This window comes from Corvus kubaryi, unplaced genomic scaffold, assembly GCF_017639235.1.
Source record: "Corvus kubaryi isolate FWS band 111438036 unplaced genomic scaffold, C.kubaryi_AGA036_p1.0 37249, whole genome shotgun sequence".
NCBI lineage: Eukaryota > Metazoa > Chordata > Aves > Passeriformes > Corvidae > Corvus > Corvus kubaryi.
The window spans coordinates 8,050,904-8,122,992 of NW_024581072.1; the positions used below are offsets into that span (position 1 = coordinate 8,050,904).

Genomic DNA, 72,089 nt, shown 5'->3' on the forward strand with positions numbered 1-72,089 from the left:
TTTCTCTCTGGTGTAATTCAAGAGTAATTCCAATATTTTCACACAAGGATTCAGCTCTTCATTTGGTTTCTCCTTCCCTGTAGGAGCTGGAGATGGGGTTTTACAGTCTTGGTCCTGGTTTGTGAATGGACATCACTTTCAGGGTGGTTCAGGTATCTCTTCTGTCTCTTTTATTTGGAGATACCTGTAAAGAATGTTTTGTCATGAGCTAGCCCATGACAAGATCTTCACTGGACCATGAAAACCTCACTGAATGCATGGTTTGATTGGATTAAAAAGACACATCTCTTTGAAGGTAGCATGTTCAGATAGGCTCAGGGGACCATGCCTAAATCTGAAAATTATGATGGAACTTGGAGACCAAAACCAGTGGTCCCATACTGGAATCTAAAACTGTGAGATTCTAGTCCATGATACCAGGAACAGAAACATCTTACATCCGTTTAGTAAAAACCCAAAACATGTATGTGTGATTAAAGATGCATAGGGAATTTAAACACAAGGACAGTTCACGGCAGGCACTGATTTTTTTTCTCTTCAGTTTCAAATCTTTTTTTCTAAAATCTGACTCAGAGACCCCTGAGAGCTTCCAGTGCCTGAAAGAACTGTCTTTTCATGTCATCTACCTATGGATAGAAGGAATTAAAGCATTATTGCAATCTCTATCTTACTGTACAGGTATTGCACCATCAGCAAGGACAGAATAGTGTGGACAGAGATTTCTCAGGTGAGGTGCAAAAAGGCACTGGAAGCTGAAATTTGAGTTTTATTCTTCATTTTCCTTTTATGTTCAATGTCATTTGAAGTCCTTCCCATTAGACTGCTGTAAAAGGTTTTTCAGCTGTCTGGATATCAAACAGTGATTAGTTTATGTAGTCTGGGAATGCATTTACATAAATATTCAGAACATAGTCACCCTGAAAACAAATGAAAGTGTCTGGACATGGCTTCATGCTCAGACTGTAGAATCTCACTGGAGTTACACCAAGATTTGTGCATGTAGGCAGGACCCACTTATGCTCATTTTTTTTCATTTATTTGAACCCTCTGGTTTTTAATAGAGAATTGTTTCCTAGGCAAACTGTACCACTGCAGATAATCCACAGGGATATTTAGACTAGTTCTGTATTTTTAAATGCATTCTCCACTCCCTTACATTAGTCTTTTTGACCAGCTGTAATGCACAGTTTTATCTTATGATTAATTAGTTCACATTTCCACAGCTCAGGGGGTGATGAGATGTGTTGCTACCAGCTCTTTAATGAGTAAGTACATCATATTTTACCAGTGGTCAAGAAATTGGTACTCTAACAGATGGGACTCTTACTAGAGTTAGCATATTAATTTAAAAAAAGGAGTCATGCTTTAAGATGAGATTTTAGACTATGAAGCTGCCTCTATTATCAAGTGAGTCTTTAGTGTTATTTGAAGGAGACAGTCACCTTGAAATATGTTAGCCTTGTGGCTTAACTGTGTTTTGAAGTTGTATTTACCTGAATCCTTTAATTTATGAAGAACATATTGTATGCTTTTAAAGGCAGTACTGGGCCCTTGCCTTTCCTTCAATTGCTGTGGTTGGAATAACATTGCAAAACTTCTAGGACCCAGGTGATATTGGTGCATGTGAAGGAAGAGTTACTGTGTTCATCTGGATGTTCCTATAAATCCACTCAGTGAAACAGACGTGAAGAGAAAATAATTACTCTGCCCTGGTAGACAGTGCATGTAAGGTTAGTCAGCACATCCCTGCTGAAAACTGAAGTGCACTGAGGCTGCAGGCTCCGGGGCCAAAGAAAGAACTAGGTGGCAGGTAAAGAAAGATCTTTAATATTTTCTTCTCCCATTGCAGTATGTATGGGTCTGAGCCTTTCTTGGGGACATGAGCCCATTCATCTTGTGGGCTGTTCAAGCCAGTGCATGTCTTTCACTGAGTCAATACTTTTCCATGCTTTGGCCTGTAACACAACCTTTCCTTGTATGGAAGACTGTTGGGGTCTCCCCCCTGCCATGGAGCCCTGGGAGATGGGCCCTGGGGGGGAGACACAGGGTTTCCCTGCCCCTGGTCAGCCTCATTCCCCATGGGTTGGTTTGTGTTCCCCGGTGTGGCCAAGGACCCTCGGGTCTCCGTAGTGAGGGAGTTCCTGAGGACAGCCCCGGCCATGTGGCTGGAGAAATAAACATCTCTGAAACATCTACCACGAATCTGTCCATATATACTTTGTTTCCACGGGACTCCTGGTTACAGTAATCCCCGCTGTAACAAACTGGTGGAGAATGTGGGCAAGATACCGATCCCTGAGGAAGATTTGTGAGTAAAATAACCACTCTCGACCTCTCTCTTCTCATCTTGGTTTGGATACTCTCTCTGGACTATGGAAGAATCGTGGGAAATGTATCTAGAAGTAAAAGGAATCCTTGAACAACAAAACAAAAAAGTAATGCAACCGGGAAATCTAGAACATTTTTTCACCTGGCTTTTCAAAAGGTTCTCCGATATTTCTCGAGACTTACTTTTTGATATCGAACCTCCTGAATCTTGTGAGGGGTGTTTCTGGGACGAGATCTGGGATAAAGTAAGGGATCAAAGAGAAGCTTTCCGTGCATACCTTATAATCAGGGAAGCTCTTGAGGAGCATTTGTATTGTCTCATTACCCCTAAAGCAGAGGATCATACTTATCCTGTGGCCGAGACCGCGCGGCCGCCATCCTGTGAGCACATGACTGCAGCCGTGCCAGGGGAGGTGCCTGTGCTGGATGCGCCCGGCCCCCTCAGGAGCGCGCGCCTTATCGCGGTCCCCATCCCTGTCTCGGGGTCCCCGGCCACGCGGCTGCGAGTGAGGGAGCGATGCCGCAGGCGCCACGGGTGCTGTGGGCCACGAGCAGCCAGGAACCGGGCATCGGTGTGGCAGGCCGCTCTGAGCACACGGCTCGGAGAGCCCTGCAGAGGGAGAAGCGGTGGTTTCCACAGCGACACGAGAAGCCGCGCAGCGCAGCGCCGAGCCAGAACGGGGCCGCTCTCAAAGCAGCGTGGAGTTTGCGGAGCGGAACCACTCACAGGGCACGGGGCCAGCGGCGATGGCAACGCGGGGCTGCACAGAGCCCAGACACGCGCCGGAGCAGCGCCGCTCGGAGAGCGCGGAGCAGCCGCAACGCAGGGGCCGTCGGCGAGGTGGCGGCCACGCGGGACCAGCAGCCACGACGAACACGCAGGCACGTGATAGGAGGAGTGGTAGCCACGAAAGTCACAGGAACTGTGAAATGGTACAATGTAAAAAACAACTATGGATTTATAACATGAGATGATACAGGGGAAGATCTATTCATCCATAGAACTTCCATTAAAAGGAATAACCCTAAAAATTACCTGCAAAGTGTAGGAGATGGGGAAGTTGTACAATTTGATATAGTGCAAGGAAAGAAGGGTTTACAAGCAGCGAATGTTACTGGGCCTGGAGGTATTCCTGTCAAAGGCAGCTGTTATGCACAAAATTATAAACAATATCCATCCCAGCAGCTTCCCTACCCACAGCCTACTTCCCCTTTTACCCTATACCCAATATGAACCCCTTCCTAAGTTTACCCCATCCCCAGTTTATTCCTAATCCGTTTTTCACCCCACGGCTTCCCTATACAATTCCATTTCCCTACAATTCCTCTCCGATGCCGAGGGGGGGATGAAAAGGGGGAGGGAAGAAATTAAACTCTCTCCTACCTCAGTTTCCCCACAAAGCGTGCCCGGAGAGTTCTGTCTCCCTTCTGTCAGCCTTAAGATGTTCCACAGAATCCGTTTGGACATTTAAAGACTCAGGAGGGTGGCTTGTTTTGTCTTGAAACTGTTCTTGTTATGTTTATCCAGTTGTTTTCATTCTCCTTTTATTAAAATAAAACGGGTGAGATGTTGGGGTCCCTCCCCCTGCCATGGAGCCCTGGGAGAGGGACCCTGGGGGGGGGAGGCATGGGGTTTCCCTGCCCCTGGTCAGTCTCGTTTCCCATTGGTTGGTTTGTGTTTCCCTGTGCGGGCAAGGACCCTCGGTCCCGTGACTGCGGAGTTCCTGAGGACAGCCCCGGCCATGCGGCTGGAGAAATAAACATCTCTGAAACATCTACCACGAATCTGTCCATATATACTTTGTTTCCATGGGACTCCTGGTTTGAAATATGCTTGTTCCAGTAATCCCCACTGTAACAGAAGACAGTACGGTTATCTTTGGATAAGAGAGTGAACTCTTAAGTAACTCTTTTTTTTTTTTTTTTTCTTTTTTTTTTTTTAAGAGAAACACATTACATTGTGCTCCATGGTCTGTCTTGTCGTAATATTCTGAATTCAAATTTAATTTAGCATTGTCGGGGTCTCCTCCCCCTGCCGTGTAGCCCTGGGAGAGGGGCCCTGAGGGCACAGGCACGGGGTTTCCCTGCCCCTGCTCAGCCTCGTTCCCATGGGTTGGTTTGTGTTCCCTGCGCGGGCAGAAGGACCCTTGGTCCCGTGACTGGAACAGTTCCTCAGCAGAGCTCCGGCCATGCGGCTGGAGAAATAAACATCTCTGAAACATCTAGCAAGAATCTGTCCATATATATTTCTTTTCTACGGCCTCCTGGTTTAATACACGTGTGTTGCAGTATCCACACTGTAACATAGCATTCTGGATTTGTGGAGTCTTCAAAGAATAACTTCTGAGAGTATATTTTATTCAGGTATGTTTTACAAGATGTAAACACCAGAAATGTCTTTTCAAGGACTGTATAGTCTTGCTAATTAATAATAATGTTCAAAATTACAAGATTTCATCATCTATATATTCTTCTAGCTGATGCTATTGCACTGAGCTCCTAAACTAATTATATGCTGCAAAAAGCTCCTGCAAGCCTTCCCTCTCCCAGTCGTCAGACTGGAAAATAGGTTTTAATAACACGTGTGGGAGTTCAATCTGGGGATGAACAGACCTGAATATTCAAGTGCTCTTGCCATCCACTTCTATATCAAGGCTTCTCAATGTTGAGTGCCTCTTCTGATCATAAAATAACCAGATCCAAAACAATTAGGGCCTTGAAAGCTTTGAATTTTCCTTGGGGACTTCCAGGGAGCCAGTGCAGCTGTCTGAGCAGCAGTGTAATGCTCTCCTGTCACACAGTCCCACTTAAGTGAGCTACCAGGTTCCAAATTAGTTTTGATGTCCAAATGGTGTCATTAAACAGAAGGAGAGATTAAGGCTACATAGGGAATAGGCCAGCCAGAATCTGAAACAGCATTAATCCACAGCTTTTCCAGTTGCAGGTACATCTTTCTGTAAAGTTTTAAAATGCTATGTCAACACTCATCAGGTAAGGTTAAGTGCTAAGCAAAAGTATTTACCATTGTGGGGAGGGGTATATTTTAAAGTGTATGTTCATACCCAAACTATTCTGATGTGTCATTCATAACACGTCATGCAAGAAACACTATGAACTTTCCTGTACCCCCTATTTGTTGTCAAGTATTTAGTGACAAAGCATGGCAGACATTGGTTTATGGTGGGTCTCCCTTCAAAATGTGGTTGCAATATTTAAAGAGTAGTGAAATTCTGTACTGTTCTCATATTTTTCTTCCTTTCCTAAGGTATTTGCCCCATAATGGCAGGCCAGGCTAATACAACATGGACTGAATGGATTTTTCATGAAAAATAATTCAGAGTGTGTTCAAAAAGGGATATAGCTTCTCTAATAAATACTGGGATCACTGGGAACTGGGGAAAAGAGGGCAGTTTGCAGGACTCTACATATGATCCTTTGATGATCTGCTGTAAGCACAGATGGAGGAGGGATCATGGTAGCTTTAAGCAGGAGATGAGAAGTTCCATGGGGGGCTTCTAAGAGTGGAGGGAAAATAGGTCAGGAGAAAACTTGAAGGCAGATCTAGTAGTTGCCCTGCTTAGCAATGTATTTTAAGTAGCTCTTGTACAGCTGGAAGGAACCAGGCTAGATTCTGAGTGATATTCCTCTTGCCTCTCCATAGGATTGTAGCTGTATCTTTCTTTTACCTATGTGCATCCTATGTTAAGCAGAGCATTTCTCTTATTCATTTCCTACTGTAGTAAATGCTGGTAAGTAGGCTGGGCCTGGGTGAGTATATAAGCTTGTTTGATATTTGATGAAACCTGCTTCCTCTCCTGAGGAGGTCGTTGTGCACTGGTGTCCTCTTGCAAAATGTTGGAGCAATGGCTGAAGAAGAGGGTTCCTCTGCACAGGGCTCAGTTCAGCTGGTCTCCTCAGGCTGACCAAGCATCCAGGCTGTCCTGTCTGGTGCTCGAAAGGATATAATGATTTTCACCTGTTGGAGAGATAACCTTCAACTATACGGAATCATTGGGGAAAGCTGGTTTTGACCGTGCCTTTTCTGTAATGTGCCTTGAGTGGTTGAAAACAAAATCTTTCATCAAACAGCTCTTAGTGGAGCAGAAACTGAACCAGTGTGTGCTTTGTGGACCTGATAGAGTCCCAAGCCCCGTCGTGTTACAATAATAGTTATAGCAATCCCAGGAGGAGATAAAATTCTGGCTTTAGTTCCAGAAAAGCATTCTTCCTGCTGTTGATAGGAGAGAGGAAGCAAAGATTAAAAAAAAAACACCAAAAAAACCCCACAAAACCAAATCAACCAAACAAACCCCCAAAAAACCATAAGGAGGGGACTTACATTTTGTCAAAATACACTAAGATTATAGCACTTTCTGATCCACACATTTTTGGAAAAAAAATCCTAAAGAGATGTTGTCATTAGGAAAGCAGAAGTAAGTTCAGAGAGCATCTTGAATATAACCATTGTCCTGAGAGAAACCTTGAGCCATGTTTGAGTCAGAGGAAACAGTGACTGAATTTTGCTGTTTACTTTTTTCAGGTAGGAGTGGCAAACAATTCTCTAATTTCAGAGGGACAAAGGGCACTGAGTTCCACTCTTGGTCACCTTCATATAAAACATAAAATATTTTCATTCTAGAAGCAGAAGATTTTCCTAGTTCATGCTGCTAAAATTGGGTAAAACTTGTTTCCATGCACTTCACAATAAAATCAGGAGGGTGATACCTATTGCCAGCAGACGGGTTATATTTTGCTTTGGAGAGTTCTAGGAAAGTTACCTTAATGCAAAAGCGAGGTTACTAATTTGGGCACATGTTGACTTTTCCCTCTAGGTACTCCTAGGTGTTTTCTCCTTAATTTTAGCATCACTCACACTGCTTAGCAAACATCAAAGAGATTCCATTAGTGTAGAGATACACAGGTCTCTGCCTCTCTCCTTCAGTTTTCAGCCACAGAACACCGTGAGAATATCCCACAGATGAGCAGAAACAGGCAATTAGCAAAGGAAACAAGATGATTCATGCTAGTCTTTTGACCTCAGCAGGATTTCTCTTTCACTCGTGAAACCACTAGCAAATTTAGTCCACTGCCGTTCACCTGCTTTTCCAAAAAAACATGACTCCTTCCATGAGACACTGCCATGGGTCTTGACAGCAATAACTGCCTCTGACCACCCAACCCACAGGTTAGTGCCAGTGTCCAACCTCGGATAAACGTTCTTCTTCTCTCCTCACCAAATTTTCAGCCCAGACACATAATCAGTTCTCAAGGCAGTTGTGACAGAGCTGGAATAAAGGCAGGCAACCAACAGCACATGTGCAGCAGAACATGCTTAGGCCTCTGGCACCACCACAACGAGGCTGCCAAAAGTTGTTGCTGATGCCATTTAGTTGCTGGAAATGAATTTTTCTATGGGCAGCTAGAATTATCAGAACAATCAGTAGAGGGAATAGCTGTCTTTCTGAATAACTGAACCAAAAAATAGGCTTTTGACAGGATTATCATAAGCTCTGGCCAACACCAACAAAAAAAGGATTCCAAACCTAATAAAGTTGTTGTGGGGTCATCAAATGGCTTTATTTGGGATTCTTTACCTTCCCTATTCATTACCTGCCTCTTGGCAGTTCTGAGAATGATGAATTCAGGTTGCAAGGAGAAGCCATTATAAATAAGGAGCCATCTCTGGATGCTCCATAAGTGACTCATAAGTGTGTAATCACAGGAGCACATGTGTGGTAGGGAAGGTAAATTGTCTATCTGTCCGACATGAATTGGAGTTGGACACCATGCTTTTGGGTTTAAGTTGTTCTGGCCATCCCTAGAGGGTGGCTAGGGGCTAGAAATAGAGCTAGTGATGAATGTGTGGAAGAGATACCTTTTTTTTTTTGCAGCAGGTACATGCCATATTGTGGTGGTACCAGCTCCCAAGAGAACAGTTCTTTCATCACTGTACTTCAGGCACTCCCTCAGCAACACCAGCATCCTCTTGCCTTCAGCCCATGTCAGCAGTGCAGCCACAGCTGTTCGCAGCCCAAATGACTGCCTTGCCTGGGCTGGTCAACACTCTGCATGTTTCTAGAACTATCTGAGAAGTAACTATGCTAGATCTGTGCCATACATAGGAATTTCAAGAATACAGTATGGTGTGAAGGACATAATATACTGTGAAGGAGCACTTGGGTGTTGAACATGTCTTTATGACAACAGGCTTTCACCATGTAGTAAGGTGGAGTTAAGTCAGAACTCAGCAGCATGTACAGCGTGGTCATGCTGTGAACAGTGAAGAGCTGTTAGAATCTTGAGTCAACTGTGATGGATACTGACATGAAGTACCCTCCAACTGAAAGGAGTGTAGGGAGGTAAAATCCTATAGAAAGTATATTTAGCTTTGCATACATTGTGGCTTGAACCTATTTAGAATTCCATTGATTGGTTGTCTGTATGTGTTGGGGTTTTTTTCTGCTTTCAATTTTTTAGGTTTATCATTTTTCTACAAATAACACAGGGAAGCTACGTCATGCTGGTGTTGAAAAAGGAAAACACTAATCTTAGAGATTAATATAGAAGAAGATCTCTACAGATACAAAGGGTACCTAAAGGGCTGAGGTAGAAAATGCCTTCTAACCATTGTTGTGTGCTTTGTGCTTGTGTATCTGGCCCTGCTTGAGTCCAGGTGGGTATTGCAACAGGCAGAGGCCAATCTGGTGTCACCACCTGGACTGAACAGCTGATTCAGGGCTTTGACATAAAATGAAACTAGTAAGTTTGATGTAGAATGGAGTAAAATTTCTTTCAAGTTTGTAGCAAAAATTATCTTCAAGTTTAAATTGGGTTTAACAAAGCCACAGCAATTTTTTGTAGACTCAAATCAAAACCATAAGCTGGCCATTTGAAAAAGGAAGGAGGATGAGGTAGGCTCTAACTTTATCCTTCTTTCCCAAGAAAACAGAGTTTATGATAGCATCTTGGTAACATATATGTTTGTATTCTTCCCATTGACCTCATTTCAACTTTGATTTTTCTAGCTATTTTTGTAAAATCAGTTAAGGGATAAAGATATAAAAAAATTTTGTTCCAGCAAATCCTATGCGTATTTATGTCAGGGTAGACAAAGAGCTGTACACAAAGTTTGTGATCTCCCAAGGAGACAATGTGAATTTAGTCCTACCAGGCACAAGACCCCAAAACAATACAAAAAACAGGCAGAGAAGAGCCAAGTGAAAATAACCCTTGTAAGCTCCACTTACAAAATTTTGATTCTTTCAGAGCATCCAAACACACCTAGCACCAAACAGCAACATCACAGTGTGTTGTTCCTACTAGTTCAAATTTTAACACCAATGTGATTTGTCCAATCTGTGTAATTCTCCATTCTGTATTCCCAACAGTGGAAGAGACTAAGCAGTCCTCAACCATTTGATGCTGTATTAAATTGCATTTCAGTTTGCTTGTACTGACAACAATTAATCTGAAGACCTACCTTTTTTCTTTTCTTCTTTTTTTGAGCTGTGTATTTTATGTGGTAGGAAGAGGACAGAGCCTTGACTTTAATGTCTTTGCTGCATGAGCTTAGAATAATAGGGCATAGATGACTGAATTGATTCCTGGTTAAACTCAGCTGAAGTAAATTGACTGATGGGGTTTGCAGTCCTGGTTTCTGGCTTCTCTCCCAGCAGCAAAGGAGCAACTTCCATCAAGCACACTGGTGAATGTAGCGATGGCAATGATCCAGAGTGCAACATGACTACAGAGAAGGGAGAGGCAGGCATCTTTCTGTACAGAAAGTCAGCTGTCCTTGATGTGCTTTTAAGCACTCTAGTCATTTGTGATGGTTAGAAAATAAAGCATTTGTGAATTGAAGTTCAGGAAAAGAATTGTGTCTGAAGTTTGTCCTTTCTGGGCTCTTCTTCTGTCACCAAAAATAGGTTCTTCCTAAGCAAAGCTTGCAGGTTCTTGATATGTTTTAATGATTATAAATCACAGAAAACAGAATGCTGTCCTCAAAGGCACTGTCTGTCCCTGTTTGAGTGTATATGACCAAATGGATCTTGTCAACTATACCTACTGCATTTTTGAAACATCTTTCCATGGAGCATTTAGAGGGATGCAAACTTTTGACTTTTGGGGATAATGGGAAGACAGTAACTTGTTTTGTTTGTCCAGTTGTTTTCCCAGGGAACTTGTCTGAATATTATTTTACTGTGTTACTGTTTTTTGACCTGCAATTGTCCTAGTATTATGTTTAGGTCTTTCCAAATGACTTAGGAAATTTTGGGTTTGGCATTTTCTTTTTTTTAACCTACTCCTTCTTAGGGCTGTGATCTCACAAACTCTCTGTATGCATGTTTTATTGTCTTTAATTTTGTACAGAGGGATATGGAACACAGTAACGTCAGTGTCAAACCTGGCTGTAGGGCTGGAAAAAGAATTGACTCACTGCCTGAAAGCAGGGAATTGGTAATGATATAAAAAAGCAGTTCTACCAGTGGCTTAAACCTGCTTAAACATTAGTGCTATCAGAAAGATTATTTCTACTGCTATTTGTTCAGATATCTTTGTGAGAAACACCTAATGGCTGCCACAAAAAAACCTAAAAAATTGTTTCCAAAAGGGTCACTTTTCAGGCTTTTCTTACTGTGTTTGTGAAGGTGCAAGGGTTACTTCCACTCTCTTTATTTGCACATGTGTGGAAATAGAAGTTAATCAGTCACAACAGAGTATTTCTTTCCAAGCAACCCAAACTCCCACCCCAGTCACAACATGCTGGCAGCTTCGTAGGTACCCATTCAGCTTTTCTTCTCTGGTTTGGCAGCCAGTAGTACCTAATCCAAGCTCTCGCCTTACAGGCCACAGATTCAGTCCTTCCCTCTGGCCACCTTAGGTTCTGCTTTGCCACATGGAAGCTGCTGCCTCACTGTCTCCCATTTGAAGAGAGACAGAAGTTGGGCCCTTCTGTGACAGCACAGCAAGGCAAGAGACCACCTTCTTTGCCTTTGACAGTGGGAAAGGAGGCCCAATATTCTTCAACAAACCTTGATTTGCTGTTATTTTCTGCAAACCTGTAAAGTGGGCAGTTCTTTGTCAATGTCTGCCACACTGCTTCTGTTCGCAGAACACCTTCAGTTTTGCATGACTGTCTTGCATCTTTGTCAGGCTGTATCCTTGTGGCTCTCTGCTGCTTGAAAAGAGGGGAATTTGGGTTTTGTTCACTCAGTGAAAACAGGATTTCCCAAACTCATTCAGCATTGCCGTTGGGTTTGAAATTTTTCCACTTAAGAACAGAGAGTTTGGCATATAACCACCTTATTTTTAGTTGGGTGTCAGTGAAATGGGTCTCTGCTGTTATTCTGTCTTTTTCCTCCCACCTCCTGCCTCTTTTTGTCTGTGGAAAAGATGGGTCAGATGGGAAGGTGTAAGAAATCTTTGTAGGCATGAAAAAGAAAGAACTTTTTGTCCAGGCTGTATATATATAGTGAACTGGGAGAATGTGTGTTATCGTTGGGTTTTTTCCCTACTGTGACAATCAATTCAACATAACTGCGAAGGTGAGTATTGCTATACAGATGGCTGTGTATCAACCTACTCCCGCAAATGCCATGGGTTAGAAAAACCAAAAATCTCATTAGCTGATACAACAGTAACATGGATACTGTTATTTATTCTATCTGGCAGCCCTGAGATAAGGGACTGTGATCCATGGTCTATGCTGATGACTACCACATCAGCTGGGATGGTGCTGTGGAAGGCAAACTCCTCCAGAGTACTGTATCTGCAAGGAGCCCTGTGAAGGAGGGTCATGGGGCTGAGGTTTTCCTGTTATTGCTACAGGTTCCACAATAGGTCAAAGTTTCACATCTGTTGCCTAAACTGAGCTTAAGTTTTCTCCCAACTCTGCGCAGTATGGGATGGGATTAGGCCTCTTCCCAGAAGCTGTGGGAAGTAATTGTCCTGCTCTCCTCTGCACTGGGGCAGCCTCATCTTGAGTCCTTGTGTGCAGTTCTGGGTGCCATGATGGAAGATATAGATCCATTAGAGAGGGTGTAAAGCAGGGTCACGAAGATGGTGAAGGGCCTTGAGGGGAAGCTGTGTGAGGAGTGGCTGAGGTCACTTGGTCAGTTCAGCCTGGAGGAGAGGAGACAGAGGGGAGACCTCACTGCAGTTACAACTTCCTTGTGAGGGGAAGAGGAGGGGCAGGCACTGATCTCTTCTCTGTGGTGACAGTGACAGGACCCGAGGCAATGGCTTGAAATTGTGTCAGGGAAGGTTTAAGTTGGATATCAGGAAAAGGTTTTTCACCCAGAGAAGGTGGTTGGGCCCTGGAAACAGGCTCCCCAGGGAAGTGGTCGCAGCACTGAGCCTGACAGAAGCATTTGGACAAAGCTCTCAGGTACATGCTGTGACTCTTGGGGACATCTTTTGCAGGACCGGGAGCTGGACTTTATGATTCTGATGGGTCCCTCCCAACTGAGGATCCTCTGTGATTCCATGGGGCACGAGCTTATCCTCGGGCAGGACCGTGTGCGCTGGGACAGTGTGTGCTGGGGCTGGACAATGTGTGCTGGGACAGTGTGTGCTGGGGCCGGACAATGTGTGCTGGGACGGTGTGTGCTGGGGCAGTGTGTGCTGGGGCCGGACGGTGTGTGCTGGGGCAGTGTGTGCTGGGGCAGTGTGTGCTGGGGCCGGACGGTGTGTGCTGGGGCAGTGTGTGCTGGGGCCGCGGGGCGCGCTGGACCCGGGATCCCCCGAGTACGGGCAGGGGCACAACGCCCGCGAGGGGGCGTCCTACGCCGCGGGAGGGCCGCGCGGAGCGCGGGGACCCGGGGCTGACGGGGGTGGCGCCCGGGGAGGCGGGCCGAGCCGAGCCGAGCCGAGCCGAGCCGAGCCGAGCCGAGCCGAGCCGACGGTACGCGGGAAAGCCAAGCCAGGCTGTCGCGTTCTTTTCCCGGCCCTCAGTCGAGGAAGGCACCTGGAAGGGCGGTGGCAGCGCCCAGAGGGGTGCGAGGTAAGGCGGGGGCGGTTGCGATGGGTCAGGGCGGGGCACGCGAGGGTAGGGTCGGTGCCACCGCCTACAAACTTCCCGCCGTGAGTGGGACGCGTTTGCGGCGCGGCAGCTGGCCGCACGCTCTCCGCTGCGCTCGGTCCGAGCGGAGGTGACAGCCCTGCCCAGTTCCTCCCTATCCCGCGGGGACTGCCGTGCGCGGGGGCTCGGCCGGTGCCCGCCCCGCCGGGAGGAGCTCCTGCTCCCGCAGCCGCACTGCCGTGGCGGCCCCGAGCCTCGTCCTTCGGCAGGCGCGGGCGGGGGGCGGAACCTGCCCCTGGTCCCGGCCGGAATGACAGGTGCTGGATGCTGCCTGAGAGGACGGGACGGTGCTAATGAGCGCGCTTCGCTCCGAGCAGCAGCCGCTGGGCTACAGCCCGCGCGAAGGTGCGCTTTCCCAAGTGCTCCTCTTTCCTTTTATTTTTTGTGGGTTTTTTGTTTGTTTATTTGTTCGTTTCCCTTTCCCTCTCCCCGTCCCGTCTCAGAGGTAGGTCGCTGCGTGCTTCCTCCAGAGCTTCAGGAGCCGGCTCGGTGCTGCGCGGGAACCGCGGGCTGTCTTGGACCTGTTGCCCACGGCGGGTGCCCGACAGCGGGAGGGACGAGCTGGGCCCGGCTGGGCGCAGAGCTCTCGCCGCCTCGCTGCACTGTGCTCTGGCGCAGGGAGGCGAGGTCCGGAGCCCTGCGTGCTGCTCCTGTTGTAACCGTATTGAGCAAAGGGATGGGAGATTCAGCCGGGAGCTTGTCTTCTCAGCAAACGCTGAGGCACAGCCTCTTGAAAATGGCAATTTTGCTGCACTTTCTTTAATGCTGTGGACGAAGTTAGTGTTTCAAGAAACCTGCCGTGCAGCTGATCTGCTAGGTCTTTTAGTTGTGGAAACAGAGGTTCAGGGTGCTGGATTTTACTTTTAGTTTGCAAGGTTACTCAAGGAAAAATGGTTTGTGTTAAACTCCTTGTTCCCTAGTGGAACACAGTGTTTGAAATCCCTGCAAGTCTTTGCAATCACAGTGTGACAGCCTGACAGCTGGCTTCTCAGAGACTGACCCAGGGTTTGTCATGGAGAAATGAGTACTTGCCAGTGCAAGGACTCGCAAGCCCTAGAGCTACCTCCCTGTTGAGTTAAAAGAGAAGAACTGTGGTGCAAGTACAGAGCGGCCCTGGTTAGCAGAGGCTCCTGCAGAGTCCTGCTTGAAGCTGATTGACCCTGCAGATCATCTGTCTTCTGGCAAGACTGCTGCCAGGTGGCATTTGAAGATGTAGAGGCCTTCTTGCTCCCATTTGATGGTCAAATCAGCCTGTTCTGGGGCTGGTTGTGGACAGCTTTCATAAATAAAATATTCTGATTGAATATTTTATTCATGTATGATTATCAAAAGGACAGAGGTGTTTGAGGACCCTTCCCACCCCTGATTAGATTTCAGTAATTTCTTGAATAGGCAGCGGGATTACTTCTATTCTCCAAGCCATCTGTATTTTACACACAGATCTAATATGTATTTAATGGGTGATACTTGTGAGACAATCTTCTGGACATACCTAACTTGAAATTTTATGGACTGGTTGCACTGCAGTAGAAAGAGAAGAGCCTGTTTCCCTCTTTTCCACAGCAAAGCATGTTATTCAAGATTTGCATACTTCTCTGAGTGGACCAATAGTTGTGACAGTTGTGCTTCCCTGCTCCGTGGGACACAGAAAAGAGCATTCCTGGAACACAAAAAAACCCCCACATAACAAAAAACCAAACCACACCAAAAAAAAAAAACAAAAACATCAGAAGGAGGAAACTGTTTTGTTGTGGTTTTTTGTTTGTGGTTTTTTTTGACAGAGAATATGCACATCTGAAAGAGGGGTGTAGGGTAGAAAGAAAGAAAGAAAAGGAGTACAAGGTAGAGTACAGTCAAGCAATACTGAGTTACAGAAAGTGCTAAAGAGAAAAGGAGGTGGGTGCAGAATAGCATGATGTTGCTTGGCATCCAGCCTCTTGGAATGATGATTTTATACAGTTTGCTGGTGTGTTGGTGTAGTAGCTGGTGCTGCTTAGAACGCCTTAGTGAGTGATGTGAGACTTGGGACTGGACCAGATCACTTCAGGTTCTTTGCTGGTGTTTCTCTCCTGAAAAATATTCTTTATTAACTGCCAGCAAAATACTTGGCATTTTTAGGTCCCTGGGGAAAGTCCTTGCGCTCTGTAATAGAAACAGAGAGAAGCAGAGAGGTCCAGGTGCCCTGGGAACAAGGATCACAGAGTCATTTGGAATAGCAGTTGTTTAAAAATGTTACAGGAAAAACCAGTACATGGTACTGGTCTTTGTTTTATATTTAGTCTTTATCAGTCGTTAGGTAAACTGAGATTTCAGATGGAATATTTTTTAGTCAAAACACAATGTTATTTTCATTCTTCTGTTTTAGGGTATTATCTCAGGATTAGATGCTTCAGTAGTACCTTTGACAGATAGATGAGTGTCTTGTGAGCCTGTTCTGAGCCAGGGACTTAGGCAAGGACTGTCCAGATAAGATAGACAGAGAAACCTAAAATGAGTAAAATATAACTGGAATTTTAAACTATGTACTCTAGAAGTAGATTTATTTCCAGAGAAATTTACACCATACTATTCCACTAAAGTGTTCTGGTGATGGGTAATTAGTATATTAGTATATTAAAGGAGAAATACTTACAATGAACTACAGGTATGGCTGAAGATCAGTTAATCAGTTATGCACAGAGTAACTGAGAGGTTCTTTTAAAGGCATTTGGACCAGACAAGGAAAGCAGAGGATGTTTTGGTCCCTGTTCTTGTTACCCAGTCTTGCTGCCACTGATGTCATGAAGATTTTTGCCTTTTCTTTTATACCCCTGTTATACCTTTTTACAACTTCTGTATTCCTAGTGCTTTTTGCCTACATTCTTGGACTTGTTTGTCAAACTGAGAGACTAAGCATTTTAGAAGCTTCGTAGCCAGGGATCAGTGTGCCCCAGACCCCAAGGTCGTCTCCAGAACACATTCTGTAAACCAAGATAGAACCATCCAGGGGAAGGTTCCTTGGGGAGGGGGGCTCACTTGAGCCTCTCATTGGGGAATCTTTGATAGATATGCTAATTAGTAAAACCTATAATGTTATACCTGATCCTTTGGGGTGGGCATTTCGGTAGGGTGCATTTTGATGCATATGACCTGGACGTGTGCACCTGAGGATCCTTAAAATAAATACCAAGGTAAAATCCCTTTTCCCCTTCTAACCGTGTATGACTCTTGATTTTAAGACCAGGAAAAGGCATCACCACACTCCCCTTTCTCTTTTGTGCTGGTTCTCAAATGCAATGGGTGTTCTTCCCTGATTTTAAATCTTTACCTTTGAACAAAAGTATGGATTTAACTTGTTTAGATATTTTGGATAATTTTCTGTTGGTCTGATGGGCTCAGGAAAAGATTCAAAAAGTATTAAAGCAGGACAAGGATGTGAGATTGGAAAGAGGGAAAGGGAGGAAGAAAGGATGTAAAACTGGATCATCCTGTCTTGTGTACCATCAGTGTTGTTTGATTTACCCTGGAAAGATAAAAAGGGACTTAGGCTAATCAAGTAGCTTAATGGGAACACACTTTTTAAGAGCAGGGGGCTCTTTGGCCAAGAGTTTGTAAGATCTGTTTGATCTAGGAAATCTGTTGACAGTTTTAATTTAAGACATGTGCCGCTTCTGCTGTTGAGGGCATTTGCTTACCACACCAATACAATCAAATAAAAAAATATTTTTGATTTTTGATTTTTTATTCTGAAGATTCCACATATCCTTATGCTGACAGAAATGCAGGTTTTTAATCCAGAAAGACTTTAGTAAATTCTGTGGATAGTATCATGCAGTATATCCAGGTGCTTGGTAGTAGATGACCACTTCCATCTTAAAAATAACTCTCTTTCCACTGTAGTGAACAATAGTCTTCGATTTTTGTTTTTGTGATTTAGTACTTACTACCATTGGGGCATACAAAAACCAAAAAAAATATGCAGCTCTAAAGATTTAAAGCAAATTCTAGCAGATAGATGAGTGCAGTCTCTGAACCAGTGACTGGAGAGGGTGATGAACAGGTGTTTAAAGCAGCTTCATGAGCCCTGATACCAGGCCTTGACTGGGTGGTACTTCCAGTGTGCTGAAACTGGAAAAGTGTGACTGGGTGCTGATTTCCTGCCCTTTGGTAATTCATTCCTTACTTCAGCTCTTCATCTTGGGAGAATTGCAATTTATCTTTTCCAGCTCACAACTATCTGTATTTCAAAGTAGTACAGCCTTTCACTGATCAGTACAATATGGTACAAATGTTAGCAGTGATCGTTTCAGGTGGTGCTTCCCTGCAGAATATGAACTTTCACTTTTTCTGCTTTTAGCCAGGAGAAAAATCAAGAGGATCTTGAAATGTAGTCAATTGGTTTTTTCTTAAAAGAAATTAAGTGGCTGTGAAATTGTTACTAATTCTAAGAATGATAGAATACTATTTTCACTTTCCCATTTTAGTGTCTTTCTCCCAGCCCACCCCCTTTTGTTCTTATACCCACTGGCATGGTATTAGAGTGCTTGATTAAGGTAGACATTGAAGTGATGTCTATTCACAGGGATATCAAAGCCAATACACTAAAAAAACCTGAACAAACAGATGTGGTTTTGTTTCTTTTGGTCTCCAGTTACAGCAGTCATAAAAAGTTACAAAAAAGTTTAATCGTAAGAGTTATGTGTAAAACAGTAGTCTAGAATTTTTCATAGAAACATTCAGTACTTAATTTTTAAGTACTCATGTAAGGAAAAAAAGTCAAGACTTAGTTATTTGACTTCAAATAGTAGAAGACCATACTCAGTTTCAGAAAATGCAACTCTTTCCACAGGAGTAGAAAGTTGCATATTGGTTTGTCATGGAGGGTTAAGACTGAATTCCAGGTAAGAAATGTGAAAAAAGTATTGGTTACAGTTATTCTTTTTTCTTCCATAAGACACAGTTAACTTTAACTTGTAAAAGCACAGGTTTTTTACAGAGAGCTAGCATAGGCAGTTCTTAAACAACTGTGTTCCCTATAAATGCTTAGCTGATATCAGTTAGGTAAGCTTACCTGGATACCCCAAATTTGCATCTAATAAGGTCTCTATTTCCCCCTTTCAAAAAAACCCAACTAGCCTGCATTTTGGGAGTGTGAGTCACAACTGACAATAGGGAATTCATGAGTAAATAGGCATTATCTATTTTATATTGATGGAAGTACCTTCCCAGAAGGACAGATGAAGGAAGTGAATGTTTCCACACTGTCCAAGGATGGGCTTTTTTTAGGTCATGGTGCTGTCATTACCTAACCAAAACGTGCTGCGATCCCATGAAGAACTGATAGAATCCAGTTGGAATCCAGTAGACTCTGCAAGGTTGTTACCAGTGGTATCTGCTGAAGCTTCTGCTGACTCCTGACATTTTAGAGACTGGAATCCAAGTGCAGAACAGAGCACAGAAAGCACAATATAAATATAGGTACGCTGATACAACCTTACATCATCTTGCCTGATACATTATGCATAGGGAAACCTCAAGGTCATGGGCTTCAGTTCGTCACCTTCCTTGAGTTTAGTATCCAAAGTTGGTTTATGTTAATTCCCCACAGTAACCACACATTAAAAGCAGCAATTAAAAAAAAAAATCAGAATTAAATGTACTTGAACGTATTTTGCAGACATCAAACCTCACTTAAGTGTCAACATAGTTGCCAAGTGTTTAAATTAATAAAAGAGACTGATTATTGAAGTTGGGAACATTATCTATGTGCCAAACTGATCTTATGTTCCCTATACAACCAGTTAAGAACTAAGCTCTTCTGTTGGTGATTGGAAGCAGAATTATATTCAGGAGTCTGAAACCCATTCTTTCCTCCCTGACTCTGTAAAGCAGGAGCATGTGAGAGAAAAGTGGGTGGGCCTGATCTCCCTAGCCCAGTGTCTAATTTGGGTGCCTAAAATTAGGCAGTTGTAAATACCCTGTTGTTGCATTCCTGGAATAAGGAATGATACCATTCCATTACAATAGCTGCATGCAGAATAAGTTTCCCTTTCTTTTTTTCCACCCAAAGTCGGGAGGGATTTTAAGATACATATTTGATTTGAATAAAGGAAAGGAAGGCAACCCGAGTTACAGTCCAGCCCTCAAACTTCTTAGCAAAATGTTGACATTCTGTCCTCAGGAAACGGTAACAGTACATTGGAATTTTTTGTCAAAATAGTCCCTTTTTCTTCCCCAGTTCCAGAAGGCACAGAAATATATTAACTCTTTTCTTCTTAGATTCCAATTGGACACATTCCATTTATGATAAAAATATACAAGGAATGAGATATGCTTGAAGATGAGGTGGAAAAAATCCATGTCAGAAGTCATCCAGTTTTCTAATATATATAGGGAGTGGTACAGAGATCATAGGGTATTCAAGGTGTCTTGAGTAACAGTTAAACTGATGAAGATGGTAACTTGTACTGCTTGGTTCTGCCTGAATGAAGGAAAGAAAGATGGGAGAGGAATGGAAGAAATTTGTTAATATCTGTGTTCATACAGTAGTTCTTTTAAAATTAATTTTGTCTGCTTATGAACTTGAAGCACATTGAATGTGTACATATTTTACATAGTCTTGTGAATCATGTCCTGAAAATCTATGCTGTAATTATTCAATATGCTGTATAGAAAGCTGTATCTAAATCTATCTATATATCTCATATATATAAAAATATATATTTCTTATTATATATAAATATAATAATATCTCCATATAAATATATTTGGAGAAATGGAAATATATCTCCATAGGCTATGAAGACAATTATACTTGTAAAATAAGAATCAAAGCTGGTAATTGACTTTTCTTGTTTGGGAGGACTACCTATCATTATTTTTTTAGTTTAAAGATGTCTTGGTCATCTTAAATTCTCATCTGTTTTGCAATTTAGGATCTTCATGGTGTACAAGACTACAGGAAGGTCTGTCTGCTTTATGCATGTCTGCATCGTGTACTTTTTTCCTGAATTAGTGAAATAATGCAAAAATAAAATCTATGCAGTGTCCACATGTAGATTTTTCAGGTTGTAAAACAACTGTTATATTATGTGTAAAGACCACAAAACCTTTTTTTGTAGTGCAAAGAGACAATACAGGAGCAATATCCACTTGTATTCTTAAAGAGCTTGTCTACCACAGAAGCAGTGATACCAAGTACCCTTTCATTTGAGTACTCTGCGGGTTTAACTTAGAGCACAAGTTTGAAAACAAGCCCCAGCTATCAATTTGAAAATTATTAAAATGTGGAAATGAAAAACCTATCAAGAAGGGGGAAATTACTGTATTATTAAAAAGAAACAAAACAGAAGATTTTACCTCTTTATGTAGTTTTTTTTTTCAAAAGACTGTCAAAAATTATAATACATGTTCTCAATTCCATTTGAACTGCTTCCCAGGAACAATGGCTGTATTGCTTATCTTTTAGGAAATTGGTGATTCTTTGAAAGTACTTTTTTATGCTGTATGTAGAGCTTTTTAGGATCCATGTTTGAAAAGTGTTTCTTGCCTTTGATTGCTCTTCTGACATACATGTTTCCAGTTCTTCAATTTGATGATGAATTCCATTCTGGAATTTCTCAATCTTGCTTGTATTCCAAGCATCAACATGAGGATTTTTGCTAAATAGTTGGAAGATCTGTTGAAGGAACTCATAGATGATCCTTATAATGTTCTTCTGTGTGACCCTGGTAATCTCCATGGAGAATCTGAAATCAGTTGTTTCGCTGAGGCATTGCTGAGGAAAATAACCACCCATTTTCCACAGAAAGTTCATTATATGGTAGTTCACTTTGGTTCCTTGGAAAAGACAAACTGAACATGAGATTTTGATGTACAATGCCAGTATAATGCAAATTTGCACTAAACTTCTCTGAGCCATGATGGTCATCCTGATGAAGCAGTCAGCACTATTGTCCTTTCCTTTTTGCAGATCTGTCAGCTTGCAGTTTCTTGGTTGTCTTGTCTTGCTCACATGCTTCTCTTTCACATCTCTGAATTTATTTTATCTGTATGACATGCTGGGTATTACTCACTGTGTAGGAATTGCTCTTTCTATCAGCTATGGTCCTGCCAAGGTTTTCAGTTTCACACAGTTGCAAAGGTTTTGCTCATTTCTGCTTTGACTCTGTTTAATTGAAAAATGAGTAAATCAGTCAATCTAGTGATTCAGAGGCTATTGGCAGATTAACAGGCTAGAATCTGGTAAGAGCATTACATCTGCTCACATTCTTACTAGAAGAGGCAGTCCTGCTTGAGAAATTTTACTTTTATTCTTAAATTGGAAATGACAGTGGAAAAGAATCACATCCCTAGCTAACATATATGCAATCAAAGCAAGATGTAATTTTGTTGATTTAACAACAAATATCTTTTTAGTAGGATAAATTGTTTTGTTTGGGGAATGGCTTAAATTTTATTAGCAGAATAACCTTGTTGTTGACACAACATTGACTCACTAGGGGCATATGTTGCTATGACTATGTTGGCAAAAAAAATCAGTACATACAACTCTTAAGACAGATGCCTTTTTCTCCAAAATCTTTGATAGTTCACTGTTTAGAGTAGCTTTGTTCTGCTTCATCACTTGATGAATCAGTCTCAATTTTTAGATGCATTAAGTAAAAAAAAGAGGAATTCCTTACATTTCAGAGTAAGAAAACTGTGGTTCCGAAGCTTCCTCCTGTTGTCTGAAGTTCTTCACCTGGTGTGTGAGAGAGAGTCTGGCTCTTCTTATCCACTGAAATGCAAAAGAAAGCATCTTTTAAATCCAAACCAGTCAAATAAGTATTTGTCCACAGTTATTTGGTTTATTGCTTTTAAATCCTGTTCCTTCTGGCTCTCTTGTTCCTCTGAGGTCTGGGTCATTAGTAAACAGATTTGAGCCTTCTGTGCCTTTTCTTATGAGATACATAGAGCTTTCTAACTCAAGCATTTAACTTGCATAATAAATCTCATCCTACAAAGGACGGGGACGTTCTGGCATATAGAAACTCATGAGTCAGTTTAGTGTCTCCAGTTGTCCACTCTGTGAGTTGTAGGAATGGCCATAGAACTGCCCCAAAAATCAGTGCTGTAACTTTACTGAGCCCTTACAGATAGTTTTTACTGAATATGTGGCTCTGCTATTTATCAAAAGTTCATTGTTTCTCTGGTTTTACTGGAACTAGAGGGTCTATTGGGGATTCCTTGATATTTTCCCTGGTCTCCTCATTCATTGTAAAAAATTCTCCAGTATCATAATGTTTGCATCTTTTCAATGACCCTTACTGCCTACAAATATCACATTGATTCAGACCAAAAGTGTGTGTGTGTTTGTGCAGGGAAAGTAGGGGCCTTTCAGGCCCCAAGCCCCCTGCTTGTTCTGCTTATTTCACCTTTGTAATGCCAGTCTCTTTTCTTTCCACAGCAACATCGTAATCAATCTAGCCTGAGTATGCCCCCAGTTGGGGTTATCGGTTAACACTTTCCAAAGGCTGATACATTCCTTCAGGATTGTCTCAGTACAAACCAACAGATCACTTCCAATTCAACAAACACAAAATATAAAAAAAGGACATGTATAAAACCTGGCAGACCCTTGTTGCTTGTTTTAAAGATGCCTGTATCACTCGTTGATTATTTCCCTGAGTCTGGCCAGCAACAGGACTAAAATCCTTACTTCCCATATGCTCTTTATTTTGATCCATATTCTCTTTATCCATCCCGACTCTAATGTTATATGGTGTGAAAAGGAGGGAACTAACATTCACACATCTTCTGCCTCATTCCCTCTGGAACATACAATCTTTGCCTTTTTCTATTTCTCCTTAGTACTTGGTATCAGCATGTCTCATTCCAACATACACCTTTTCTGAATACCTGGGTCTCTACACAATGTCATAAACCATCAACATAAGCCAAAACTGATCCCATTTACCAAGTCAGCAGTAAAACATCAACTCCAAGATAAAACTGCAACAAACCATTTTCCCCATTCTCTGACTTATGAGGCATCCACCACTGATTACAGTATTTATTCATTTTATCTTTAGTTATTGGATCTTCCCCAGCTTACTCCAGTTTTTCAAAATAAAACCCCAAGGGCTACAGGGTGGCATTGCTGTCTGGTTTGCCAATACCCAGTTGCCCAATTTCTTTATCCTTAGGTCCAGACCTCCAACACAAATAATTTTTTACTCTCTGCTCCGACTCCTTGTCGTCAGAGAAAGGACAAGCACTGTCTCCTATCATGCAGTTTTGTGTGTAACAATTTTAAAGCCTAGGCATTTATTTATTTATTTCTCAGTTCTGATCCCCTGTTGTTAGTTACACGCTGCTCTGACCTCATGGCAGCAAAGATAGGAGGACCCCTCCCCTCTTTCACACATTGTTTTTGTTGTGTAGTGACAGTTACTGTTCCAAACCTTCCTTATCCAATTTACACAGAGCTTGAAGTTTTCAAGTACCAACCCTGCTGGTCAATTACAACAAAATAAAATTTGATACTCACCAGTCCAGAAATTCACACCACTTTCCCTTGCTCAAATACCTCTGGAGTGTTACACCTTTGAGCTGCTCACTGCCTCAATACTGGAGAGGATTTGATGGAGTCTCCAGTCAAACTGGTCCAAATCCTTTCTGATCTGTTTCTCTTTAGCTGGGGACAAGAAGATGATCCAGGAAAGGCTTTTTAGCTCTCCCATTTGGTTCACCAAGACTGTCGTCCCAAAATGGATTCTTTCACCTGTTAATGCAAGAGGCTGATCCATGTACAGAGCTGAGGTATTTGATTTATTTACAGTTCTGCACAGGAAGGGGTGCTGGGTGGCAAACCCACAAACCCAGCACATAGGCTATCAAACTTTTTACTATTTCTACATTTTAGCAAACAAAGGCATTAATGTTCATTCATTACAAGTTACATAGTTCTCTTATTAAAATTAATATTAATTAGTATTCTATCTTCTCTTGGTTAAATGATTCCCTTGCTTCTTTTGCTAATTAGTCTGCATGCTCAGTCTCTCTCTTCTGTCAGTCAGTGGGTTTCTTGAGTCTTTTTCCCTTGCCAGAATTACCTTTTACCCAGTTGGAGTATTGGCTTTTTTACTTCTTTATCTTGGGAGTTCTGCCAAATGACCTTGTGGCCTATAAATTCTGCATTGTGTCCACTCTCAGTGGTGCATCCTTCTCCCTCAGCTCTGCTAACCTCCTGCTAGGTCTGTGTTCACCGAAGCATGACTATTAACACGACTTGTTATTAACTTTAACAAGACTTTTCTACAGACAAGTAATTCATCTTTCTAGTACCTAGATATCACTTCCATTAAAACAAGCTCTCAAGGAGACTGAATTCACTTGTGTTGGTAGCAAAATGTCCCATCTTCAGGACTACTCCAGCTGGGGTAATGCTGGAATTTGTCTTCCAGTGTCTGGCTGATGTACTCCTCTGACTATCAAGTCTTTGGGTCAGGTTATAGTAGGACCGCAGATAGCCACCACTGGATGCATTGTAAGCATCTGAATCAGTCTGAGCCTTTGATAATAACAGTTCTAAGAAAGTGCCACATAAGCACTGTGGCTTGAAATGGAAGTGCTTGGTTGGTACCTGAATGTGCATTAGCAAAGTGCCATGTTTCTATATATCACTCATCTCCTCTAGTGCAGTACCAGCCTTTTGAACTGGTTCCTGTAATCACAATGTAGGAAGTCACTGGTGGTTGAAAAGGGAGACTGAGTTGAACATTAAGATAAGCAAAAATTACAAAGTATTTAGGCGGCAGATTTGCTTTTCTTCTTGTGGGAATCGTTATGGATTGCTAATTCTAAAAGTGAACCAAAGTGATTCATCTTTATGTTATTCAGCCTGCATCATTACAGGAATATTTGAAAAAGAATATGGAAAATGTATAAGCTCAGAAATATTTGATGTTGTCCTGATTTTGTGTGGGATGGGGTTAGTTTTTTTCCTAATTGCAGGTACAGTGCTGTATTTTAGATTCAACAGGACAATAATGTTGATAAAACACTAACGATTTGGCTGTTGCTGTCAGTACTGTTGTTTCCTGTGCTCTGCCAGTGAGCAGGTTCACAAGAAACTGGAAGGGAGCCCAGCCCAGCTGGAAGGTCAGCCAGGACAGCTGACCTGAACTGGTCAAAGGGGTATTCCACACCACAGAACATCATGCCCAGTGTATAAACTGGGGGGAGTTGTACAGGAGCTGCAGATCTGTCACTGCCAGTGGGTGATGAGCAATTGTATTGTGCATCACTTACCTTTCTTGGATTTTATTCCTCTTTATCACTATTTTTTGTGGTTGTTGTTGTTTATCATTATGATGATGATGATGTTGTATTTTGTGTCACTTATTAAACTGTTCTTATTTGAACCTACACGTTTCACTTTTCTTTCAGATTTTCCTTCCCACTGGGGAAGGGGGAGAAGTGAGTGAGTGGCTGTGTGGTTCTTGATTGCCAGCTGGGGTTAAACCATGACCGATGCAAGCAGTGAAGGAATTCCATGATGATCTTGAGATTAGAAAGTGTTTTGTTAAAAGAAAAATAAATCCTGTTGATGGTTAGGAGGACCCGTTATAGTCTGACAGAGTGCAAGATTGCTGTGGATAAGCAGTTTCTTTAGCAAACCAGCGGGTGACTTCAGCAGTTACACAGTAGTATCCTAGTAATATAGTAACTCTCCCACAGTTATTCTTGTTCTACTTCTGCTGATGCTAACGTTGTGTTTATACTGTGGTGTTGGCACAAATTGTCTACCCAGGGGTCTTCAGAGAAGTTAATTTATGAATGAAATTTGTGGAAGGGATGTGTTTGAAAGACTGGACAGAGAATCAGGAGGGCTATGGTAGATTTAGTGCATTGATTTGCCACAGATGTCTTTTTGGTTTTAATTTGCTGTACATGTGTATGGATCTTTTGCATTAAATGGAACATTGATTTAAATCAAGTAAGGACCAGTAGTTTGATGTACTATAGCAACATGAGAAACAGCTTAGTGCTTCATGACAAAGGTGGATCTGATTCACTGTTCAGTGTTTGTATTCTGTTTATACACTGTCACCCCTCTTTTCTTTCCATTGTCATTTCATAGGAGACCCATGAAATATTTGATTGTTGTGGAAAAAAATTAAAATTTCAAGGGGAGATTAGGCAGTATGAAGTGGTTGTAAGTGATGAAGGACAGAGTATACTGTGTAAAAACCTTCAGTTCAGGGTTGGGGATCAGACACCTGTTGGCTTTGTGCAGCTTATCTAAGGACAGGTCAGGACAATTGCTTCTCAGAGTAGCTGTGTTGTCTCTACCTAATATTATATATAACCCCCCTAATTTGGGAACATCTGAGAACCCACATGGAGATTACCACCTTGTAAATCAGAACTCTTCTTCCCTGAAAGCAGAGAAAGGACATACACATTCTACCTTGTAGTGCAAACCATCCACCCTGTGACCAAGCACCTCACACTGGTTCTCTCCTTACCTCTTTCTGTAAATAAACAAATGCTTTTCCTGTGAGAATGACATGAGTGGCTTGAATGAATAAATCAGAAACTATGCATCTGTGCTTTGGTTTCTGCGCTTCAGGATTTTGCATTTTATTGTGTTCTTGCCTCCTAAACACTTCTCTGAGGTCTGGTCGATGGACCAAGAGTTGCTGAAAGAACCATTTTTTTGTCTAGTGAGATAGAATATGGGGTTTGGGTTTCAGTTTTTTGGTTGCTTGCTTTTGTCAACAACAACAACAATAATAGTAATTTTTAAAATCTCTCTGTCACAGGTTTTGTAGGTCTGTAACAAATGTGAGCATTAAAATGTCCTGCTGTTGTGCTCACACTGGCTGTCATGCTTCAGTGAAGGCTAAAGAACTTTTGGTCTGAGGATCCCACTTTGTGCTAAAGCAGATGAGGATATGAAAATTTTGTGGCTCAGGCGGGAGCTGAAAACAAAATCCAGAGGATAAATCTGTAGGTCTAGTACAAAGGACTAGGAGTCAACTGAATGGAACTGAGATCCCAGATCTGTATTCACCTAAATGATACCTAGGTTCAAAGTTTCTTAGTTTTCCTCTGTTCTAACTACATCTTTACAAAGTAGATATATCTAGTTAGTACATGTCTTGTGAGTGTTATACAGTTTTACCCAGGCTGTTTGTCAAGATTGTCTAGTGAAAGCATTGTGAGAAATGATGAAAAAAGCAGAAAAAAAAAAAAAAGGCTGAGGCCTGAAAATCTGTTTTGATTTTGGGCAACCCTAAATTCTGAGAGAGATGCTACTTTAGCTTCTATATTGTCTTTGTTTCCCTCAGCATTGCCCTCTTTTCTTGCTTAACAAGTAAAAGTGATAAACTGTTAGTTTATGTGATAAAAACTTGCCTGTGCTCCACAAGGTAGGACAGAGAAACATTGGCAGGTGGAGAAGCTTTAGTAACCCTTTCCCCAGCTGCTCCTAGCCCCATCACCAGAGCCTATCTCCTCAAGCCCAGAGGAGCACAAGGGACAGTGACAGGCAGAGACCCAATGTAAGGATTCTGAGGAAAGGCCCCTTCCACCGTTGTCCTGGGGCAGCCTCACCCTCAGGATGTGGGAGAGAAATGCATCAAGATGAGTCAATGCTGGAGCACCTCACAGACTTCCTGGTTTTGCTGCCTGAAGATAGAGGACACATTGCAGCATACAGAGGAAGACTGTTTCAGGATTACACAGGACTTATTATGGGATGTTTAGGGGAGAAACCAAAGGCAGGGAAAGGATAGAACTAGATTGTTTGGGAAGGAAAAAGCATGTGAAAAGAGAGGGATGAAAAGGACTGGTCATGTTTAAAAAGCAGCTGGTCAAAACACTGCTCTATTGTGACCTGAAGAGCTTTATGCCCTCCCAGTAAACTCAATTTCTAAATATTTTCTCGGATGAGGGACTGTTTGACTTTCCAAAGGAATTTCCATCTGGCTGCATTGTCAGACTCTTTGAGTTAGACTTCTGTGACTAGTGTTCTCATCTCCTTGTAATCAATTGTAATAAACAGACTAATGTTATTGTTCATCCTTCTGTAAGAAGGTCATCTTGGCAGCTAGTGAAAGAGCGGTTATAAAACACTACCCCAGTAATAGGAGATGCAAAGTTCCTAATGCTTGTACAAGTTACTGCTGGTCTAGTTAAAGTTGAGGTTTCGTGTGGTTAAATAAGAAATCAAAATGCCATACTTCATTTGCTTGGTTTTCCTGTTGAATAGTGTTTTTGTTTCTGGGAAGAGTGCATGCATCACTTTATTTTGCCTCTGGAAAACCCTTAGTCCTGAATCACAGAATCCAATAAACATGATAGGGAAAGCCCCAGTGACTTGTTTACCCCCAGCTGCAGGGGAAATGTTTCACACTGAATGTATTTTTAGAGATCTTCATCAGCCAAATTACTCCTGGGAGCAGGCCTCTAACAGGACATGAACAATACCAAGCATAAGGTGAAGTTTTACTGCACACAGCCAAATTGATCTAGTGGTTAACTCCCACCCAGAGAGCTGGTCCTTTTTCTCTCCTGCTTGGCCTTAAGACTGATTCATCTTGGAAAAATAGTGTTCCTGGAAAGCCAATCACCTTTCCTTTCTCTGAGCAGGAATGATGGTGATGACAACAATTTTTTGCCTGTTTTTCTACCTTGAACTGGCTAATCAGAGTAAAGCTCATGGTGGCACATGGGAATGACCAGAAGAACATGTCTGTTAGTGTGGGAGCAGGATCTGTTTTTAAAAGGAGACCTAACAGTAAGAGGCTGGAAACCTGGAATTCTGAGTTTAGGAGCCTGTGCTCTGTAGAAGGCAACCCGAAGTAATCATGTGATCTTCTCTCATCGTGACATCTACAGAGGGAAGTGTTAGCTATATTGCAAAGTGTCTCAGCGCTTCATCTCTAGTACTTGGATGTGAGACTGGCTACAGAATGTAGAACAGATCAAAAACTTCTAAAATCAAACTAAAGAACAGCTAAAAAGTGTAACAGTTTCACCTGAGATTGCTGGCTACTGTATGAGTACTACAGATCTCTTTCTTGGGGTTGATGGCAGATACAAGTCAGTTTGTGTTGTATGTTCACCTGTATAACTCTTAGAGGCTACAAGTGTGCATCAATATTATTCAGTTATATATTATTCCATATTAACATCATTAAAATAATTTTATTCCACTATATATATATGCACTGATTCTGTAGGCTATCTTGTATCATCCTCATAATAACAAATAACAGAGTATTTCTCATCACTCAGGTTGGGTGGAGGACAAGTACTATTCTGATATGAGAACATCTTTGTATTGCTGACAAATCCTTTTTATGTCAGCATGGCAGTTTGCTTGTGAGAAATGTCTTAACAATGCAGCATGGCTGTAAGGAGACCGTTAACTAAATAGTGATGCAGAATTGCCCTGCCATAGTGAGGTAGAGACTTAATTATATGTGCCAGTTGTGTTTATAAATTTTAAAATTTTATTTTATGAACCAATGAAGTCTTATTCCGGACCTCTTTTGCTTGATTCTCCCAACACCTTTTCCTTGTGTCTTCTCAAAGAAGGTAAGGCAGAGGATATAGTGTAACTGATTTCCAACTCAGCATCCTTCTGTGGTGTTACAGCAGTGATGGACGAGGGAAGAGCAACAGACATCACCTCCCTGGACTTGTGCAGAGCATTTGATACAACCGTGCTTGTCTGTAAACTGGAGAGACATGGATTTGACCCTGACATTAGCTCCGTTGAGTAGAGCATGATGCTAGTAACTCCAAGGTCACGGTTCAATCCCTGTGGGCCATTCACTTAAGAGTTGGATTTGATGATCCTTGTGGGTCCCTTCCATTTCAAAATATCCTGAGATTCTGTGATTTCATGGATGGACCACTCAGTGGATAAAAAATTGGCTGTGTGGTTTCTCTCAAAGAGTTGTGGTCAACAACTCATGGTCCAAGTGGAAAGCAGTGATGAGTAGCATTCCTCAGAGGCTGGTATTGGGACAACCACTTTTTAGTATTTTTGTTGGTTACTCAAGACAGTGGGATCAAGGCTACCCTCAGCATCTTTTCTGATGACACCAAGCTGGGTCGTGCAGTTGGCACACTGGAGGGAAGGAATGTCATCCAGAGGGACCTTGACAGGCTTCAGAGGGAGGGCCTGTTTGAACCTTGTGAGATTCAACAAGGCCAAATGCAAGGTCCTGCACCTGGATCAGGGCAGTCCCAAGCACAAATACAAGTTGGGTGGAGAATGGATTGAGGCTCCCTACAGAGAAGGACTGAAGGGTGTTTGTGTGTGAAAAGCTCGACATGACCTGGCACTGTGCGCTCACATCCCTAAAGCTAAATGTGTCCTGTGCCGCATCCAGAGCAGCATAGCCAGTAGGGTCAGGGAGTGGGTTCTGCCCCTCTGCTCTGTTCTGCTCTGCTCTGGTGAGACCCCACTTGGAACACTGTATCCAGCTCTGGGGCCCTCAACGCAAGAAAGATGTGGACCTGTTGGAGCAAGTGAGGAGAAGAGCCACTAAGTTGATCAGAGGGCTTGAGCACCTCTCCTATGAAGACAGGCTGAGAGAGTTGGGGCTGTTCAGCCTGGAGTGGAGAAGGTTCCAGGGAGACCTTACAATGCTTTCCAGTACCTAGAGGGCCTTATAAGAAGGCTGGAAAGGGGCTTTACACAAAAGTATGTGGTGATAGGACAAGGGGGAATGGACTTAAGCTAAATGATGACCGGTTTACGCTAGATATTAGGAAAAAATTCTTCACTGTGAAGGTAGAACAGGTTGCCCAGTGAGGCTGTGGACTTTCCATCCTTAGAGATGTTCAAGACCAGGCTGGATGGGGCTATGATGGTCTAGTGGAAGGTTTCCTGCCCACAACAGGAGCATTGGAACTGAATGGTCTGTAAGGTCCCTTCCAACCCAAACTATTCTACTATTCTGTGTGCTGAGTGGTTAGGTTTTTCCTTTGTGTGGTTAGTAGGCTTGTTTTCATCCTCATTCAGCTGCTAATTTTGTGTAGTCTGGAGGACTGAGTTTATTTTGAGGTTTTATTTTGAGGTTTGAATGGCTCTTTCAAACATCATTGAAGAAGATGATGGTTTGTAAAATTATTGTTAGCAAGACAGACACTGTGGACTGTGTAGAGTCTTGTTTCTAAGAAATCAGTTGAGAAATGTAATAGAGAGAGAATTAAATACTTTCCCTTAAAAAGTTCTTAAAAGTTAATAACGCACATAGAGAACTAAACAAGTCTAAGCAATTACTGTCAAGTGTCATGGCTATGGACTTTTTGTGAACAACTGTAAAATAAGATGAGAACCAAGAATATTTACATTGGCTTGGTTTGACAACAGGCATAATAACTGTGCCAAATAATGCTTATTTATTAGGGTTTTTTAGTTGTTCTTTTGTTTATTTGGGACTTTTGTGTTTGGTTGTTTTTCTTTCTTGTGTACCCTTCTCACTGTGTCATTTGCGTCTGTGTCCTGCCCCTCCCTCAAATGTTAGTGTTTCAGATTACCTTTGTTTCCCCTGGGGAGCTGCTCACATATGAAAATGGACATTACCAGCAATTCTAAAAGTCTGCCTTGCTAATGATCTTGGCTAAAGGATTAAATGCCAAATGGTTGCAGAAACACTTCTCTCTGTGGTTGATGTATTACTAAGTACGAAGTCGTTCCCAAGGCTGTCATAAACCTTGCCAGGAATTTGTGATCAGACAGGTTCCTGTAACAAGATGGATTCCAGGTCGGGAATAGCTTGAGTCACCCCATGAAAATACGACTGTGTCGGTTCTCCCACGTTCAGAGAAGTGCCTGCAGTAGCATCCATTCTCACAGAATCACAGAATGGGTAAGGCTGGAAGGGACCACGGTGGGTCCCACATCCGGTCCAACTTCCCCTTCACACTGTATCAGAAACAGTTTGGATTTCCTGCTTGAAGACCCCCAGTGAATCCAGTGATATTCAGTTCATTTGCTGGATAGATTGTGACTAGAGTGAAAACTACTTGTTTGCTACTTAGAATTTTGCAGAAGTCTGTCTGTGAAAGAACTAGCACAGAACCTACAAATTAGGTGGGTTCCTAAGCCCTTTCTTAGTCTTTGATAAGTAAACAGTTGGACTATATGGGAGAAGATCACTTCTGGAATTGGTGAATTGGCACAAAGCTTTTAATTCTGTGCCATTGGTAACTGGTCATTGGCACCCATGCTTATTTTGAAATTGCTTAGCACACGTGATAGGCAACTGAAGAGGATTGCATATGACAGATCAGTGTTTTGGGCAGCTTCTGAGCACAGGAACTTTTGATGTGCTGAAGCCAGTTCACTGTAATCCTTATTTCGAAGTCTATTGGAAGGATAGCTTCAAAATCCTTGATGAATAAAGAATGTATGTGTAGAAGATGTCAAGTTTGTGCTATGCATTTTTCTGACATCCTAAAGTTCAGATATTTCATTTTCACTGTGAATTTATTAGATCCAAAGGACTCCATTATCCAGTGGAAATTGGGATATATGTAGTTTTGTTGAGCAGGTTCAAGCTGAGTTAAACAGAGGGGCCAGATTTGTTTAAAGAATGTGTTTGGAGTCTAGCTTTATGAACAGATGGCAGCTCCAAATGAGGCAACTGTGTTTTTCTTCCTTGGTCTGCTATTGGCCTGGTGTGTGACCTTGGACAAATGACTTGCTCTCATATTTCTTGCTTTCATCTGCTGTTCTCAAAGCACTTGAGGAGACATATTTTTTACTCAAGACAGTGGTTTTGATAAGAATTTTGTGGTTATATCTTACAGCAAAGAGAGCAGTCATTTGAAAACCAGATCTTTCATTACTAAAATAAAGTAGGTTTCATAATCTGATTTATTTTGTTTATTGTACTGATAAAACTACCAAACACAACTTAGTTACATTAATGACCTTTATAGAATTATAAAGAAGGAAAATTTCTCTTAGACTGTATATCTCATTATGCTTTCAGGTGTATATTCTTAACTGCTACATTTTTCTAGTGCTTTGCATTAGTAATGTACTGATTTCTACAGTGTGGCGGATTGCAGGGGCAGTGTGCTGCCATTGGGATGCAGAGATCGAGAGAATCCAGAAGTGTAACATACAGTATGTAAGCTATTGCTGGCATTCTACTGTAATCCCTGAACAAAATCTTGATTTCACACTACCTGTAAGAGATCTTGTCTTGCAATGAAAGTGCTTAGGTTGAAAAGCCATCTGCTGAAGCATTTTGTCCCCTGGAATGGAGGAAAAAGAATAGGATAAGCTGCTAAAAAACATAACCACAGAGTATCCTGAGTTGGAAGAGACCCACAAGGATTGTCAAAGTTCAACTCCTGGCTGATATCTGTAGGGTACAGCACAGGGACTATATGATTTAACTCCTTCAATGTTCTTCTTTAGTGTTTTTTACTTGCAAAATCCTTTGCAAGTAAAGGGATTTTCTACTGCTTCCTGACTACATATCTAAGCAGCTTCTCTCTCTTTTATGAGGAGTCTGGAGGGTGCAGGATTTTCTTTTTTTTGCTTCAGACAATCTTGAATTCTGGTGTGTGCTGCTTTACAAAGTACAGCCACCCAAATGCAATCCCCAGGTCACTTTTCTAGCCAAAATTGCAAATTATTAATAATCAATCTCCTAGCAGTACAAGTGGACCACAAGCTGGGAGATGCCTGTGTAACCCAACTCTCCCACTCAACCAGATAGGTCTCCAGAGTCTCCAAAATTCTCAAGGCTTTTCCATTGAGACCCACTGCAGAATCCACATGGTATGAGGCATCAGAATCTGCTGTGATAACCTCAGTAACTGATAACCTCTTTCCCAGGTACTATATTCTGCATCATACTGTAAACTAACATGTTAACAAAACAGAACTTTCCAAATAAATAAGGGCCTGAGAGAGAACTGTGCATCACTAATAGGGCTTCTGTTTTTCGAAGTCTGTCCTACTCCTGTTCTTATCTAGGAACTAGTTAGGATTATAAGACAGTGTCATGGGTTGGCCGGGGCCAGATGCCAGGCACCCACCAAAGCTACTCACTCCACTCCCTTCTGCAGATGGACATAGCAGAGAAAATTTAACAAAGGGTTCATGAGTAAAGGACCAGGAGAGACATCACTCACCAAATACTGTCACATGCAAAACAGGCTCAGCTTAGAGATATGCATTGAATTTATTACTAATGAAATTGGAGCAGGATAATGAGAAGTAAAATGAGCCCTTAGCAACACCTTCCCCCCACCCCTCCCTCTTTCCAGCTCTACCTCCTACCTGGTGGCACAAGGAGACAGGGAATGGGGGTTATGGTCAGTTCATCACCCAAGGCTTCCCCTGCTGCTCAGGGAGAGGAGTTGTTCCCTTGCTGCACCATGGCGTGCCTCCCACAGGAGACAGTTCTCTATGAACTTCTTCAACATGGCTCTACCTCACGAGCAGCAGTTTCCTGTGACCTGCTGCACGTGAATCCTTCCCACGGGCACCAGTCGCCCTCTAACTGCTGCAGCGTGGGTCACTTCCATGGGGTGCAGTCTGCCAAGGACAGGCTGCTCCAGCCTGGGAGCAGGGCCCTTCTCTCCTCAGGTCTCCCATGGGATCACAGCTTCCTCTCAGGCATACACCTGTAACGCAGCGTTTGGTGCTTGAGGCACCAACTCTGGCGTGCCCCAGGTCAGAGGGAGTCCAGCTGCGTTACTTCCACGTGTTACTGAAGCGACTTCAGCATCAGGAAAAGAGCTGCTGGCTGAGTTAGCTAGCTGGCTTCTTGGCAGAGGAAACATGGCAGGAGCGGATGGGATCGGCTCACGTTAGCTCGGAGACAAAGGAAGAGAGAAGCTGTTCTGGTCTGGCTCCTAACAGGTTTATTGTTAGAAGTTTCGCAACCCGAACGAGCTCGGAAGGCTAGAATCCGATGGGATGTGATTGATGGGCTTGTGATGGGATGGCTCCTTGGAGCCTTGTCCTCAGTTTTATAGGGAATTTGAAAACCCCAGTGAAAGGGGAAAACAACCAATGAGTTACAAGCCAGGGGGAGGATACAATGTAACAGGAACCACTGGGGGAAACTGAGAGGCGGGAATTATAACAGAGAACAATGAACAACCGAGGAACTGAGAATTTTCCCGAACCTGGGGAGGCAGCTTGGACCCGGGCACGGCTTAGGCTTCTGAGCCGCCCCTCGACCCGCCCTCTGAGTCTGCCTCTTCGGGAAACTTGATCCAGGGGAGGGGCTGGGATTGATTGGCATCACGCTGCCCCAGCCCCGCAGTGGGCTGGGTCACACCAACACACCTGCTCCCTACTTGGGGCTCCTCCACGGGGTGTAGGTGTATCTTTGTATCCCCGTGGTTCTCCATGGGCTGCAGGGGCACAGCTGCCTCACCACGGGCTGCACCACAGGCTGCAAGGGAATCTCAGCTCCAGTGCCTGGAGTACCTCCTTCCCCTCCTTCTTCACTGGCCTTGGTGTCTGCAACACTGTTTCTCTCACACGTTCTCACTCTGCTCTTCTCTGATCACAATTACAACTGCACAACCCCTTTCTGTTTTTCCTTTTTCTTAAATATGTTAACATAGAGGCATTACCACCATTCTAATTGGTCCAGCCTTGGCCAGAGACATGTCTGTCTTTGGAGCCACCAGGAACTGGCTCTACAAGACATGGAAGAAGTGTCCAGCATCTTCTCACAGAAACCATGCCAGAATCCCTCCCTCCCCTTTGCCCCTCTCCCCACCCCCATTTCCAAAACCAGGCCATGCAAATCCAATACAGATGGTCATAACTCAATGGCTTCTAAAAGAACGTAAGGTAGGTATAAGAAGTTAATTTACACCCTAGTAGAAAGCTTCACACCATAATAGGGATTCAATATGATTTATTAGATAAAGATTTAGCCTTGAGAGTCTGAATTCAACTGGTTAGAACCTTTTCATACCTAGTGCCTCATGGCACATATTCAATACAGTGAAAATAAAATAAGGTAGCCTGTAATGGTATGAGTGGAGGCCACATAAGATCATTTCAAGCTGCTAAGTGCCTTGATTCTAGCTGTAATCACCTGTATCTTACCACTATCGAATGCCTCATCCAAGAGAAATAAATACTCCAGGTTTATGTACTTTGCTATGAAAATAACCCACATAGCTTACACGAAAGCTTTAGCTTTTGCCATGTTAGTCATGGCAGTGGCAGCTGCACTTTGTCCTCCTGGACTACTGTATTTCTTTGTGCCAGAGCCACCAGTGTTGTACATTATTGAAGCATTGATTAGCCTGAACATGCTGCTGGACCAGTGTGCTCCAAAGGGCCAGAAGCCTTTCCTGGTTTTCAGGCTTTGAGGAGCATAATGTAGTGACACTTGAAGGACTGGGCTGGGCTGGTAACCAGAAAGCCAGTACATTTTTATGTCCTGGGGGTGCGGTGATGAAGCGTCAGTGCTGGATAGGTCACTTGGCTTAGGTGATCAGGCTGTGCTCCCTGGAATTGTCTACCTGGCTGGTAATGCCCCTTTAAATCATACAGTCAAAATTTGTTCAGTCCTATGCCTTTTCAGAATTTAGTCTGTTTTAGACCATGTCAGTCCAGAGGTATGGTTGTCTTACTTTCTGTTCTTCATGAATGGATTCCTACTGAATTAAGAGACTGACAGATAATTGAGAGTTTCTGGGGTTGCTTGTTAGGAACTTTGTTCATGCATTTATTTGTTGTAGTATGTAGATTGTTTATTATGCCATGCAGTTTGACATATAGTCCAGAAGAGTGCAGTTGCTGAGTTATTCTTTGTAATCATTGTATTTCTAAGGCAGGGCCATTAGCTGCTCATAATATGGACTTGAGCTCAGCAATGCAGTAAATTAAGCTGATGGATTCTACATTGTTGTGTTGTTCATATTGCCCTGTCATTTGTAAATTGTGGGATTTAATTATGTCCTAATGATTGTTTTTATATAGCTGCAGTAATACTATCAGGCATTCATCCTACATTCACCAAACTCACTGTTTTTTCATGATCAAAGCTAATTTTCTCTTTAGACAGGTCAGACTTGTTTTATTAGTTAAACTAGAGGAAGGGACGTGCAGGGGTTCGGTATATTTCATCTATGAGAAGAATGTTTTTTAAACATGTCTCAGACTCTTGAATTCCAAGATATATTTCAAAAGCACTTCATGGGAAGCACACACAAAAAATCAGGTCCCCTAAAGTACGTTTTTGCCATGGTTTTTCATATTGGAAGGCCAAATCTTTGTTTACCCTGCAGACTACTCTCTTACCTCTTATGTTCAGTAGAAAGAAGATGGTAGAATATCTTGGCTTGAAAAACAAGTGTCTGCTGAGAAAGGCAGGAGCCTCCCTTGGAATGGAAAATGCAACCCCCTTCCCTCCAAATTATTATAATTTTGAAATTAAGGTGCTTTCAGGCAAAGATACGAGGAACAGGGATAACTGTTCTTTACCTATATATATATGTATATATAACAGGGCAAACAAACAATAGCTGTGCCAGTAACAGCAAGCAGAACCAGGAACTCGGTGACAGCCTCTCTCGGCCGCGGGCCCTTTCCCCTCGGGTGCAGTTCCGCTCGCAGCCGGCAGGGGCGCTGGCGGCTCCCGGTGAGCAGGGCAGGTGCGATGGTTCCCCCGCGGCTGCAGGGGGCGCTCCGGAGCGAGCTCGGGAAGCACGCAGCAATGGCGGCCTGGCCAAGCCAGGAAGGGATGGAAGAAAAGGTTCACAAACCCCCTGGGCAGCCGATCCCGGTGCCCCAGCAGGGCCCGCGGGAGCAACAGGCTGGAATGGCAGGAATGAGCACCAAATCCCGGGTGGTAGATGAGATGTATTGAACTCTGGAGCTGCAGCGGGAACCCCGGGATGTCTCGGCAGGCAGGGAGTGAGGAGCTGCAGTGTAGCGAAGGCTCGGGGCAGTGGCAAAGAAACAGCGGGGGTGGGGCAGCGGCAGCCCGGCTCCCAGCAGGGTAGGGAAAAGCTGGCTCCATACCCTGGGGTTTTTCCCCTGAGGCACCGGAGCAGACGGTAAAACATCCCTATTTTAGTGAGGTAGGGTGTTAAATAGGGTCCCAGTGCAACGACTGCTCCAGCAAGCAGAGCTCCACTCACGGTAGAAGGAAGGCAGCAGAAAGCAGAACCCCGCAGTGGTGATGAATCCTCCCCACAGCGATGCAGCCTCTCTCCCCTCCGAACACCGAGAGCACAAGAGAGCTAGGGGCTCCACCCAGCCCCTTTTTCCCAGCACGAACCTCATGGCATCTCTGCCCTACACAAGAAAACCCCAGGTAAGAGAGAGTAGCCAGCTGGACCCTTCCCCTGAACTGTGGCCAGGTCTTTTGTCTCTCTTAAGTATCCAGCTGTTATTGTCTCCTAGCAACACGTATTGGGAAAATTCCTTAAGAGGAAAAAAGCAAAAGGGGAACTCTTAAAACCACAACATAGAATTACCATGAATGTTTAGAATGTTATTATAAAAAGAAGCAATTGTGAGCAATTCTGAAATGCTGAATCCTCTTTGAGAACTGTTTCTTAAGGTGTCATGATGCCCAAAAGATAGGCTGGAAATAAATCCCCATAGATCGATGTCTATAGAGCAGGTATTTGTTTATTGCAGCACTGTTAGTGAGGGGGATTTTTCCTCCTAACTCACCCGCCTTTGTCAAGTGCTGTGGTATATTTATACAGTGAATTTTGCTTAATGTTGCTATGTCATTACAGCATCATCACATACGCGCCAGAACTAATTTATATAGCATGATCTCATGGTTATTAGATAATTCTTTGCACTGCGCATGCACATTCCCAATTCGGGGGTCTTCGGGGGTCTTTGATGAAGGCTTCTAAAGTCTTCTTCGCTTTTGAACTTTCCAACTTTGTCTTCGGGGCATGCATAGTTATGGTGCTCATTGGTCCATCTTGTCTTGACTGGCCTAAATTATTTGTTTTGTGACTAATTGGCTTTGGCTTGCCAATTTCTCATTAGTACTACACTCTAAAACTATACACCCGGTACATTTTGGGGTTTTTGTTTGGTTTTTTTTTCTCTTTTTCTCTATTCTGCGTATAAGCAACTAGTTAACTATATACTAGCCATTATGTTGTATAAAAAGTTATTCATATTGGATTATATGGGTATCAAAAGTTATGATTCAGGTTATATAAGCATCAGGTTATATAGGTATAAAAGTTATGATTCAGGCTACATAAGTAAAAGCTATAATTCAGGCTATATAAGTATAGAAGACTATGCTTCAGGTTATATTGATATTCTTCAGGTTATATTGACAAAAAGTAATGATTTAGGTTATATTGATATTAGGTTACATAGATATCTTAGAACCCAAGCTATATAAACACTTTGTTACTTTGACCTAAATTATATAGACATTAGTCATAGTTAGGAGGTCCTTAACATCCTATTGCATCTCATGGTTGACAGGTAAAGCATTTCCAGAGTTGTTTTTTTCCTTAAACAGAAGTAGGTAAGGGACTGTTACTGCTTACATTCCACAGGGTCATCAGGTTTTCCTCTGGAACTAATGTTCCACTGCTAGCAAATATTTTTTGCAGATCTGTAAACATGACAGAATGTGTGTGGGTATGATAGCAGAGAAGACTGATACACAGTCTGCAAAAACAGACACAGAAAATGGATTTGAAATTTTACCTAATGTCGGAACATGTTTACCAATAAAAAGACATCTGCTTTACTTTAAGAAGGTGTTAACTGGGTCATAAATTTAAGTCTTCACCAGACAGTTTTGTGCTATTCTGTGCTTCTCTTTACCTCTGTCTTGGGGAAAAAAAGCTTGTCTCAGTTCTTACTCTCTTAGAGCACTTACAACTTAAAGAGAAGTTGTCCTTAATACTCCAAGTTTATTTCTGAAGATCTTTCTGTGTGCATGCTAGTGTTTCGACTCAAAGTAGAGAGAAGGATAATAGTAGGGATCATTTTCATTTTCTGGGACACTGGGGCCTGGATTAGTACGATGATTCCTTGTATTCCTCATAGATGTCACCTTTCCTCGGTCCATTTCATTATACCCTCACACAAAAAAAGAAGTGCAATTGAACCAATTCACTTGTTTGGCTTGCTGCCTGCACTTTGGAATATGTTCCATCAAAGTCTCATCTTTTAATGCTCCTGTGAACAGTAGTACAGCAGTGCACCATCTGCACCCAAGACTAATTCATCTGCTAATGTCTTAGAAACCAAAACATTACAAAGTCTTAAGCAGACAAGAAGCATAAAGCTTGACATAATGTTTCCTGCATTTTTTCAGTGGAGCTGTTCTGTGACATCGGCCTGATGCTGGAATAAACCATGCAATTAATCTAACAGTTCTAATGACAAAGGGATATGAGAGATCAGAAGCGAGCATATAAGGTTACCTCTTACCCTTTAGTAGCCGTATGTTGAAATCTCTTTTGTGAAAGGCACAATTCAGGCATGGAGTATGCAGGTTCACAGTCTAGGTACAGTATCTCTGCCACAGAGCTGAAATATGAGTCAGTTTATCCAAAGACTGCTGTCAACAGATACGTTTTATGTCTCCAACCTACCATAGATGATATCTGTTCTATGGAGTTTTGCAGGTATTGTGTCACTTGGCTTTAGGGGTGTTGGCTGGGTACCTGTGTTAAGGTTTATATTCTACCTACATGGGTGCGTCTTCTGAAAAACTGGAGATTACACCAAATGTACAAGCTTTGAATGAAATCTACAGAATTGAAGGGCACCTGCCATATCTCTGTGGGGCAGAACAGCTACATGCTACATTTGCGTGACTCTGTAGACAGAATCTGATTCACTAAATTACATTGGAATGATTTGGTTTGCATTGGGCCTACATGTTTTCAGAAGCACCGTTACTTTGCATTTTTATTGTATTCACAAGACTTATCAGTGTGTTTATAATAAAGTAAATCTCAGTCAACCCGTTAGGCAGATATGGATGCACTTCTGAAAATTATTTATGTTGAAATATAGACATGACCATTTTACTACTGCAAGCCTTGTCTGCTTCTGTTCAATACAGTGATTGAAATATAGTTGAATCTGAATATATGGTTGCATTGCAAGTGAGGTCTTTATTATTCCATATTTAGGACAAGTTTTGTCTGTTATTTTGCCTGCTTTTTTTTGTTTGTTTCAGTAAGTAGTGGAAAATACAGTGCCAGTGTCCATATTTGTTTTATAATAAAGAAGTTGGAGCTTGAAGAAACAGAAGAATGATCCTGTTCTTCTGGCAGTAGTAGATTTTCCGTTGCAATTATAACAGGTATATTCAGTATTTGAAGTTTCTCCTGTATTTTATCGTGTTCCTTTATAGTTACCATGTTCTCTAAGTTAATATATCACTTACACCACACTTTTCATGCCAGTTTAAGCAGATGTATTAAAGAACGAATAACAGAATGAGTGGTGGTTTTTATCTTGAATTCCCACGTGTGCCACATCAGTATGGCTCTGACCTAAATGGAGCTAATGTCCTTTTATTTTAGAGCAGGCAGGTAAAAAATTGCCTGATAGGTTCTGGTCTTACACGTTATCTAACTTGTAGTATGTTGTCCTGTTGTTAAAACAGGAAGTCCACAAGAAGAATAATCTTCTAATTGCATGTACTCCCACACACATGCAATAATTTAATAATTGAACCTGTCTGAATTATGTAAAGGGCAGCAAATGTAGGTGGTTTACACTATCTCTGTATATTGCCTGATTGTTTTCCATAGTTGAACCTAGGGTTAGAAGCTCAGTAGAGACAAAATGGGGTGTGGCCAGCAGCCTTTGCTTTAGTGTCTGCCTGTCATCCTTCTGAATTGCCATTTGGCTGACACTTAAACCAAAGCCTGATGCAGTTCCTGGATGAGTGAAGAAGAGAAGAAAAACAAAAAGTGTAAGGCATTGAAGAGTGTGTTTTGAAATGAAGAAAAGAGTAGAAGGTATAGAAATTCTTCACAAAGAACAATAGAGGAAAACATTTCAAAATTTGTCCTGATCTTACAGCATCAGTGAGATGTGTGTTTTCTGTGTGTAGAGCAGTGTGTTTATTCATTACCATCCAATTGGCATGTAATCATGTAATCCCGTGTTTTGCAGCTTGGTACTCAGATGTTATTGGTGGCTCCTAAAGAAATACCCATAGTTTAAGTTTCCAGTCTTGCTGACACCAGAGTGATGGTCTTCAAGACAGTGACAGTGACTCAAAAAACTGGTTGCTCAGAAACTTGGTTTTGTGGCTTGTTATTCTGGATTCTCACTCATTTTTCTAAAGAAAATTTGGACGACGTTCCCTGCTATGCTAGGATGGGTATTCAGTCTTCTCAGTCACCTGGGTGGCATTCTTCTCAGAGCACAGATGTATTATTATTTGGGAGTACTCTTGGGATCTGTGGTGATTGCTGCCTCAAAAATTCTGATGGCATCTGCCTCTCTAATAGCAGATATTGTGTGTGATACAGCTGGGTATACTCAAATAATTTGGGACTGGATCAAAACCATAAACATATGGAATGCATGAGTGGCAAAAGACGTAATTGAAATGGGATAAAGAATAACAAGGTAGCAATGCAATTTCCTAACCATTTGCTATGTAGCAATTAGAATGATGAAAGCATCCTAGAGGGAAGTAGGTCTAAGGTTGTTTTGGGTTTGTCCCAGTTCAGGAATAAATTAAAAGTGCTAAAATCTGTGTGAATTTAATCAGTATCCTGTGTTGTTAAAGATTGCACCAAATTCTAATGGATAAAATAAAATGTTTGAATAAATATAATACAGGTATGTAACAGATGTGCTAAATATATAGTGAAAAAAAGATCTAGCACCATTATTTTTATGTGTTGAAGAATGTGTGTTTCTGCCAGGAAGCGGGAGAGGAAAGGAGATAAAAGAACCTGGGCATGGGGACATTAAAAAATGCAACAAATACTGTTGTTTCTGCTATGATGTGAGAGAGGGCATGGCATCTAGGTCATAGTCTGGATGAATGGGTGAAAAACCTGTTGCCAATCCAAGTGCTACCCATTTGGAATAAGGCACAGAAGTGAGGAGAGGATTTCAGTAGGATAGAAACCTCAGGCACTAATCAAGCAGTAAGTGATGTTTTGGGAGGATATTCTTTGTTGTTGTTTTTCTACAGTTAAATACAATTAAATTGAATGTATGAATTATTATTTGTGTAAGGTTCTCCAAATTATCTGCAAAGGTTGTATTTTGAAGCCTTCCTGGCTTTTCTTTTAAATCAATGTTTCACCAATGGAATATTAACTCATAATAAAGCGCCGTATATTCAGATCCTCAAATTGAGGCTGACCTGTTAAAAGATTAAGATAGAAGACTCAGATGCAGTGCAGGTAGTGCAGATAGTACAGGGCTGTTTACCCCGATGACTTCTCCACAATTTTGGTGGCTTTTCCTGATGATCTCACATGTTTTCTCTCTTCAGTGATCTTCTGGCTTTTGGGCTTTTTCTGGGTTGGGGTTTTTTGTTTGGGGTTTTTTTGGGGTGGAAGGGATGTGGGGAGACAATGTCTTGGGTGGGTGGCTTTGTTTATCAGTTAGGTTTTGGTGCTTTTTGTTGGTTTTAGTGGTGTTGGTTTGGGGTTTTGAGGTTTTTTTGCTATAATTACTTTGAGCCAACCTCTGCTCCTGATGTCTTTAACAGTCATGTGAGTGTGCCAGTCTTATGAAATCTTACTTTGAGGGAATAGGAATCTTACTGGTGAATCAGTTATATGCATGGTTTAGTGATACACTGAAGATGTTGTGAATTCCTCCACTGCTGTAATCACAGTAACCACCTTTTGGTTTGGATGTGCCTTTGATAAGACAGCCTGTTGTGCAATATATTTTCCCAGCATCTACACTGTCTTAGAAAGTGCCAAGATTTCGATGCTTTTGACAGTTCCCACTAAAATTCTTCTCTGAAGCCATGGGATGAGCTGTGGTGGAAAGTGCCCGTAAAAGTTTCAAGCGTTCCTGAAGAAACATCACCACAGAACCCCCCTAACAACCTTTTAATTAGAGCAGCAAATAAAAATTTGTAGCGGTGTGCTCTGATTGGGATCTGAGTCAAAGACCTTCCTGTTGAGTCACAGGATGTGCTACACACAAATATACAAGTAGAAACAAGAAATGACCAGGCTTTCCTTTTTCTTGGTCAGAAATTGTTGGGGACATAGTATGGGATACATGCTGCATGAATGAGTTCTGTAGGAGGAAGCTTAGCTACCTGACAACTCCTGCATTCAAACTGTGCCACCTTTGCAGTCAATTTTTGATAAAAATCAGCAATTGGTTTTTGTTTAGAGCTAAACTGAGCAGTGCCAGGCTGTGGGGAACCACTCTTAGTGCAGTGTACATGGCACGCCCCAGAGCTTGTCAGCTGTGCTTTCCCTGTGTGCTGTGGCCACACAGATGACAAGGAGCACTCATTTATTTTGCTTCAGAGTAAACTGCTTGCTATGGTCGTAGGGGAAAGAACTCAACCCTTCTTGCTGGTTATGTTCTTATGCTGTATGGAAAATGAGTTTTGTTCCTTTTTTTTTGTAGTATTGGGTATTTATTAGCCACAGCTGTGGGCAGCTTGGTTTGAAAAGCAAGATCCTCAACTTGCAGTGAAGGTAGTTTTCCTCTATTTATACTTTTTAAGAGCTTGGTCCTACAGCTCTGTTACAGTAAATTTTTTGTGTGCATGGTTAGGAGAACTAGTGCTGTGTGAGAGTTGCTCTGACCACAAACTGTAAAGAGTAATCAAATACTGTACTTCTGCCTATAAAGCGCTTTACCACAGGGATAAATTCATGTTAAAAACTACCCAAACCCTTCTTCCAGATCAGTTTGTGAGTAGTTTTGTTTGCTTTGTTAAATTCCCTCTGAAGCACACCATGGGTTAAGCAGTATGCAGAAAAGGCTTTCAAAGTAGTTTAGTTCACTAGAAAGGTAAAGCAGAGTCATAAACTGGGAAGTTACTTTTCAGTGTGTAGGGGGAGCAAGGCAGTTCCACAGCTGTTCCCTGGAGCATGCTGCTAGGTCACTGCTTCTCCAGTGCTGGTACTTAATGTTCTGTGTGGAGCTATGCAGTCAATACAGTCCTGGCTAGTTACTATCTGCTAAACTTTATTAAAGGGCAGCACATTTTTGCTATTCTAAACTCTCCCCATGTGAAAAATCCTTGTTACAACAGTTAGTTGTATTGTCAACTGGAGAGGAGGCTGGCATTCCTCAGAGGAGGTAGTTATAATGCTTAAGTGTTCTTTCTAATATTGTTTGATACATAATGTCTCTGACTTCCTTTACTTGCTTTCATGTTTCAGTTATCACAGTCAAGGAAAACAGGTTTTTTCCTCCAAGAGTCCTTCAAGACTGCTGATTTAGAGCTCTGGAGTGTGGATGGTTACCCCACCCCAGGTATTCTGTTTCTATCTAGCAGATTCTCTTTTTTTTCCTCTGTGCATGGTAGTAGGTCTTTTTTGGCCAAATGGTAAGTTTGAACATGCTAAAGTTACATGGTGGGGATCAAAATTATTCTCCAGAGACAAATCTCCTCAGCCATCAAGTCAGTTTAGTCCTGCAAGTTCAGATCGATGTAGAAATCAACCCTACGGATGATTTATTTCTTTGAATTTTGAAATCACAGATCCCGCAACTAGGCACTTATGACCCCACCACCACTTGCAGAGGCTACGCCATGTGACTGCATGCTGCTGAAGCATTTTATCACTTGCAAGTTGCAGGCTATGATTACACCATGCCCTTGACATATAAAATTGTGAAATCATCAATCTGTGAAATCTTCTGCATTCTTCAAAAGACGTCTGTACAAATACCTTGCCTTCGTCTCCTTGGTATGAGTTTGGAAATGTCCATCCTGGGGTGCATCAGGCAGAGCATTGCCAACAGGGTGAGGGAGGGGATTGTCACACACTCTCTGCACTGGGGTGGCCTCACCTCGAGTGCTGGGCGCAGGTCTGGGTGCCACAACACAGATAAGACATTAAGCTGTTAGAGAGTGTCCAAAGGAGGGCACAAGGATGGTGAAGGGCCTTGAGGGGAAGCCTCGTGAGGAGTGGCTGAGGTCACTTGGTCAGTTGAGCCTGGAGAAGAGGGGACTGAGGGAAGACCTCACTGCAGTTACAACTTCCTTGCGAGGAGAAATAGAGGGGCAGGCACTAATCTTTTCTCTGTAGTGAGCAGTGACAGCACCCAAGGGAATGGCCTGAAGTTGTGCCAGAGAAGATTTAGGTTGGATGTCAGGAAAAGGTTCTTCACCCAGAGAGTGGCTGGGTACTGGGGCAGGCTCTCCAGGGAAGTGGTCACAGCACCAAGCCTGACAGAGGTCAAGAAGTGTTTGGACAATGCTCTCAGGGTCATGCTGTGACTCCTGGGGATGTCCTGTGCAGAGCCAGGAGCTGGGCTTGATGATCATGATGGGTCCCTTCCAACTCAGGTGATTCTGTGATAACTGTAGTTGCTGCCACTGTTCATATTGCTGTATTGAGTGCTCTCATCCAAATCATGGGAAGTAGACTTCTGCTGTTATTTCATACATGTAGCTTTTCTGATAACCATGCGTAATGCCTGAAGTGGCCCCCTAAAAAACAGAGACTAGACAAGAATGAGGGAATAAAGGTAGGTATTTATTTGGAGGGCCTTCAAAGGTACACCCTGGGGAGTCCAGACGGTACTGCCAAGATGGACCCGAAGATGGACAGCGGGTCACGAGTTCTTCACACTTTTATAGGTTTGGTTTATTTGCATACCAGGGTTAATTCTCCAATTAAAGCTTCAGTTAATGATGAAATTTCACCAAGCTTGCCCCCCTTTTGAGGCTTTTGGTTTATACTTTTTGGGCATAGGACAGTCTGAGTGTCCTTGGAGAGCAGGCTTGAGAGGCTTTGTTATGTCTACCTAGCACAAGTGAACACAAGTTAACAGGCTACAAGAAACTTCAGAGTTACACACTAGGCAGTACAGGATTTGAAAAATACGAAAGTAAAAACCTCAGGCATCATATAGAACTGTATTTTAAAGTTAATGGCTTGGGTCCTACAGCTGCTGGAGGTCCATTTCAAGACAAGATTTCAGATTTATGGTATAAATAATTGGAAGATATTCACAATTAAATTATCACTTTTGAGTTATTTGCAGTTAATTTGAGGGGCTGCACTGACTCCCACATGGTTTTAGGTGAGTTTTGTTTCTTAGCAACATGGAGTTGAGGGTAATTTTTTTGTAACTGAAGGTCATCATGTTCATGTTCAGATTTATCAGCGTTTGTTAGAAAGGGTGCAGTGCACTAACTAAGAATGTCATAGCCTCCTTGCAGATCTTTGCTTTGGAAAATGCCTCTGATACCATTAACTTCCTAGGACAGTTGCTGAGGGCACTGTGTCACCAACAGTGTGTCTCTGCTGTCCATCCTGCCACATTAACCTGAGCTTTGGTAGGAGTAGCAAACTGACAGGACCAGACCTGAGCTTGCCATTGGTGTGTATTGTTTCTATATCCTTAGGGATATGAAGCCATTCAGGGAGGCTTTCAAGAGGAAGAGCTAATAAATTGCTCTGAAGTTGATACAATCTTCTCTGGGAAAAAGAGCAGGGCCTGGAAAGCCTGTGATAGAGAGCAGCTGTTTTCAGATACCTGCATGAAATCTCAGACGTGCTTTCCTGCCAGCTGGTGCAGTGCAGAAGATTAGCAGATATGTCCATAGCACTGAAGCAAGACTTTAATAAAGATAAGACTTTCCGGCCAAAACGCAAGTTTGAACCTGGAACCCAGAGGTTTGAACTTCACAAACGAGCGCAAGCATCTCTCAACTCAGGCATGGACTTGAAAGCAGCTGTGCAGTTGCCCAGTGGAGAAGACCAGAATGACTGGGTGGCTGTTCATGTTGTTGACTTCTTCAATAGGATTAACCTCATTTACGGAGCTATCTGTGAGTTCTGCACAGAGAGGACCTGCCCAGTGATGTCTGGAGGCCCTGAGTACTGGTGGCAGGATGACTTGAAGTACAAGAAGCCCACAGCTTTGCCAGCACCCCAATATATGAATCTTCTCATGGACTGGATTGAGGTGCAAATCAACAATGAGGATATATTTCCTACAAGTGTAGGTAAGTGTAAGGAAGAAGTCCTAAAGCGTAAACTGCCTTTCATTAGTGTACTAAGTATGTTCTCTTCCACCTTCATTTTTACGGACATTAAAGCTGTTGAACAGCAGGTGGGAGGAGGGGGGATCAGAAATAGTGTGCAGTGTATGAAATGTTAGCTGTGGTTGGTAGGTATGGTAGTGTTTGTTAGCCTTAAATGTTTTTCCCTGATGAGCCTCTCAGGTTAATCACTGAGGGTGATCAGCATTGCATTAATACCTTCTTGAAAGCCAATCAAATTTGTATGGCTTTGCCTTTTGTCTGGCTACTTAGACAGATACAGAATGGATGGAAAGCAAAAGTATAAGAGTGCTCTCCTAGTGTGTACATCTATGTACAAGACAGTGGAGAGTCAGGAATGCAGTGAACTTTGCCCTCGACCCTCTCTTGATTTCTCATCCAAAACTCACAAGTTGGGAAATGAATTATTCTCCAAAGTATTGTTTCAGTACTATATATAACTAATAAGCATTGCTATTATTTAAACAGACAGCCCAGATGAGAGAGCTGTTAAGAGCTTCACAAATTTCCTTTTAAAATATTCTCTCTGAAGAGTGGCACAAGTCAGTTGAAGTATTTTTGCTGAAATAGTTCTCTCTGGATAAGGTCAACTTAGCAGAAGAGTGTATTGTGTAATATAGACAGCATAAATATTTAGCTGTGGCTGCATGCAACAACAAAAAAAATGTTATACCTTAGAAATGTCAGTGTACTTGCATGATTTTTAGCAGTTTTAATGGGTCCTGATTTACTTCTTTCGAATGGAAAAGCAGGGAGCTTGCTGTAAGAGATGTAAACTGTTGTATATTAGTTGGCCCAGATGAGTAACAAACAAGAAGAATGCTGTATGTTCATATTAGTTCAACCCAATATTTTGGAGTTTATAGGCAGCTAGGGCCTGCAACTAATTAATTATAGGGTAGGTAGGATGCATCAAGAGGCTGTGTCTATCAGTGTTTCCAGACCTTTGAAATACCTTATTCTTGGACTTGATGGCTATTTATCTGGACAAACCTGTGGTTTGTTTCTTAGTTTCTGCCACTTTTCTGTTCTACTTTAATAGGTAGAAAGGATGCATTAACTACATTTTTAATCTGGACTTTGACAACATGGCATGAAGAAGGAGGATATCAGAGGAAGCAGTATCATATACTTTGCATAATGAAAAATGGGTTTGATTTCTCAAGCATTTGTTGGTTTTTGTTTCTTCAGGATAAATGATTTTTGGAGTTGAAGGTTGGTTAAAGGTGCAGAGAAATAGGTGATTTTGCTTCCACTGGCATTTCTGCAGGCTTTTGTTATACCGAGTTTCTACCTTGGAGTACTCCAATATTGTTCTGTTTTCTTGTGGTTTGCATATGTAGAAACTGTTGTCTGTCAGCACGTATGGGGAGCAGGTAGCACACTGGTGTGCTAATGGGTTTTACTGAACCGACTAATGATGTCTAGCACACAAGTATTCAGCCCTAGATGCTCCCCTATTATATTTGTAGTAAGATACTTCTGAAGGAACTTTTATCCTGATGGCTTACCTGTTGTAAGCTGAGAATGAAATCAGTAAATACTCTCAGTCTACAGGTTTTCTCCTTCCAGCAGCTTCTGCTGTTGTCAATTTAATCAAACATGAAGGAACTGAAGAAGGGGAAAGGCATCTGGTCTCTAAAATGGGGCTGGACTCTGATAAAAGTCAAAACAGGAAAGCTTAATGTTCATGAAAACCTTTGTCTCACTCTGAATTGACCCAAAGGAAAGGGACAAGTCAGCTTGTATTGGACTGTGCCGTATTCTTATTACAGACTGAGATGATTGGACAGTCCCATAAAGAGATTCTATAGATACCTTTAGAGCACTGCTGGAGCAGCACATGTACTCCTATTCCTTTCTTGCCTCCTCCTCAGCCTTTTTTGCAGGTACCGTACTGGCCCCCTGCATACTTCTCATTATCTTTTTTATTTACCACTTTTCATATGAAACTGTTGATAAAATTGTTTGGCAGGCCTTAGATCTTTCAACTCAGCAACAGATATATGCTGTGTTGAATTCGGTGTTCTGACTATCTCTTATGTCAGCAAGTCCCTACTTAAGCACTCAAAACAGTCAAAGGGAAGTTTGGATCTGTTACTGGGGTAAGTTGCCTTTCAAAAGAATCTTTCTGATTGATTTTCACATCTGTCCCATATTTGGATGTGATACTACCTGCCAACCTGAGTACTGCTTGTAAAGCTGTTGAAAGAAGTGCAGTCACTGAGCATGTATATTCTGTTCTGCACTTCACAAGTGATCAGAGAGGGAACCTTTGTTGCTGTGTTGGGCACTGTTTGTTCCTACCTGTTCTGCAGTAGCCTTTGGTTGGATGCTGTCATAGCTTAGCAAGCATAGTCCCGGAAGGGACGTCCTTGCTAAGGGGTGCTTACAGCTTCCTCTGGGAACTGATAGAACCTATCAGCTGGCCAGTTTGAATATGGACAATTCTCTAAGCCACTTAAAGTTGTGACCGCCTCTGTGATACACATTTAAGAATAGGCAAACTCCCCCTCCAAGCTCTCTCTCGTTTCCGGCGCTGGGACAGGTGGCTGCGGGCCCCGAGTGGGGGCCAGCGGGCCCAGCCAGGCCCTGCTCGGGCCAGGCCGGGCCGGGCCACGGCCATCCTGAAGCCATGGACCTGTTCCAGCCGTGGAACCCCCCCCCACTGCCTTGCCGTGGGCAGCCGGAGCGGCTCGGCTCTCCCCCCTCTCCACTGCGATAAGAAAAATTCAACATTCCAGCTGCAAAGCTGCAAGGCTGAGGTGAGATTAACCCTTTTATTGCTTTGAAGAGCTGAAAACATGAGGGAAGAGAGAGAGGAGATGCTTAAAGCTGAAATTCTGTTGTGAAGCTATGATATATCAGAGTATCCCGTTGTAATTTCATGAAGATCTGGGGGGGTGGAGTGTTCAACTCGTGAGCAAAAGCACCTGCGCTGAGATAGGCAGATGCTGACGCAGCTGTAATTTCATGAGAAGTTTGGACAGGGAGAGATGGAAGCGATGAGGACTTTTGCTCCAAATGGGAAAGGAGAAAACCTCAGTCCCTAGAGATGCTCCCAGAGATAGTCCTAACAATGAAGATGAGGAAGACCCTTTGCTCCCAGGGAAGGAGAAGGGCCTCTGTTTTTGTTTCTGAACGGCTCAACCTTAAAACTGTACCCCAAAAAACTTCAAGAGTGGACCCTCGAACACGGGAAAACCAATTGCTATCTGTGTGTGACCTTGAACAAGCTGCAAGTCGGCGGAAGGAACTCACACGCAGGCAGAGAGACTCCTCTTCCTAAATGGACTGAACAATATTTGGAAGTGGGCGGCTGTCTCGTTGTGATAATGTTTTCATAGCACGAGCAAGAAGAGACTTCTCTTTCTAACCTTCTAAACAAGGTTATTATGGAAGTGGTAAACAGACTGAACATCTTAAGGGTTGTCTTTTTACATTGTCAGTGGGAGAAGGGAGGAAGGTGGGGGGAGGAGGAGAGTTCTGAAGGTGGTATAATTTTTTTTTTTTTTTCCCTTCTTCTAGGTCTGTTAATAAACTTCTTTATATTCTTTCAAGTTTGGTGCCTGCTTTGCATTTCTCCTAATCCTTATCTCACAGCAGATAAACAGTAATGAGTATTTTAGACCAAACCACTACACTAAATTGGTGTTTCCGCCTGGTTACAAACCGAACCCGCGACAGATGCACCATAGGCATAGTACTAATTAAAATCTCTGTTTTCATTAATATAAATTAATGGTGATGAATATGACAATTGCTCATTCTTCAAAGCAGCTGCAACAGATCTTGAAAGATGATATACTCAGAAAACAAAACAAGCTTTTGTAGGCCCTCACTAATAGAACAGCAGTTTTAAAGTGTTGAGTGGCTGTAACTTAGAGATTACTTTATTGCTTTGAGTCTTTCTAGTCTGCAGATAATTGTTCTGGAAAAAAAAAGTGTATGGATGGTATTTGGGTTGACTTTTCCATTATAAGTTTGGTAAAGAGATCCAGAGTTGGATTAATAAGAGCTGTTCACAGAAACCCTGAACACACTTTTCTCAGCATAATCCTATTAAACTTCTCCTCTTACATTTGGCATATCTCATGCAAACTATCTAAAAAGGGGTTTCAAGAACTGTAATTAAGTGCAGCTTTCACTGAGGAGCTAGTTTCAAGGAAAATAATTTCGGAGTAGGGATAGCCAGGTTTGGTGGGATCTTTCATTTTGTGGTGGTGGTGTTCCTCTGTGGTTTAAAAAAAAAATACAGTTGAGTTATAAATTGTTATAAATGTTATATTTAACCTTGTCAGTGTTTATACTGACACAATGGCCTCTGGCCTCTTACCAGTCAACCTGTGTTCTGATGTTTCCTCTCTGCTTTCCCCAGTCCTGGTTTATTCATTTTTTGGTAAAGAGTCACTTCCCTCAACCACTCTCCTGCTTACATAGGGCTGGTTGCATGGAAACAGAAGAACTGTCAACATAAAAGCAGGTGCTGAGTATCAGGACCACTTGTTCGTACAGCAAAACTTTAAGGACTATTTTTTAAGGTAGCCTCACAGTCTGTAGAGGATTGCAGACATCATTATGTTCTTGTTATCATTTCCATTATTATTTTCATTATTAGCAATTTCTTTATCCATTTAAGTGGATTTAAGGCATGTAAGAGGCTGACAGCTCTGGAAACAAGCTCTGTAGATACTCATATACAGATCTCTCTCAGTCCTCAGTGAGTGAAAATGCAGTAATAGAACAGAGGAGAGTCTGCTCAGTGCTCAGCCACTCCAATGAAGCTATCCATCCCCAATATTAATTTTTGTGCTTGTGTTTTATTTATCTTTAGGGTAAATTCTTTTTCTCTGGTAAATACTGGTTGCTCTTTAGGGCACCTAGTAGTCTCACTGTTTAACGCTTTTCAAGGAACATATTTCCCAGCTTTTGGTAAACAGTCTGAAGAAATAATTTGGAGTGGAAAGCAGTAGATCCTTGGAACAGACGCAGTTCTTGTTGAACTGTAGTCGTCAGCTTTCACCATGATTTTTGGCAGTGTCAAAAAAGGAGCTAAGAAAGAAAGCAGCTCTATTCTTCTGTGCTCCCTTTAAATCCTGATTCTCAAACATGATAAATTCCGTTTCCTGTACTCCCTGTAGCCTTAAATTGGGAGTAATTATGTCTCATTTGGATTTTCAGTGAATGGAATGCTGAGTTTTTTCTGTTGTAAGAATCACTGGAAAAGATATACAGAAGTTTAAGGCCACAGGGGATTATGTCACTTATTCTAATCTGACCTCCAGCATAACACAGGCCAAAGAACATCACTGTGTGATTTCTTCATCAGGTCCACAGATTGAAATGTTGTCAAACAACAGAAAATTTTGCTGAAATTAACAGAAAATTAATTTCTTTTCTGTCTTGACATAATGAAAATTTTTTCCCAGTGAAGAAAATAAAGCAGTTGAGAGAGAATCCAGAGACACTGTGCCATCTTCATCCTTCAGGGTTTTCAAGACCAGGCAGAATAAAGCCCTGAGCAATCTGATCTGACAGGATGTTGACTTCCCAAAATCAGTGCTAGCCTTAATTATCCTGTGATTCTTAGTTCCAATTTCAGCACTGCCAGGCTGCCTAACAAACTAGAAGGGCTAAATTGATTAAAACCTGATTAAGCAGTTTAAGAAACCACAGTTTGGCATTTGAAGGAAGTACAAAATCACTGTTAAGCTTTGAGAGCTTTTATATAGGAGGATTAAAAAAGTTATTTATGTAGTCAAATGACCTAGTTATGGCTGATCAAAATTTAAAAAATACTTTAAAATATTTAAAGCCTAGGACTTCAGCTGAAAAATTGATGTATCTTTATAAATACACTGGCTATTCCATATTTGATTAGTAAATTTGGGTAGCTAGCAGCTTCAGTTTTTGCACAAAGCATGTGTGTGATGCTACTTCCAAAAGAGGAGCCCACTATGTCACCACAAGGCACCTACAAAAGCAGACCAAGATTCTGGAGGGCCCTTGTGGATATGATTCAAGTTTTTCTGTGGTTTCCTAATACTACTGTGGTATGGTTTTTCTGTATTTCTATCCAGTAATACTGGTTACTGCTTGGGGCACTTTTCTGCAGCAGCAGGAGAGCAGATTAGACTGGTGGATGTGAATAGACTCTGCTCAACTACTTTTACTGAGCAAAGCTTTCTTCACAATACAGCCTGTAGAAATGTGGGGAGAGTGTTTGACATCACTGACCTTTTCTTACAGTTATCTCTGTCTTATTCCTGTCCCAAAGTATGAGGAGGTATCCATGGTGTGGGCACAGTCGAGTTTGCTGGCATTGCCTGCGTATACTTTTTCTTCATTTTTCTGCAGGTGTTGCAATTGCATTATCTAGGAACTGCCATTGTTTCATGCACACCCATCCCACAATAAAAAATATACAATCTTTATAGCTGGTACGTTTCCTTCTTTTTAAGACAAAGCTTTGCCAAGGACCAAAGGGAGGGGTCGGATTGCTGGCTGTTAACTGGTAGTTCAGTCACCCAGTGCTGGATGCATATAGCTGTAGGCTACCACCTGAAGACTAATGTAAACTCCAAACAATCCTTTCTGCTTGATGCTTACACCTGTCACACTATTGATGAATTTGGTCTGTAGAAGGGGTTTGTTTCGTAAAGCTTATCTGCTTGCCCCTGTTGCTGCCCTTTCTTGATGTATGTCAGGGGGTCATCAGCTGCCCCAGATATATGGTAAGAATCATCAGAATGAAGTGTGGTCTTAAAGGCATGAAAATAAAATAATTTAGTCCTAATTTGTTTAAAGTATAATCTCAATTTGACTTTACTGTTGAGTGGCTGGAGTGCCACTTAGTGTGGTGCTATGGATGTGCTTGCCAATAGCTTTGAATTAATCTTTGTGTCAATGAATTAAAGAAAATTGTGCAAGACACACACTGTTCTATGGCTATAGCTTTTTTCCAGTCATTAAACTTTATGAATTCTGTGCATATATGTATGTTACAGCAGCAGCACAGTTATCCTCTTAGAGAGTTTGGTGTCTTAAAATATAAGTCCTTGGAAAATATCAGGTAGATATTTTACTACTAGATTACACATCTGAGCTTCCTCCTTCTCACACCTTTTTCCTGCCCCTGTGGCTCAGGATCTAACAGGTGATTCTAAGTAAACTATACTGGCAGAAAACCTAGCATACTTCGAGAGTATCATCACAGAAGATTGATGAAAATTGCATTAAGTCCATCTGGATGGTGAGTGATGCAGTTTACTAGAAGCTAGCTATCTGGTCTTCTTAGCATTGCATTACTTTCTTGCTGACTGATTATATCTTGGTGAAATTTGATTCCCCATTTGTATCTGATATCTAAAATGCCTTGATCAGTTTAGGTATTCTACTTATACGAGAATAGGGACTGAAGCTTGGGAATAGTCTAGACAGTCCTCAAGCCGTATCACTGTTATCCTTTCCACATGCCTTCCTCAGTGTACCCCCTTGGTCTGTTGCTAGATGTACCATTTGAGGTACATAAAGGTCCACTGCCAGCTCAGACATATGAGTTAACCCATTCTTGGGTCTAGTTCTGATGATGAAAGAAAATATGTGCAGTAGAAAGTAAGTGCAAATATATTAATATATTCTCTGCTTTTCCATGAGAAGGGTTTGGCACTGCTGGTATGAAGGAATGCTGTCTCACCTGGAGAATGTGACTAGGAGTCTTATGCCTTGTGTAATGTGTTTTCAGTATTATGACAGTCATTAAGGGCTAAAAAGCACTTTTGCTAACAGACTAAAAAGCAGGTCTCAGTGGTTTTCTGCCTCCATTCCTCATTTCTCCAACTCGGGGGGACAAAGAAAAGAAATCAACTTAAGAGGCTGAATGAATGGTGGTAGAGGGAGAACTTGTGAGGAGAGGGATGTGTTAGCTGTCTGTGCAAAGGTTTCAGGATCTCGACTCACTCTAATGCTGGTTTTGGAGGAAGAAAGAAGTACAGAACACCTGCTAGAAGTGGTGTCACATGTGGGAACTGGGGTGGTCTGTCCAGTAGCTACCATCTCCCTTGTTCTTGAGGAATTCAGCTTTCCAGCACATTATCATTACATACATTGTGGGACACTACTTAAATCAGTCTCTCAGAGAATCAGCAACGAGATTATCAGAGAAACACAATTTCTACCCTAACTGAACTTGTGACCTCTTCTCTTTACCCACCTTCACAGCACAGCTGATGTCTACAGTGTTTAAGTCTATGGCATGCCGGGGTTGAGCTTCTGACCAACTGAAAAAGTGTGGGAAATGTGATAACCTTGAACATGCTTTGCCTTGGAAAGTGGGTTTTTGTGAACTGAGTATTCTGCATTCTGCAGTGGTGTGTGAATTCCTTGCCCTGATGAACGAGGAGAATAGCATCTTCCGTGAAACCTTATAAAAGAGACTTTGTGTCACAGGCTGCAAGGCAGAATGTGTGTAGGAGAAGAATTTACATACCATAATGACTTTGCTGGTTCATTGTTTGGAACACAAAATAAAATTCACAGGAATCAGTTTTCTTAGTGACTACTTTTTTCATATGTTTTTTTGTTACGTTGAACTTGTTTCAGCTCAGAGATGTTGTAGAAAATTCATGGTAGTCCCTACTTTGAGAAATGTGTTTTCATCCTTAAGCTCAGTCTTCTGAGGACAATACTGGTACTTCGGGGCATGTTTTATGCAGAATCTGGCCAAGGGAAGAGATGTATGTCAGGGGGTTATCAGATATATGGTAACAATCATCAGAATGAAGCGTGGTCTTAGAGGCATGAAAATAAAATAATTTAGTCCTAATTTGTTTAAAGTATAATCTCAATTTGACTTCACTGTTGAGTGGCTGGAGTGCCACTTAGTGTGGTTCTAAGGGAGCTTCTGGAAGGCCTAAATCCAGGAGATCTTTGCTTCAGCCAGAAACATCAATACTATCTTTAAGTTTGTCCATCCTCTTTCAAATAGAACTTGGGCCTTCTAAATTCATGTAGAGTATGTAAATAGTGCAAAATCAGAAACTTTAGGAGGGGGGAAACTTAGCAGTTGTTTTTAAATGAGGTTCTCATGTCTTTTATAGGTATTTTTTTGAGGAAAGTCAAATATATATGTAGAAAATACATGGTTAAAAAAAATGTTGTGTGGATAAAAGCCGTATGTGAGCCTTTGTGTCAAAAATGGTGTGGCCAGTAGGACCAGGGCAGTGATCTTCCCCCCATGCTTAGCACTGGTGAGGCCCACCTTGAATCCTGTGCCCAGTTCTGGGCCCCTCACTACAAGGACATTGAAGGGTTGGAGTGACTCCAGAGAAGGGCAACAAGGCTAGTGAAGGGTCTGGAGTATAGGTCTTATATAGAGTGGCTGAGGGAGCTGGGCGTGTTTAGTCTGGAGAAAAAGAGGCTGAGAGGGGCATTGCTGTCTGCAGCCACCTGACAGGAGATTGTAGCCAGGTGGGGGTCAGCCTCTCCTCCCAGGTGATCAGCAACTGGACAAGAGGAAATAGCCTCCTGTTTTGCCAGGAGGAGTTTTGATTGAATATTGGGAAAAATTTCTCCATGAAAAGCATTGTTAAGCATTGGAACAGGCTGCCTAGAGAAGTGGTTGAGTCATCTGGAGATATTTAAAAGATATGTAGATGTCATGTAGGCACATGTCTTAATGATGGACTTGTGGACTTGGCAGTGTAATGTTTACGGTACAACTCAATCTTAAGGGTCTTTTCAAACCTAAAGAATTCCATGATTCTGTTATCTTTAAACACAAAATCAAGAATTATATACTCAGATAACCTGAAACATTTGTCAGCACAGTGTTCATTCTGATAATTCCACAGAGAAAGCTATCAATTTTTTTTAACATGATTATTTATAAGTGTGATTAAGCCACTTGTGTGTTTACCATTAAAAGATAACTGTATTAGTAAATTTCTGTGCCTAGTTCTGCAGAAGTTCTCTGCCTTGAGGAGCTTTATGTGCTCATAGAAAAAAAAGTCAGCAAGAGATTAGTGGAAGAAAAACTATCTCCAGAGAAAAGCTGTTTAGTATGGCTCCTGCTAGAATAGATTTTTCTCCATCATATTAGTTTGGCCAATGTTTCCAGCTGAACACTCACTGGTAGTGCTGCACATGACATGACTAATCCTTGTCCACATGACTGCATCTTACATATTTCTTTTCTTCATGAGAGTGTTTGCATGTGTTAAGGCCATACCAAAAAAGATAAAGGTGGGGATGGTGGTGGTCGTTCTGAAGGGAGTTTATTTCAAAGACTCTGAGTGTCTTCCCTATAGCTCTGTGGTTGTTGAATTCACTATTTTTGTCGTACGTGGGCCACTGTAGTCCCTCATGCAGAGGATTTTCAATACTCTGTTCCTTAGATACTCAGTACTTTGGGGTAAACAACTTGAAGTCTTGACTATGATGTGGTCTTGAAAATGATAGCTGTATTTCTTCTAGTGTATTGATTATTAAGGGTTGTGAGAGGCCTGGAACCTTAACAGATAACTTTAAGGAGGAAGGACAACAGTGTCCTTTTTTTAGAAAAATGTAAGTGGATGCAACACTGAATACATATAAGGTTCCTTGGGAGGTAGAGGAGAAGAAAAAAGCAGAAGTCAGTCTTGCACCATTGCCAGTCTTTGGACTGTTACGGACAATATTCATTTTGTTAGAACAACTTTTTTACAGTACTCACAACCCTCCTGCTTATTCACTGTCCCTTTGTCCTCAGCAAAGGGACTCAAGGCTTGCCGTATATGTTCTGAAAGACAGTGATAGAGTAATTCAGCCATTCATTAAAATAGAACAGATTTAAGCTTATGTGCTACATTCAGGAAAAGTTGAATAACTCTTGAAAGCAGGTTCACATCATCGTTGGCTTGCTACAGGAGAAGAGCTTGTTCATGCCTTTGTCATAGCTGCCAAACTATTAGCACCACACAGGATTCACAGCTGGTGCTGTGTATGCAAATTCTAGTGACACCTCTGTAAAACATGTTTCTTCATTTAATGTTCCAGTAATGAACAAGGCATGTTTAAATGAATAATTGTTTTCCTGTCAAAAACGGGGTTTGAGCATAGAATTGTTCATATTAGCTGGTTGTACTGTAATACTCCCAAGGCATGTTTTCTATAATATGTTTGCTAATGGAAACTTCAGAAAGTAAACAGCACAAAAGTTTTTGAAGTATGCATAGGTCCACCCTGAATGGTAGAAAATAAAGTAACTGAAACCACAAGAACAACTCAACAAAAATGGAAACTCACCAACTTACGCTCCATACTTCAATAGGGCAAATGTGTACTCTGATTCTAGCATGGAAATTTGTTATGTGCTGGAGGACTGCCTGACTTCAGAAAACCTAAACAAAACTTAGAAGCTTTGGTAGGTTATTCCTCCGGTGTTTCTGTGGGTCTATTCAAGAAAGTGTAAAATGTTCTCTTACACCTTTTTAATGCCCTGGAAAAATCGAAGCAGAAGCCTTGGATTTTCAGAGCTGCAATGCAAACACTTCTATAAATATGACCAATATAAGGCATGTCTGTAGGTGGTGAGTGTTAGTTAGTGGTGAGTCCTTGATAATTGTGAGTTGTGTTTCTCAGTCCACTGCTGTAGCCCTTTCTATGTGACTTGCTTGCTTGCTCCTTAAACAACCATCCTGTGGCTGTTCATGGGAGGTGTACAATTTTACAGATTCGTGGGGTTTAAGCCGTGTAGAACTTCATCTGCAGTCTCCAATCTGCCCATAAGTTACCTCTATGCAGAGCTGTTACCCCCATGGAAATCTACTTTCTATTTGACTGTTGGAATTGCATAGATATACAACAGAATCTGGAATTTAATCGTTCTCTTTCATTCTCTTTTTAACACTGTAACTGTGGCTGTAAGCTGAGCAGTTTTGACTGAAACCCATCAGCAAACACATTCCAGAAACTGCTTGCAGTGAAATAGGAAACAAAATGTGCATCCTGCATATGCCTTTTGGCATTCAAAGCCAGAAGATGAAGGCCAATCTTATAAATGTATCTGTGACAGGGCAAGTGCTTGAACTGCAAACAGATCTGCTGAGTAAAAGAAATAATGTGAATTGTTACCTTCTCTGTTACCTTCTGCAAGCCACGTAGATAGGTCTGCATAAGCTGTCTTGAAGCAACAAACTTGCCTTCTCCTACACTGATGTTCGGTGTAGGCTCTGTGTGCCTGCCTCAGCAGTGACTGAGAGATGCCAGGCAACTGTTGTTATGCTGTAACTCACAACAGTGACAGGCTCCCCAGAGAAAGGCTCTGCAGCCTGACAGTCATTCTTGGGCTGAGTCGTAAGCTCTGTGTCACAGGGATAAACAACCCTTATAGTACAAATTCTTCAGTTATACTGCCACAAAACTTGCATGTGTATCTTATGGACTGTGGAAATATAAAATAATTTTCAGTACCTGACACCGTTTATATGAAACCCTGAGTCATTACACAATTTTGGGTTACACATTAAACCTAAAAGAATTGTTTACAAGTAGAGAAAAACCACAAAATCAAAGGCCTAAATTGTTCCCTTTTCCCTGAAGACTAGCACAAGATGCTGTCCAGCAGATGATTTACCACAGCAATTTGTTCCTCCATGTGCAAATGGATATAGGAATTTCCTAGGAACACAGATGTCTGTAGTATTTCATGTGTCTCCCTTTCCAGAAGTTTGCTTCACTTGGAAAGTCCTCTGAGTCATGCTTATAATCCTTGGAATAGGGGGTATATATGATACCTGTTCAGTGACTGTTTCGTATGACTAAGCAGAAAAAAACACTTGCAGGAAATGCAAAGATTAGAAAAGACCTGACAAATGCTCAGAGCATCTCAGCAACAGTATGGAGTGAAACAGGCTTTACCAACAGTGCTGACACAGGGGATTTTTTATTTTTTTCCATCTCACATTGAATCGTGTCTAGGGATTTCAGGCAGGCAGTGCCGTTTCATATGCTTGAAAATATACAATGGAAACTTGTATTTCCTTCTCATAATGTGAATCAGTGGCACTTTGACTCATTTAGAAACAAAAGCATGGTTGCTGAGAAATCGGCAAGAATCAGAGATAATCAAAAAGGGAATAATCAAAGTTAACTAATAGTTGGAAGGGAAAAGGGAGGAAATGAACAGCATGTCTTTGAAAGACTATCCTCTCATCTGGATATGGAAGGAAGTATCTTTTCTTTTAAAAAGCTGATGTTCAGGTGAACTGAGAAATATTATAGTTTAGCAATAAATATATACTGTCAACATTAGCATGGTGAACTAATGGTGATTGTTGTTTGTACAGCATTGACTCTAACCAGCCTTAACAGAAAAAACTCAGTCCCCTAATAGGCAAATCCCTAAAGCTGGCTATAGCACTCAGCAGCAGAAACATGTCCAAACCACATGCTGGATGACATAATATCTTTTAGAAAAGTGCCAATGAATATTTAGTCAATATTATAACAATACATCTGTTTAGAATTTATATACTTTAAAATTAGTTGCATACCATGACTGCCTTTCTTTTGAGTTTTTAGGGCTTGGGTTTTTTTAATGAGATGGCGTTGTTCAAGAGCCTTATAAGGCATGGTAAATGTTTCACTTGTCAAATTGAAGACCAAATCTCAGGTACTCAAAGTAGTCTACGTATGTTACAAGTAGCTGTTCAGGTAGGAAATTCTGAGTAAAAATTGTTTTTCTTGAATTGCACAGTGGTTCGTTTATGGATCCAGAAATAAATCACAAACACATGGTAATGTCAGTGATTCCAAGTGTACTCTTGATCTGTTCCTAAACTCCTAGGTCTCTATATGCATTTAGAATAAAGAGAATGAAAACAGAAAGGTTTTAGAAAGACTCACAATCCCTTGCATTCCTAGCCATCCAAGAGAATGCTTGATGAAGTTTCTGGGGGAATTAAAGTTGTAGATCAAGCAGAAAGTTTTTGCCTAGCTGTTTGTTTACTCAGTACCTACAAGATTACACTGCCTTGAATGTTTGGTTCCAGATCCCTGGCTTTTAAACACACAGTCTGCAGGATTAAGGCTGTAAAGGTCAAAGCAAGGGTCCATTCAGCCAAACAAGGGACGTTCATTGGAGAAGAATGTAAGAAAAGGGAAAGATGCTATTTCCCAGTTTCCAGCAATCCAAATGACAGAGATTGTCTAAGAGGAGTCAGAATATTCTCTGACCTGGGAGATTCTGGTAAGAATGAAAATCTCACAAATGACAATCTTACTGTTTTATCTCCATGGTGACTCCCTGTTCTATGCATTTCAATTTTCTACTGGTTTGGGCTGCATTGAGAATTTCTGCCCATGAATTTTCCTGACAAAGAAAAGAGCAGTTGAAAGTTTGGACTGAAGATGAATCTTTCTCTTCTTCTTTAAAGTGAAAGCAAGAGATCTAAGATTTTTTTTTTTTTTTAATTGACACTTGCAATTTCTTTAAATACTTTATAAATTGTCTTTGGACAGGCATATGTCACAGTAGCAGTCACACCCAGACCCAAAATTTTTGAGTAAAAAACAATGCAACATTTCAGGTTGTGTTGTAACTGGAGCTGGTTGGGTATCAGTTAACTAACAAGAAACATTTTTGCCACAAAGATCGCAGACATTTGTTAATGTCCCAAGGCGTGGCAAAAGGTGTCAAGAAACTGGAAAAAAAAAAAAAAGAGGTACAATCATATAATTGTGTTCTGAGAAACCAACAGCAGAAAAAGAGAAAAAAAAGGAAAAAAACCCAAACACAACTGAAGCTTGTTGACTCAAAGAAACTAGGGTTATTCACTTGTGGACATTTGCCACCAGCGTTGTGACAAAGTTTTAGTTTTGCATAGTTTGTGCCTCCTGCAGATAATTGGGTTGCAGGACACTGAGGATGTCTTTCTAAAGATTCAGCTGCTTGCATGTGAACTGAGAAGTTTTACAGTAAGGCAAGCAATGATGTATATATTCAAGATGAAAAAATCATTACGTGGAATATAGCTTTAGTTAAAATGAAGGTTTTCTTTGTTAATCTCTCCTGTCATCTGCCCAAGCTTACCCTAGCATGTCTCCCATTATAAGGCCTCAGCTGCTAAAGCACACAAAACTTCTTTTCATTCCATTTACAGTATGTCTTAACAGTTCCTCTTTAAATAAACTTTAAAAATATTTTAATTCTCAAAGTGCATGCTGGTGACAACAGGACCTTCCTTGATTTTTTTGAGCAGGGTTTTCTGTATGTGTGGTTTTATAAGGCTAATTAACAAAAGTTATATTTGTTGTATCAGCATCCTGTTTTGTTGGTAGTGCAATATCCCCTGACATTTTTTATTATCATGATGCCTTTTCCTGGTCTTAAAATCAAGAGTCATACACGGTTAGATGGGGAAAAAGGGATTTTACCTTGGTATTTATTTTAAGGATCCTTAGGTGTACACGTCCAGGTCATATGCATCGAGATGCACCCCGCAAAAAATGCCCACCCCAAAAGATCAGGTATAACATTATAGGTTTTACTAATTAACATATCTATCAAAGATTCCCCAATGAGAGGCTCAAGTGAGCCCCCCTCCCCAAGGAACCTTCCCCTGGATGGTTCTATCTTGGTTTACAGGATGTGTTCTGGAGAGGACCTTGGGGTCTGGGGCACACTGATCCCTGGCTACGAAGCTTCTAAAATGTTTAGTCTCTTAGCTTGACAAACAAGTCCAAGAATGTAGGCAAAAAGCACTAAGAATACAGAAGTTGTAAAAGGTATAACAGGGGTATAAAAGAAAAGGCAAAAAATCTTTATGGCATCAATCAGGCTAGGTTTCATAAACGTAGGGAAAACAGAGTCAGGCTCTAAATGTCATTGACTTTTGGTGAGATTTTTGAATCTAGAATCTGAATCTTTTATAAAACTTTTCTGAGACAGGCTGATTCTATATGGTGTAACTGGGAGAATTAAACTAATGATTTCTGTCATTGGAAGTATTTCAGAGTGAATAGGCCAAAACAAAGAAATAGATGAAAAAACCCAAACAGTTCTTTTCACAGCTGCAGTTTGTAATCACTGCTTAGACAAAACTGTCCTAAAGGTCACAGAAAATTTCTTGAACCAGTGGGATCCTCAGACATACACCAGTACTATTGTAGTGCACCAAACCCTGTTTATGGCATGTGTAGCATGGGACAACAAAACTGGATTTCTGCTTTGACAAAAAGTATTGTGTCAGGCAGCTGCAGAAGTCATGGAAAAAAAAAATTACAGCCACCTCTGAAAGCTGTTTCGACTCTTGCTTTATCCTGCAGTTAAACTCATAAAAGCTCACTGGAAATAGCAACATTTGAACTATACCTCCTTTCAGCATCATGGGTATATATAGCTATGGAGGCCACAAAAGGATTTAAATGTCTTATTAAAATACTGTTCCTTTAGAGAATTCAGAGTCCCCATTTCTTTTAATAGTTTGACTTTTGGAATATTACAGTTTTGAACTGAACAAGATCTTTTCAGTCTTATTGCATGTTACATATTGTGATAATGTAAATTGTCACCTGTTAAATTTCTGGCCCCAGACTACAAGATGGATATTTACAAATGTTTCCTCTGATAACTAGCTTTCAGTCTTCCAGCAATGAGTAAACAAACTGTCCAGTGTCAAAGTCATATTCTGCCTTCACCAAGGTACCTGGCTGAGCATGTACTGAATCTGTTTCCAGTCTCTAGGCTGTGCTGTTGGATGGAAGTGCAAGTGTGTGTGCATTTCTCTCTCTGTGTTGGGGAAGGAATTGCTCTGTGAACCTGTCAAGGTACCTGTAATCTGTAGTTTTTGGTCTAGGTCTGGTACCTAAGTTACTCTGTCAAAGTACTCCTGTAGCTGTACAACTCCAGATGGGAGTTGCACAGTACAGCTCCAGGATGGTTGATGGGAGCAGGCCTCCTCACCTCCTAAAGTGATCGCATTTAAATCACACCCTAGCAGCTCTGGTGTAAACATGCTCCTTAAAGGCTGTGAGTGCAGCATGGTAAGACAGTGAGCTCTCTGGCACTGATCCTCGCATTTGGAGCTGTACTGGACAAAATTAGAGAGTCACAGAATAATTTATGCTGGAAAAGTCCTCTTGAGATCATCTGGTCCAACTTCCCTGCTCAAAGCAGGGCCATGTAGAGCAGATTGTCCAGTCCATGGATGGAGACTCCACAACCTTTCTGGGCAACCTGTTGCAGTCCTCAACCATCTTCAGAGCAGAAAATTGTTTTGTTGTGGTCAGGTAGTATTTCATGTCTTAATCTGTGCCGGTTGTCTCTTGTCCTGCGAGCTGGTCTATGGAGAAGAATCTGCCCCCTCATCTTCATTCCCTCTCATCAGGTATTCATATACATAGATAAGATCCCCAGAGTTGTCTGTTTCCAAAGTGAAGAGTCCTGCCTCTGAGCCTCTCTACATATGAGAGGTGTTCTAATCCCTTCATCCATTATCTTTGGGGCCCTGCACTTGGCACAGTTCAGTTCTTCTTTCTTCTACTGAGGAGCCCAGAACTGGACCGAGCACTCAGGTACAGCCTCACCAGGGCTGAGTAGAAGGACAGATCACCTCCTTTGACCTGCTGCTAGCGTTCTTCTTAATGCAGCCAAGGATGCTGTTGGCATTTTTCATCCTGAGAGCATACTGTTCACCGGTGGTCATCTTGTCTGCCAGAACCCAAATGTCTTCCTCAGCAAAGCTGCTTTCCAGCCACTCAGCTGCCAGAATGTACTCGTGCCTTAGTTGTTCCTCCCCAGGAGCAATACTGTGCACTTACCTGTGCTGAACTTGATAAGATTTCTCTGCCTATTTTTCCAACCTATTTAGGTCCCTCTGAACAGCACTGCACCCATATGATTTATCAGTCACTCCTCCCAGCTTTGTGTCATCTGCAAACTTCCTGAGAGTGTACTCTGACCCAGTATCCCAGGTCATCAGTGGAAAGGTTAAACTGTACTGTCCCCACTATTGAGCTTTGACATACACAGGTACTGACTTGCCTCCAACTGGATTTCAAGCCACTGGTAGTAACTCTTTGGTCCCAGTAACTCAGCCTGTTTTCGGTCCATGTCACTGTCCACTTTTCTAACCCGCACTTTGTCGGCTTGTCTGTGATGGCAGAGATACAATGACTTCACTGGAATCAAATTTAAGAACATCAGCTGCTCTCCCCATTTTATCTGCCTAGCTAGTGACCACATTGTAAAAGCCTCCAGGTTGGGCAAGTGTGTTTTTCTCTCATAAATACATGCTGACTACTCTCAATAAACTTCTTGTCCTTCATGTATTTGAAGATGTGTTTCAGGAAGATTTTTTCCCAACAGCTTCCCAGAGACTGAGGTGAGGCTGTGTGTCCTGGAGTTCTCCACATTTCCAATTCACCTGTCTTGAAGATAGAAGTGATCTTTGCTTTCTCCCTGTTTCTAGGAACGTCCCTCAATCACTGTGACCTTTCAAAGGTAATCAAGAGTGGCCTTGAAGTAACAGTTCCCTCAGCCCTTTTGGGCACATCCCTTCAGGCCCCATGGATTTATGCATGTCAAATATGCTTAACCTTCCCCTCAGTCAGTTCTCCTCCACTGAGGGTAATTATTCTTTTTTCCATGCTTTCCCTCTGGTCTTAGAGGCCTTGAATTTCTAAAGGCTAATCTTATTAGTAAAGACTGAGCCTAGGAGGTCTCTGACTTTTCTGTATCATTTGTCACCAGTTCCCATGCTCCATTCAGCAGCAGACCCATATTTTCCTTTGTTTTTCTTTTGCTGTTTGTATACTTGTAAAATCCTTTATTGTTGCTGTTCACATACCTTCCAAGTTCAGCTTCTGTTAGGAGCAATATGCTCATTGTACATCCATGCAGGCCTCCTGGAAGATTTTCCTGCTTGATTTCATACTTAGCTGGACAGACCTTCCTTGAGCTCTGGGAGGTGATCCTTGCATATCAGCTAGCCCTACTGGAACCTTCTTCTCCACAGGATTTTATCCCAGGGCATTCTTCCAAGCAGAGCCCCAAAGAGATGGAAATGGCTTTTTGTGTAATCCAAGGCTGTGGTCTTGATTTTTGCCTTCCTATCTCCTTTTAGGATCTGCCCTCCACCACTTTATAGTCACTGCAGCCAAGGCAGCCTCTAACTTTCATGTTTCCCAACAGTTCTTCCACCTTCTTTAAGTATCAGACTTGGCTGAGCACCTTTCCTTCTTGGCTTCTCCACTGTGTGTTCCAGGAGGTTACAATGCACTCAAGAAGTATCCTAGATTACTTGAGTCCTGCTGGACTGTCCTTCCAGGAGATCTGAAGGGAGTTAAGGCTCCCCTTGAGGACCAGAGGTTGTGACTTCTAAACTTCTGCTTGTTTGCTGAAGACATTATCTACTTTTTCCTGAGCGGGCAAGCTGTAGTACATTCCCACCGTAACAGTGCCCAAGTTGGTCTGCCCACTAATCTCAATGAGAAGCTCCTTGCTGACTCCTGTCCTGTCCCAAGGCAGAGCAGTGTGCATTTCAAATGCACTCATGCAGCAGGTCACTCCCCATATCACCGTGCCTGCCTCTCCTTCCTTAAAAGCCTGCATCCCTTCGTTGCAGTCTGATAACCATTCCATCAATGTTTATAATGTGGTCACTTAGGACAAGTGTTACAATTTCTGATGTACATGTAACTGCATTTTCAATGGCATTTTGTGGTGTAACCCTGAATCTGACCCTGCCAAAATGTTCTCTGCTGTATCTGGTGGATGTCAGCCCCCTTTTTCCAAAACCCCTTGAGGCAGTAAAACTGACAGTTGCTGGGAGACTAAGGCGGGTGGCTCTGGGAAGGGATAACAGAAGGTGTGGCAAGCAAAATACATTTCTGTAAAACCTCTGAGTGTAGCTACTTATACACACTTACTTGTTCAGAAAATACATTTGGATGATATGTCTTGTAAGCAAAGAAAAAAAGATAGGGTGGAAATACAGATTATGAATCAAATCACAGATAAATTTTAAATTATTTAAAACTGAAAATTACCTTCACTGTAGTGTGGCTGACTACAAAAACTAGAATATTGACAATCAGACTTACTAGTTTCAGATTATTTTTGCTTTTCTTTTTCTTTATAGTATTTTCTTCTTGAATAAAACAAATAGTATCTTGTTTATATTTTCTGTCTTCTTGGCTGCTATATGTTCCCAGCATTCTCCTTTATAATGTATATATTCATCTGGTCAACATTTATTCAGTCAGATAGGTATTTAAAGCTGTTATCTTCCACCACCAATTCTGTTACCCAATGACTAAAGTTTTGATTAACAACCTGTTTGTCAGAATATGATCCCAAAAAGGCAAGTAGTTTGTCTTCGTGGGGGAACTTCCAATACTCTTTTAAGAGCAAATGTACACTGCTTTCTTTTTTAAACTTCCTATTGTTAATTCCTGTTGACTGAGATAGACAAAGAAATGAGTGTGAGGCTGCTCACCTGCAGACCCCAGCCACTAATTCAACCAACCAGCCTCTGCAGGCTTTGGCAGATGGATCTTTGTTAATACTGCACCTTTAATGGCCCCTTTCCCCTTGTTGGCCAGGGACAAGCTGTAAAATTACCTAATGGTACTTAAAGATACTTACTAAACTTATCATCTGCATACCACATTTGAACTGCACACAGTACTTTTTTTCTAATGTGATTATTACAAGAGAGATAGCCACAAAGCTTCCAATTTGTATTTCACTTGCTTTTTAACATGTAGCGGGTTCAGTTTGTAACTGGGCAGAAGCACCAATTAAAGTGTAGTGGTTTGGTCCAAAATACTCACCACTCAACCATTTACCCTCTGTGAGACAAGAACTAGGAGAAAGCACAGCAGGCACAAAACTTAAAAGAATAAAAAGAAGTTAATAATTAACAGACCTAAAAGAAAGGAAAAAAAAATCAGACCACACCTTCAGAACACTTCTCCTCCCCCCACCTTTCTCCCTTCTCCCACTGACAATGTAAAAAGACAGCCTTTGAGATTTTCAGTCAGTTTACCTCTTCCATAATAACTTTGTTCAGTTCACTTAGGGAGAGGAGTCTCTCTTGCTCATGCTATGGAGACATCTCCACAAGAAGTTCTCTTCATGGCTTCAATGTCACAGCCAGACAGCCGCCCGGGTTGGTTCTCTGCTGGCATGTGAGAGTCCCTTCCCCCAACCTGCAGCTTTTCCCAGAACTGCTTTCAAGGGTTCAATCTTGAGCTACTGGGGTACCATTTTAAGGTTGAGCTGTTCAAAAACAAAGGTTCTCTTCACCCATCTCTGGGAGCATCTTCATCTCTAGAAATAGAGGCCCTCCCCCTTTCCTAGGAGCAAAAAGGGTCCCCATCATCTTCATCTCTAGGACTATCTCTGGGAGCACCTCTAAGAACAGAGGTCTTCTCCTTCCAATTGGAGCAAGAGTCCTCATCACTTCCATCTCTCCCTGTTCAAATTTCTCATCAAATTACAGCTGCTCCAGCGTTTGCTTATTCCAGCACAGGTGCTTTTGCTCACAAGTAGAGTTTGAACGCTCCACCCCCCCCATGCTTTCATGAAATTACAACAGGTACTCTGATATATCATAGTCTATCACCACCATAGCTTTAAACAGAATTTCAGCTTCTAATCATCTCTTCTTTCTCCTCCCTCAGGTTTTCAGCTCTTCTTTCTTTGCTTAATGTCTGCAGGCTTCATCCATTCTGAAGGAAACTTACAGCACTAAAAGGGTTAATCTCACCCAGGCCTTGCAGCTGGAATTTCGCTTATCGCTGTTGGTCACAGGATCTTTGCTGGACAGCAGGGCAGCTTCAGCTGAATCTTGGCCGCACTGGGGGGGGGGGGGGGAACCAGGCCACGCCGTCTGCACGTAACAGGGCAGTGGGGGGGCCGCAGGTGGAACAGGGCCGCACGGCTCCAGGATGGCTGTGTCCTGGCCTGGCCCGGGCCGAGCAGGGCCCAGCCTGGCCCCGCTGGGCTGCATGGGTTGAGCCCAGCTACCTGTCCCAAGGGCGAAAGCAAGAGAGCTTCCCGGGGTTTGTCCATTCTTAAATGTGGACCACAGAGGCAGTCAAAATTTTTAAGTGGCTTAAAAAATTGTCAATGTTCAAACTAGCCAGTTGATAGGTTCTGTCAGGTCACAGAGGAAGCTGTAAGCACCTCTTTGCAAGAACATCACTTCCGCAGCTATGCTCACCCATGACATAACATCATCCAAAATCCCAGTAATTGGGGTTTTCCTTTTTTTTTTTTTAGCAGAAGCATGAAACTCTCCTAGTGTTTACTTTTAATGTTGGTGGTCTCAAAGGAAAAGGAAAAGCTTGGAGTAGCTTTTAAATTCTCAGAAATTATTAATGATTTAATCATGTGACTATGTGCATGACAGAAACACAAGGTTCTTTCAATAAGCCTTGAACTGGATGCTGGGAATGTTTAAGAGGCAGCACATGATTCAGGGCAATGGACAATCTCAATCTAAGGCCATATGCAGCATTATTTACTGCCCGAAGGAATAAAATAAAGGACAGGAGGAAAGTTTTAAGAGTTTTCTGTGATCTTGAAAGTGGGAGGAGATGTTTACAAAAGTCTCACACACTGAAGGCACCAGATTATTCATGGTGATGCAATACACCTGAGCACTAATTTGAAATAGCAGAAAATGGCTAAACTGCCAAATGAGTAACTGCCAAAGAAAGTCAAACAGGCCAAGGTGTTAAGAGTGGGTGAGCTAAAGGAATAAAGAGTAAGAACCCAGAGAATGCTGAAATTGATTGTGCTCAGCTTCAATAGCCACTGAAATTGGTCATCCAAGAATAATCTAAGCATTCGTGTTAGCTTTAGAGAAAGCTTTAGAGAAAGTTGCTCATCGAGCTTGGCTTGCTCAAGAAGAAAAAGGAGGTATTGTAGAGAAATGGCTGAGTGAACAGGGACATGTGTACATGCACAATCCAAGCTATATTAGTGAACTGTCCTTGACTAGAGAAAAAAGAGAGGAGCAATGCTGATGTGGCAAGCAACAGGATGTTGGGGAGGGGGATGCTGACCATAGAAAGAGAAAGACTTATGTTAGTTACTCGTGTGCATATTAATCTGTAACCAATCGCTTGCTATTAAAGGCTGCATGAACAGTAGCTGTAACCCAATAGTATGGAGCTTGCTTATGTGTGCTTGGAGAATTAGGGTATAACTATGGGTCTGACAATAGAATAAATGGAGTTCCATCATATCTCTATGGGAAGCATGGTTCATCCCGGCAGATCCCTGGCTATTCATAACCAGGCCACTGTCACCTGGCTGGGGAAGGGAGCACATGGAAAAGCCCCCCTGGGGCATCCAGGAGTGACTGTCAGCTCGTCAGGAATGCAGGGAAGTGGAGGGGAGGATGAGTGCCCCAAGGGTGACTGAAGCACTTGGCACTGGGAGGCCACTTGCCAGGGAGAGAATGGGGGACCCTCGTGTTAAGGACATCCAC

The 72,089-nt window shown here is 42.0% G+C and overlaps 1 protein-coding gene across 3 annotated transcripts; it reads left to right on the plus strand.

Annotated features, from left to right (window-relative positions):
* The first annotated feature begins 13,178 nt into the window (after nt 1-13,178).
* Nucleotides 13,179-51,026, plus strand: LOC121662453 (MOB kinase activator 3B-like). Of its 3 annotated transcripts, none has more exons than XM_042023611.1 (3): nt 13,179-13,330; nt 47,947-48,549; nt 49,649-51,026. In XM_042023611.1, exons 2-3 carry the CDS (start codon nt 48,138-48,140, stop codon nt 49,804-49,806), a joined length of 570 nt encoding a protein of 189 aa, XP_041879545.1. In that variant the 5' UTR covers nt 13,179-13,330; nt 47,947-48,137; the 3' UTR covers nt 49,807-51,026. The 3 variants fall into 3 exon arrangements, with proteins under 3 accessions (XP_041879545.1, XP_041879547.1, XP_041879544.1); XM_042023613.1 differs by lacking the exon at nt 13,179-13,330 and adding an exon at nt 13,427-13,753; XM_042023610.1 differs by lacking the exon at nt 13,179-13,330 and adding an exon at nt 45,564-45,842.
* Nucleotides 51,027-72,089: the final 21,063 nt, after the last annotated feature.

Bases quoted from the DNA above. Each gene is read 5' to 3' on its own strand.
- LOC121662453 (XM_042023611.1), top strand. From the start codon at position 48,138: ATGTCCATAGCACTGAAGCAAGACTTTAATAAAGATAAGACTTTCCGG. The intron at 48,550-49,648 runs GTAAGTGTAAGG...CTACTTTAATAG, and splicing joins TATATTTCCTACAAGTGTAG to GTAGAAAGGATGCATTAACT.